The sequence below is a fragment of the Bidens hawaiensis genome, unplaced genomic scaffold (assembly GCF_021521415.1).
Source record: "Bidens hawaiensis isolate Kalapana, Puna unplaced genomic scaffold, B.hawaiensis_p1.1 tig00004817_1, whole genome shotgun sequence".
NCBI lineage: Eukaryota > Viridiplantae > Streptophyta > Magnoliopsida > Asterales > Asteraceae > Bidens > Bidens hawaiensis.
This window is the reverse complement of record NW_027491300.1, coordinates 963,141-1,035,229: the sequence shown is the minus strand read 5'-3', so window position 1 is coordinate 1,035,229 and position 72,089 is coordinate 963,141. Positions and strand designations below refer to the sequence as shown.

Below are 72,089 nucleotides of genomic sequence, written 5' to 3'. Positions count from 1 at the left end.
ACAACTTCGCTTCATCTTTAAGTTCGTCTAATAATTAAAAAATTAAAAGGTCCAGGCGAAGTTACGGATAACTTCGCCTCACCACAACATCGCCTCAGGCGAAGTTACGGATAACTTCGCCGAAACCCTAAGTTCGCCTGAATCTGAAACGGCGACAGTAAGGTCGATTCAACATCGAAAATCTGGTGTTTCGGTCAATTTTGACGATTAAGAACTCCCAAACACAAGATATTAAGGATATATAGACGATTAGGTTGTTCATGAACACGTAAAAACAAGGTTTAAAAACCCGGTTCAAAAATCCGTCGGTCCGAGGTATCGAAACAGGTCAAAACGACCTTTGATAAGCATTGACAACACGATGTACCGACACCACGAACCTTGAAATCGAAACGGAATCTGGAAAAAAAGAACACAGAATCGGAATAAACAACAAGTTCGCCGGAAAAACTGGATAAGTTCGCCTATAAATACGGAGGATAAGTTCGCTGAGTTTGAAAATAATGAAACTGTTGACCTTAAGTATTCTTTATATAGGGGCGGAGTTACACAGGCAAAGTTACGGTTAACTTCGCCTAGGCGAAGTTATTCACAAGTTCGCCTGTTTAACAACATCGCCTATATTTACAAGATCAACCCTTATAATTCAAAAATTTTGCAATTAAGTTCTAAAACTTCCCTTTAAGAATTAAATGACACGATCAAGTCCAAGTAACCAGTTATAAAATCATAAACTACCTAAGTACGAGAAAACTTTTAAAAAAAAATTAAAGTACAAGGGATCAAATTTCAGTCTCGATAGGGACTACTACGTTTTAGAAAAGATCCGAACAGGAATCATACTAATTACGTGACTGTCACATAGATCCGTGTTTAGCTGTATTATGACATATAGAGACAGGTTGTAAGCAGGTAAATAACTTAAGATGGTTTTCATCGTTTCTGTGATACGAGTTAGGTTCAATTATGCTCAAAAATTAAGTGGGCAACAACTCAGAGATTATGATGCCTCCTATCTATTCTCAAAGCATATTTGGCTTTCCCCAAGTCACCACGAATTGACTTCGACCCTTAGTGTCTGATTAAGTTTACTCTTCACAGAACATGTTGTGACCTGGGAAGAATTGCCTCTGATTATCTCCATCGTCACCTCCAGCACCTCCAGCACCTGCTACTGCAGCCATATCTGCAACAAACGAACCAAGTTAGATAAACGTTAAGGCGTACCACAAGTTCGTTTGTTACCATGTGCGAAGTTGTGATAAAATCTGTATAGGCGAAGTTAAAGTTGGGGCGAAGTTGGGAACAACTTCGCTTCATCTTTAAGTTCGTCTAATAATTAAAAAATTAAAAGGTCCAGGCGAAGTTACGGATAACTTCGCCTCACCACAACATCGCCTCAGGCGAAGTTGAGCCTCAGGCGAAGTTACGGATAACTTCGCCGAAACCCTAAGTTCGCCTGAATCTGAAACGGCGACAGTAAGGTCGATTCAACATCGAAAATCTGGTGTTTCGGTCAATTTTGACGATTAAGAACTCCCAAACACAAGATATTAAGGATATATAGACGATTAGGTTGTTCATGAACACGTAAAAACAAGGTTTAAAAACCCGGTTCAAAAATCCGTCGGTCCGAGGTATCGAAACAGGTCAAAACGACCTTTGATAAGCATTGACAACACGATGTACCGACACCACGAACCTTGAAATCGAAACGGAATCTGGAAAAAAAGAACACAGAATCGGAATAAACAACAAGTTCGCCGGAAAAACTGAATAAGTTCGCCTATAAATACGGAGGATAAGTTCGCTGAGTTTGAAAATAATGAAACTGTTGACCTTAAGTATTCTTTATATAGGGGCGGAGTTACACAGGCGAAGTTACGGTTAACTTCGCCTAGGCGAAGTTATTCACAAGTTCGCCTGTTTAACAACATCGCCTATATTTACAAGATCAACCCTTATAATTCAAAAATTTTGCAATTAAGTTCTAAAACTTCCCTTTAAGAATTAAATGACACGATCAAGTCCAAGTAACCAGTTATAAAATCATAAACTACCTAAGTACGAGAAAACTTTTAAAAAAAAATTAAAGTACAAGGGATCAAATTTCAGTCTCGATAGGGACTATTACGTTTTAGAAAAGATCCGAACAGGAATCATACTAATTACGTGACTGTCACATAGATCCGTGTTTAGCTGTATTATGACATATAGAGACAGGTTGTAAGCAGGTAAATAACTTAAGATGGTTTTCATCGTTTCTGTGATACGAGTTAGGTTCAATTATGCTCAAAAATTAAGTGGGCAACAACTCAGAGATTATGATGCCTCCTATCTATTCTCAAAGCATATTTGGCTTTCCCCAAGTCACCACGAATTGACTTCGACCCTTAGTGTCTGATTAAGTTTACTCTTCATCTGCTTCCCGTTCTCTTTCTTACTCCATGATTAAGAAGTCTTGATATTTTGAACTCTAGAATGTTTCAATAACTCATAAGTTTTTTTTTTTTTTTTTTTTTTCAAACATTCATATAGACTTCAGAGTAGTAAACAACTGCAAGTCCCGAATCTGGATCACTGCAGTTTCTTGAAACGCTATCTTCACGGGAATCAGAACACTTACGGGCTCGTGTATGACTGGGTAATCGCTTTTCTGCCTATCATTCGGAAAGATATATATGAAGACATGCAAAACTCGTAAGGAGTTTCCACGTAAAATCAAGTAGATTTAGTTTGTATCAAATCTACTTTTACGCACCATAAAAAGCTACCATGACATACAATAACTGTCCTAAAGTCTTTTAAGCCTAATAACTTCACTAGTTAAGCACACAGAATCAGTATATCTATCATTTTCCAAGGTTGGATCAATTTCCTGTTAAACATAGTAAACGAACTTCTTACGAAGTAGTAGACTTGAAAAATAATTTCATTTCCCCTAAAAAAAAATTTAACATTAATCGCCCCGACCAAAACAAAGTCTTCAGGTAAACGGCTATCCCGAAGATCCAATGGATCAGCTGGACCGACCACATACTAGTATGTGTCCTTCTAACTAATTAATATGATCGACTAATTTTAAGCGAAAGAATGAAAACTTATCATAAACCGCCCCGGTCACTTTCAGTCCTTTGGTTAATGGCTATCCTCAAATTCTACAAGTAGAAAATGAGGACCAAAACATATCCGAGACAAGTCCTTCAAACTGAGGCAACCGACATTTTTTTTTAAGCGATAGTGAGGTTTTTTTTTTTTTTTAAATATAACATGAAAAGCATGGTTACTCGGGATTGATCATCCCATTCAGCTCGATAAGGTTTTGAAATCTTGTTTTGTCAAACGCTTTAGTATAAAGATCAGCGAAATTATCAAGCGTATCTACCTTTTCAAGCACAATCAGTTTCTTCTCAGCACAATCCCGTATAAAATGATGACGTATGTCAATATGTTTAGTTTTACTGTGCTTCACGGGATTGTTAGTTACTGAGATAGCAGCTGTGTTATCAATGCAAATAGGTGTAAGTAAGAAATTCAGACCATAGTCGCGCAACTGTTGTTGAATCCAAAGAACCTGGGAGCAGCTGTTGGATGCTGCCATGTATTCTGCTTCACAGGTTGAGATTGCGACCGAAGTCTGTTTCTTGCATTGCCACGACACCAATCTGCCACCAAGAAACTGACATTCTCCAGTTGTTGACTTCCGACTCTGATTGCACCCTCCATAATCAGAATCTGTGTAAGCGACTAGCTCCAAGTCTCCTCCTCTCGGGTACCACAACCCCAGCTTCGGTTTGCCCTTGAGATTACCGCAAGATCCTCTTCACACCCTTCATGTGAGATTCCTTTGGGTTTGCCTGAAAGCGTGCACAAAGACAAACAGCAAACATTATATCAGGCCTAGAAGCAGTTAAGTACATTAAAGAACCTATAATAGCCCGATATTGAGTTGGGTCCACATCTGCATCACCGTCTGACTCAGCACCCAATTTGTGATTGACGCAGATTGGAGTGTCGAATGGAGTGCTGTCCTCCATCTTGAAGCGTTTGAGCACATCATGGACATACTTGGTCTGGTGAATGAACATCCCATCCTTCTTCTGATCAACCTGCAATCCTAAAAAGAAAGTTAGTTCACCCATAGCACTCATTTCAAACCTCTTTTTCATGACGGCCTCAAATTCTTGACACATGGAGACTCTTGATGCTGCAAAGATAATGTCATCCACGTAGACTTGCACCAGCAGGAAGTCGCTTCCATCTCTCTTGAAGAACAATGTGCTATCTATCTTCCCTCTTTCAAACCCATTTTCAAGCAAGTAATCTGATAAAGTTGAATACCAGGCACGAGGTGCCTGATGTAGTCCATACAATGCCTTGCTTAACTTGTACACGTGATCAGGAAAGTCTGGGTCAGGAAAACCCGGAGGTTGCTCAACATACACTACCTCATCAACTTTCCCATTCAGAAACGCACTCTTCACATCCAACTGAAATACCTTCATCTTCTTATAAGCAGCGAACGCCAAAAACAATCTAATGGCTTCCAACCTTGCGACAGGAGCGAACACTTCATTATAATCAATCCCCTCTTGTTGATTAAAACCTTTAACGACTAGCCTCGCCTTGTTTCTTATGATGATCCCTTTCTCATCTCTCTTGCACTTAAACACCCATTTTGTGCCTATCGCATGCACATGCTTTGGTTTTTCAACCAAAGTCCAAACTTCCATTTTCTTGAATTGAGCCAACTCTTCTTGCATAGCTTCGACCCACGAGCTGTCCTTGAGAGCCATTTGATAATTCTTCGGTTCAATCTGGCTGATAAAGCAGGTGTACAAGCATTCGTTGATTATCCCTGTCTCCTTGATGCTTGTGTAAACACAGGTGTGCTCATTCAAGCTACGTCTTGTTTGTACACCGGAGGACACATCACCAATCACATTCTCCAAAGGGTGATCTTTATGAATTCTCGTGGTCTGAACAGAACCGACATGCAAATTGTCTTCCAAGTTAGAAGAGAGCTCGTCAATGGTTGTTTCATGCTGAGAGTGAAACGGATTGAAAAATTCTTCTTCAGTCGAGGCAGAAGGGGTATCGATAGCATTTGATGAGGAAGGTTGACATTTATCGATCAGCTGTCTTTGCAATAGGTTTTCTTCCTCATCAAGGATCATCTTCGTAGCAACTCTCTCTTCTTCTTCAGCAATATCCAAATACGGTATGTTAAAAGACTTAAAAATTTAACATAGTCGAAAAACTCAGCAGGTCCGTTGCTTGGTTTTGGCGGTTGGTAACTTGTGATATCGGTGTTACACACCACCTCAACCTTGCTGGTCGATGTATTGAAGACACGTCTGTTGGGAGTCCCAACAACATAACCGACTAAGATTCCTTCATCGGCTACCTCACCAAATTTAGAATTTGTCTTCAAAATCGAACAAGGGGACCCGAATGGTTCAAGACCACTCAAGTTGGGCTTTCTCCCATGCATAAGCTCATAGCACGTTTTACCAAGTCTTTTAACAGTTAAGACTCTATTCAGAACATAACAGGCTGTAGCAACAGCTTCAGCCCAAAACACCACAGGAAGCTTTGAATCAGCCAGCATAGTTCTGGCTCCTTCAATTAATGTTCTATTCTTCCTTTCAGCCACTCCATTCTGTTGCGGTGTATACGGAGCGCTGTATTGGTGTTCAATCCCTCTCTGAAGGCAGAAGATCTCCATCTCAAAATTCTTGAACTCCGTTCCATTGTCACTCCTGATGAACTTAACCCTTTTATCCATAACGTTCTCAACTTTGGTAATCAAATTCTTCACCATCTGAGCCGTTTCGTCTTTTGATTTCAGGAAATACACCCACGAATATCGTGAGTAGTCATCAGTGATCACCAAGCAATAAGAAGTACCTCCTAGACTTTTTTCATTCACGGGACCGAAGAGATCCATGTGAAGCAATTCTAGAGTACTGGCAATTGAATTGACTTTCTTGGTGAGATGGGATTTCTTGTGCTGCTTTCCCTTCTTGCACGCTATACATTTATCTTCAAAATTGAAATTCTTCAAGGGAACGCCCAGCACAAGTCCATTCCTAGCAATGTGGTTCATCTTCCGAAGATGAATGTGTCCCATTCTCCTATGCCACAATTCGGACTCTGATTCACTCGCTTTTGTCATAAGGCATGGTTCTGCCGTGGCCATTTCAGTTGATCTCATATCCATAATATATGTATTTCTTTCATGTGGAGCCTTCATCACAATCCACTCCTCTGGTATCTGAAAACCAGGTTTCAACACAATCGCCTCATTCTTTGTAAAATGAACGGTGTACTCCTTATCACAGATCTGCGACACACTCAGCAGATTGTGCTTCAATTCTTCTACAAAGTTAACCTTCTCCAAAGTCATCTTTCCGTTTGACACCGTTCCCATTCCAGTAATCTTGCCACCACTTTCACCGGCAAAGCTCACTCTCCCTCCTTGAACAGGTTTTAAATCGTGTAACAAGTATTTGTTACCCGTCATGTGCCGGGAACAGCCGCTATCTATAACCCAAAGATTGTTGGCAGCCCTGTTCAACTGTTCCTGCACAATAAAGCAAAAGATTAGAATTTAGGGACCCAAGACCAATTGGTCTTGGATCTATACATCCCAAACTTTGGCTTTCCAAAGTTAGTATCTCGATAATTCCTGTAAGTCCCATTAGGATATCTCATTGAAGATTGATTGTGAGGCCTTCCAAACCTTTGTGAATTGAAAGAATTATAGCTTGTGGTTTGGTTATTAGCAGTGTAAAACTGAGATTTGTTTCTATGAAAACCTGAATTAGTCACATTTTTGAATTTTAAATGGTTTTCATTTTTAGCAGCATGATAATAACTATTAGGCTTATTCTCAGTTTTAGTAGGCCTCACACCTCTAAATCGCTGCTTCAGAGGGCAATTTGCAACAAGACGTCCTAATTGATTACATCTAAAACAACACCTATGCTCAACTTTTTTATCAACCGGTGTTTTAGATGTCGAGGCTTTATTACCGCCCGTTCGTCTCACATATGGTGGGACGTACGGGTTTAGTGGAGTACTCTTTTTATTCGTCTTATCTTTCTCTCCACCATTGGGTAATATCACCTCCTCTTTTGCCTTACCAGATTCGGATGACTTATCCGAATCTGATGAGACTGGACTTGGATCAGAAATTTTAACACTTGAAACAGGCGAACTTGTTTCGCCTCCACTAACATTTGGTTCTTTACAAGTTACTTTAACTGGTACTGTCTGAGCAACCTCAAAATCAACAGATTTCTGAACACTAGGGTTAAAAGTGTAATTGTGATTATAAGGTGGTGGAACCTCATGATAACCAATTCCTCCTCTCTTAGCAGAGGAACCTTGATCACTAACAAGGTGATCAAGAATAGCAGAAGAATTTCTGAACTGCTCTAGTTTTCTATTCAGTTCCACCACTTTTACCTGGTGATCAGCAATCTGTTTTTCTCTATCAGCAATTAGTTTGGTTTTTTTCTTCCAAAACTTCATAACTTAAATCAATCACTTCAATTTTTTCAGCAAGTTTTGTTTTTAAACTTTTAACATCTTTTTCACAAGCTTTTATTTTGACTTTATAGCTATTTTCTCTTGCTTTTGTAAAATGATGATCTTCTTTTAAGGTTTTAAATTCAGCATCCAACCTAACATACTGATCGGTTATAGTTGCTAATTGCTCAGACAAGTTTTCACATTTAGAGCATGTAAGTTTAGAACATACCTCGGAGAGCTGGTCATTAACGTCTGCCATAAGAGCTTTTTCCTCTCCGGTAACCTTCTCACTTTCTTCAGTTTCTACCTTTGCCAAATTTGCCTGCTCAAAAGTTTCTTTAGAAAGCAGGTTCCAGTTGTATTCACCATCTTCTCTGGACATCATGGCACTATAATCTTTTCTACCCTCACTTTGTTGTGGAGACCTACCCTGACTTCGTTCCACACGCTCATTCCTGCATTCTTTTGCAAAGTGACCGTTTTGCTGACAATTGTAGCATCTCACCTTCGTCTTGTCAAACCCTGGCTTTCCACCGACAAACTTTCTTCCGGTCTTCCTCATAAACCGCTTCACTCTTCTTACAATCATGGCCATCTGCCATTGCAGATCCATTTCCTCCAGATCATCAGCATCAATCTGGTCATAATCTTCATCCAACATAGCTGGATCAACAACCTTCCCTTGAATGTAGTCTCATAGGAAGCAATAAAAGAAGCATAGAGACCAAACTGCTCTTCAGCAGACTTGACACTCATAGGCATCTTGGAGTAGTTGTTGCTAGGAATACTTGGAGAGCAACTACTCTTGCTTACCTGGGGTTGAGAACCACTCGATCCACCTGCTACATAGCAAACATCACCATTTGTGTTGACTGACACATGACCCTCATGTGATGAGTTTGCACCCGACTCTCCCTTCGAGTAGTAGGCAACAGATTCAGTCTTCGATCCTGAGCTATTGTTGACTTTAGCTCCATACATACCTGGATCTTGAACCTGATCCATAGGTGTCTCTTTTCTGACCATGTTAAGCTCAAAGGTTCTGAGCTTGTTGACTGCCGTTTCTAGATCATATGTGGGAAAGTCTTTGTCTTCCCTCATCAGCACAGTGTACATCTCCCATTTTGGTGGGAGAGCATCTAGAAGCTTCTCAACTATTTCTTCTTCTCGGTAGGAAATTGAATAGTTACTCAATTCAGTCATCAGATGGTAATATCGAGTGATAATATCATCTAAAGATTCATTCTTCAAATACTTGAAGACTGAGAACTGGGTTTTGAGCAATTTTATCTTTGAAGCACGGATTCCTACATTCCCTTCAAAACTGTTCTCAAGAGCTTCCCAAAGCTCTCTTGCTGATGTGTACTTTCTAAACGTATGAAGGATCTCTTGTGAAAGAGCCATAGTAATAGCAGCATGAGCCTTGCTCTCGGCCTCATACATCTTTTTCTCTTCTTCTTCCATTTTGCTATACTTTTTGATTTGATCACGACCTTCATACTCCATAACTGGTGGAATATAACCATCCTGGATGCATACCCACATCTTCGCATCCTGGTACTTGACATATTGTATGAACCGATCCTTCCATGCAACGAAATCGGTTCCCTTCAGCAATCCTGGGGCCTTAGTAGCTGACCCTGCTTCAACTTCCATCTTCACTAACTCAGAGATGTTAATCGACGACATCTTTCCCGAAAAGTAAGAAACCCGAAAAAATCAAGAAATTTTCTAAAAAGTACTGTAGGCGAAGTTACGGATAACTTCGCCACTGATTAACTTCGCTGAAGAACTTCGCTGATGATTAACTTCGCTTAAGGTAAGCGAACTTAGGAGGTAGGCGGAGTTGTAGAGAACTTCGCTGAGTTAGGCGAACTTGAGAAGGTAGGCGAAGTTGTGGATAACTTCGCTTAACCTTATATCTTCGTCGAAACCCTACGTATCCTGACGGCAACTTCGCCTGATGAACACGGACGTTTTTGCAGATCTGAAATCTGGATTTTACGAGGTTTTTGACTGTGCAAAGGCTTGAATACGATGGTAGGAGGTAAGATTGACTGAAAAACACAGAAAACACGTCCCGCGAATAGTCGAAACGGGACGAATTCTACACCCGCGTGAATATCCCGAACCACACAATCGAGCAAATGCTCTGATACCAATTGTAGGTTCCCTGGACGGATCGCACGAGATATATCGGTCTACTCAGGTGTGGAATCCCTGCGTAGATCGTTACGAGTATAGAACACAAACCAAACAAACACACGAATAACCGAACACACGTTATATATTATAACTCAAACACGTGACGTAATATCACTGTTACAGACTCTCGTCCTCACGTTACAACTAACTCAAACCACTGAAACGAACTTAAACAATTGACTCTAAACCAAGCCTTAAGCTGGTATATAAATACACGACAACTTCGCCTGGCATGTTCAGGCGAAGTTGTCCATAACTTCGCTTGACTAACAAGTTCGCCTGTTAAGCGAACTTGTCAGTAACTTCGCTTAAACATACAAAACATAATTAAACATTACAGACTCGATTACAGACACTAGACTATGAACTACTGACATTATGCACCAACAGTATGCCCTAAGATTTGGTACTAAGGCAAATCGGGTTCCACAACTGAATACCGGGTCATTTGACAAAAGCGACCCATTTCTATCTTTCTCCTCTTCCACCACCACATCGTCCACAGCCAGGTCGTCGCAAACCATATTTGCGAGTTCAACAATAGAGTCGAAAGTAGCAGGTTTACTAGCCCCGACAAAGGTGCGAACATTCTATGGTAGCCCTCTGATGTAACACTTGATTCGCTTGGCCTCAGATTTTACCATGTCAGGCACCAACCTCGACATGCGGTTGAATTCGGTAGTGTACTCATGGTGTCATCTTTCCCGCCTTTAGATTTAGAAACTACATCTCAGCCCTCTCAACCTCAGCATCGGCACAAAATCGCTCCATAACCAATTCCTTCAAGTCATCCCACCTCATAGCCTTAATCTCTTCCTGGGTCTTTCTCTGTTCCACGGTTTCCCACCACAACATAGCCTCATCACCAAACGACTAGGTAACATAACCCACCGCTTGATCGGGGCGACACTCGCTAATTCGGATAACCTTATCCATTGTTGTTATACACTGAAGAGTAGCGATTGCATCTCCAAAACCAGCCAGTTTCGGCGGGTCACAACCTTTGAATGACTTGTAGTTACACCCACCTCGACCCCTCTTCCTTTCATCAACATTCACAGACCTAACCTCACTCGAGTCACATTTCTCATTCTCAGCACCCCTCTTACCACTCTCCCCTATTTTCTCAGCAGTCCTTGCATGCCTTTCAGCAAACTTACTAGGATGTATATTTTTCACTACACATCAAAAGCTTGAGCAATGGCAGCTTGAACAGCAAGATCCAGTTGATACCCCTCATTGGCCAACAACCTTTCTTGCTCCAGCCATTCATATTCTATAAGGAAACACAAATGTCATCACACAAGGAACTATTTAGTACAAGGATAGTAAGGCTAACAGGTAATAACAGTGGCCAGCTGTTATTAGCTTATCACGTTACTTTTGGGGTCTTATACACTTCCCTTTATGAGTCCACTTGTGCTAGTTCTACTTTTAATAGTTAGACAATCAAACAATTCATATAAGCATATACTCCTATCTCTATCAATTAAGCTAACTTCCTTACCCATTCTTACATTACACATGAAATTAATCATGTACTTTACCTTTACTTAGCTTGCTTGAGTGACACATGCCTTTCTTGAACTGACATCTTCTTTCTTTTCTTACTTAAGTCTCATTCTCTGTTTGAGTCTAAGCATGTAGGATGCTTAGTTCTCTCGAACTTATACTCTGATACCAACTTGTAAGCCCCCGGCCCCGGCTCCTTACTTTGATGCTGGATTAACTCATAAACACAGTTCTAAATATCATAGAGAATTAAAATTTTTTGCGGAATAAATAAATGTCAACCATTCATTACATAAGTCTTAAGATTTAAACACTATAAAACATGTCTTTAAGTTCAAATATCATTAATTAACTCTTCGGATGTCAGCTTCTTTATTCTTCTGCCATGTGTCCCTCTTCAAGTCAGCTGTCTCATCCTACTCACATGCGTGCAGACTAAAAGTAAGCTTCGCTAAGTGAGTTATAGTTAATCAAGAAACATACATTACATTCACATGCTTACTTATACGTATCCGAAGATACATATTAAGTACTTAACCTGTGTATTTTCCTTTCGTACATACATTAGTATATACCTTCATCCTTAGTTTCGTTCTTTCTATCTTTCTTTCATACTTTCATGTTTTATCTTACTTTACATACATACTTATATGTTTTAAAGAGTCTTTCGCCCTATAACCTCACTGATATTATTAGGGTCTGTCACCCTTAAAAAGCCTTTCTCCCTATAACCTCAAACATATTATTAGGGTATGCCACCCTCCTTCACAGATATTATTAGGGTCTGTCACCCTCCTTTACAGATATTATTAGGGTCTGCCACCCTCGTTACAACCATACATACTTTTCTTTATATATATATATATATATATATATATATATATATATATATATATATATATATATATACACATACTTTCGTACATACTATTAATCTTTTCTATAGCATTCATATATCACTCATACATCATTTGTAAAACAATCACGTATCATACACTTACCACATAAGTTAAGTGTATTAACTAATCACATCGAGTATGCACACAGCCCCAAAAACAAAACAAGGAAATGGGGCTAGAAACTCACTGAGCTTGGTTCCTTTTAGAGTTAATGGTAACTCCTTTCTTTAACTGGGCGCGGCTAAATGTATAACAATTACACGTATCAATTAACTATCCCTACCCATATCATATTTCTAGTTTAATATAACCCTCAAAGAATGGGGGTCAGGGGGCAGCGCCCCTAGCAGGATCCAAGGGGCAAAGCCCCTAGCTGGGGTCGAGCTAAAATTTCATAAAAAACCAAGTTCATCAAATACTTAAGCATCATTCGCTATCTCATTCGTTATGATGAATGGTTCCATTCGTTATAACGATTGGTTTGATCCATGTCTTATCGAGACGAATGAATGAATAGTGAATGAATAAGACCATTCGTGACTTCTTTAAGACGAATGAGAGGTTCATTCGTTATGACAGCACACGAGTGTATCTTATAACGAATGGTTTGATTCGTTGTCTTATCATGACGAATGAGTGGATAACAAATGACTAAGACCATTTGTGACTTATATAAGACGAATGAGAAGTTCATTCCTCACAAGAGTATACGAGTGTGGCTTATTCGTTATGACAGTTCAACTAATGACCAGAGATTCGCCTAACATAACGATATGAACATCAGTAATTATTCAATCTTTGACTCAAAATGTAAAAAGTCAATATCGTCAAGATCATAAATGGTCAACACGCACCAGATTTGCAATTAACTCCTGAATCACGATGAAACAACACAAATTTGGTATCAATAGGCTCGCAAACCCGGCGCCTAGCTACCCAAATCAACCAAACATCTAAACATCGTGTTCTAAGGGTGCGTTAATCGATATATACATAAGGTTAATATTCGATTAATTAACTTATCAGATGTTAAAAAATTTCAACAAGAATTATTGCGTTTGATTCGTCTTTACCATTATATAGATCTAGGAATACTAAATGATCCGAGCATAAACGAACATGTTTTCATTATAAAACGTACCTTAGGTGAATCGGTTTCGCAAACACGATCTAGTCTTGATGTATGTATTTCTCATCACGATGCTTTAACACACACGAGCTCGGGTCTTTTCCTTCGAATCTTGGTCTGAGATAAAGGAGGGTGTTTGTGTGTGTTTTTTAGAGTGTATGGAGGCTAGAAGATAAGAATGAGGGTTTTAGGGTTTTAGGGAGGTTTAAGGGGTTTATATACCCTTAAGCCCATGGACCTAAGGCCCATCACCATCACATTTCCGTATTTTAAATATCCAAGCCCGCACTCTAATATTTTGTTTATCTAAATTAAATAACAACACATTATTAAATAAATGAAATTTCTATTATTTATTATTATCAAAAGTAAGATGTTACACACCCCCAAGCTCAGGCGTATACTCTACTCAAGCCCTTGTTATGAAAGTCAACCCATTCAAGCTATTCCAAATCAATCTTCCTCAACTGCTCCAACTTCTCATGGTGCTTCAAGTCACATCAGTTAGGCTACTCAAGGACTCCGAAGACTTTTGTCAATTTTCTCATTCTATCTTAAGTTATTTTTGTCTTTTTTTTCCAATTATGTATTATAATGCCTCTTTATAGCCTTGGATTATTTCAGTTTGAATCTTATCATTTGCATGTTTTACCTCGTGCATAAAATTTCTTTTATTTAAGTAGATTTTATATTAAAGTCTACCTCTATCTTATTTATATATCCTCATACATCACAACCCATTTTATTAATCTCAACTATTAATGAGTTGTTCTGTTAAATTTTCAAGACTTATATTTTTATGTTAAAAGATGTCTTAGAAATTTCTTTGTTTTATTTAAATTCAATACAACTTTTGAAATGTTTTATACATTGGTGATTTTTGTAGTTTTATAATTAAAACTCCTTAAAACTTTTGTTTCTCAAAATCATGTCTTTCAAATGTTTTTTAACCAACAAAATGGAACGAGTTATGTGGACCATGCGACAATCTAAGTAATTACGGGTCGACACGTAATTACCCAAGTCCTCGCTTGGAATCATAATACAAACATTGTGTGTCATAATATAGAATCGAAAGTAGTTGGGATAATGGTTCAAATGTAAAGAAGATAAGGACATGGTGGATACTGTCACACCCCGACTTAGGGCCTAGGCGTGTGACGAATAGTTGGTACCTGTTTTGTAAATACATCAGAATTACGGTTTGTTTTAGCGGAAGACTTTGATTAAAATAAAATATAAATGTATTTGAAAGCTTCTCGGATAATAAATACCCGAGTATTTGATTTATAAATCATGTTTAAATCTTGTTTGTAATATTTTAATAATTTTAAAACTAAGCCATATCTACCTTGCGAGCGTCTATCTTCTTGAATGATTGTATCTCTTGCTACCTGTGCAAATTTGTCTCCCTAAAATGTGGGGAAAAAATACGTTAGCTATATGCTGGTGAACACGTATGACTCTATAAAACATTTTGAATAACGTTTACAATACAAATGTAGTTTTCTTGACAAGCTCAGCGGAAGCATTTCTACTTCCGGTATATGTACCACTGCCCTACACACAACGGTATTCTCCGAGCCACACGGCCCTGAACAGAGAACTGGTCATGACCGTTTAAGCTCGCGGCTACCTTGCCTTTGATTGATTGATTGAGCTTTAACAGTTGTGTTTGGATCCAGACACATGCGTATTAGGTCTGAGTTGATTTTATTCTCTACTTTGTATTATAGCATTTTAGAGATCACATGATCTCATGTAGATATTGATTGACTAGTTAAGACAAACACTCGTTCGTCTCATTGAGTATAAATATGTTTTGACTGATTAAAAAGGTTAACGTATTCACCTGTGATTGTCTGTTTTGAATGATATGGTGATCTCGTTTGAAACCTTGACTGTGAATGATTGACTGACTGACTGATTGATTGATTGATGATTGACTTATAAAATAGGTTAATATAAATACCCGGATCGTCTCTTGATCCGGCTATAGACCTTTAGTCTAGTTTTGATAGCTTTAAACCTTGATTGATCATTTGTTTGAATGAAATATTTAGACCTATAGTCTTTCTGTTGATTTACAAATCATATACTGAGTTTCTTCCTCATGAAGAAACTTCTAAAATCTGTTTCTTCTTCAAGAAGAAACATTCATTGACTGCTAGCTTTGAATGTAAAAATCTTATGTTTCTTAATCATAAAGAAACAATGTTTTAACTATATTCCATGTATATAGAATGTTGCGTTTCTTAATCGTGAAGAAATTATATATCCTTATGAATGTAAAATTGATGTTTCTTAATTATAAGGAAATACTATTATAATCCTTTGTATGTTTAAAGTTTATGTAAACATAATTATGATCAAGGTTTGGGCTAAACCCTTGACTATGGTCTAAGCCATGTATTATAATAATAAAATAATGACTTAGTCAGAACCCCTACCTTACATGGGTATTTCGAGTTTGATTCTTAAGATTGTTCGAGCAGCACTACTACTCTCTAGCGCGTACTAGAGCTTAAACTGTCGGAACCTTAGAGCTTGGCACGCACTACGATGCTTGGAACGCAAAACGAGGCAACATATGGTGACATTGTATCGTGCACGTACTTCGATATAGATTGTCGGGTTATTTCGGGTGGCACGCACTTCGAGATGTCGTCGGTAAATGGCACGGTTTACGAGGTGACGATTGTCGGGTTGGTGCACGGAAACCGAGGTAGTGAGAGAGTAATTCTAGAGAGAGAAAGAATTTGGTGTGAGAATGAATGTGCCGTGAGCCCCCCTTTTATAAGCTGATTTCGTAACCCGTCGCGATACGCGATGGGTCTTGGTGATCTCGTCGCGTATCGCGGCGCCGCATTTTCTATGCCGCCATACCACAGGCTGACATGTGTCCGCTGACTCATCAAGTTCCATCGAGATATGCGATGACCTGTGTTCTGGGCTCATCACCTAGCGCGATGGGTCCATGAACTCAAATTTTCACTTTTAGTCCCTTGTCTTTTGTTAGCTTGTCACTTCCGGGTCTAACTTTTATTGTCCAAAAATACTAAGGCGGCTCTCAAGCGGGCGAAGTGCAAAGTGCGCCATCAAAGCGCCACATTGCGCCCAACGCCCGAGCCCGTGCCCGTGCGCGTGCGCGTCGGGTGCTTCGCACCCTCCGCTAGGACCACTGGGTGCATGCTAGGCATTAAAAGAATATTAATATGGAATTTTATCTCTTTATAAAGAGCTTCCAAATCTTTACCACTTTACATGTGGGATGGGTTTTAACTTCCTTATTTATACCCATGTGGAATGCTTCTACTTTCTTACATCTTTTAATGTGGGATGAAATTTTCTTATTCTATATCCTTAACATAAGGCTATTTTATTCAAGGAATATTTTTATTTCCTTATCAAATGATTTTATTTTCTTTATTTAAATTTTCTCATTACTTATTTTAGAGAATAATTTTGATCCTTTAACTTTACTAAGTTGTCAAATTTGGACCAAAATTTTGGGGATGTTACAATACGCCGCTGGTACATCATATATATAAGTGTCCTTATCGGATTGCCATTTTGAGCGTTTTTTTTTACTATTCAAATTTCTGTATCATGATTAATTTTAAAATTTATATTTAATTTTTTTTCTTTTCCTAAAACTATAATGGTTTCATTATAGTATTCTTTAATTTCGGGACGAAATTCTCAAAAGTAGGGCATACTGTAACAGCTCGTATTTTCAATTTTAATATTTTTATACATTACCCGACCCGTTTTATGTTCGAAAAATTTTATCAATAAAAATATCGCGTTTATCGAGTATTATTATTTTATTTTAATTGTTTATTATATTACCTATTATATATAAATTAACTTTGAAACATATACATTATTAACCCTAAATTAAACTTTAATCCTATTTTGTATTCACCTCTTTAGCCTAAGGACCTTTATGCAAATTCTGATATATTATTATATCTTAACCCATCTACCCATTACCAAACCCGTTTATCTGACCTATATCGCATGCCCGTTTACCCAATTAGCTTTCTTGAACCTCAATTCTCGTAACAAACTTTGAAATTGAATCATGTATGACATGCTTCTTGCCATAATCAGCCTTACCGACAATGATAATTAGGAATCTATGATCTACTTGATGCGTATTGATTATTATACCTAGCCAACATAACCAGTTCATGAATATACAATGTAACGACCACCAAAATACAATTAAACGTACATAAACAATCTTTACTCCAGCGCCATCAAATCCCCTATAACAAATTTCGTCTTAGAAACCTGCTGATTGGTTTTCTTGATCATGTACTGGCCGGCCTGGTTCATCATTAATTAGGCAACACCTGTAATCATTAAAGGTAACTGATTAGTTCTTTCAGTACGTTTCAGACCCCCAATCAATAACCTTAACATTAATTGAACCAACATTTAACGGATTTACGGATTAACGATTCTAGGGTTCTTGTGTATTTGGGAATTTTGTCTCCAAGTTATGAACTTTCAGTTTTGTGTTATAACCATCTAGCACCCTAGCCCAAATGGCTAGGGTGGTTTGTGTTAAGGTTGTGAGTGGCTGGGGGCGCGGGTTCGAGCCACCCCCAGCCCGTTTTATTAGTGGTTTTTGTAATAACTAATTTTAATCAATTATATATATATATATATATATATATATATATATTTAAAAATTTCAACTATATTACCAATATTATAAATATATAACTAGTCAATATTTTTATAAAACCTACACATTAACCTATCACTTTTCCAACCATTGGTTAAATCCATTTGTGTGCGTGTGTGTGTGTGTGTGATTATTAAAATTGATTAAGGGTTTTAAATTAAAACATCGATTTAATACTTATTGTTGATAAATATAGCAAAATATAGTTCAAGTATTTTATAAATTAAAAAGATCTAAATAATAAGATTTTTAAATAAATAAAAGTATTTATAAATACACTAAATATATTTTATTTAAAATGAAATAAATAGTTAAAACAATCTCTTTATATATTCTATCAAAAATTTTAAGTATTTATTTATAATTATAATGTTACATAATTAAAATATATTTTATTAATTAACATTGTTAAAATAATTATTTGTATAAATATTTTATAAACAAATGAATTTTTATATATTATTATTTATCCATAATTTTTAATATAACCATTCTAAATATATAATAATACTTAATTAAGTTATTATTTCAAATACCCGTTCATATCTAGATTCTCTATTAGTCCATTTATTAATTTGTAGTATTTCCTGTTATTACACTTGTTAGGATTTGACTTTGCTACATCTCGAGCGTGTCATTTATTTTACCGTTCTTTATGCACTAATTCCTTCTAATATTTGTTAAGGTGAGTATTTCATCAATTAGTTTATCCAACCCAAGTACTTGGATTATACAACGCATCAAGTACTTGGATTATACAACGCAAGGTGATCACTCAAAAACCAATTAGTTTATCCAACCCTAAATCCCTCCCGATTAATCTCAATTACTTACAAAACCAAGAACTGACGGTTTAGAACACAAAATCGATAAACTAACAATCTATCAACCCATACACAAACACCATAATAACGAAATCAATAAGATCAAATATTATCTCAAAAATTGTCTAAACAATCAACCAAACAAACATAATAAACCTTACAATCTGAGGGAAAACACGAAGGAGTTTAGCCGAGCATGATTCGGTTCGTTATCCCTTCGATTATAGTTTGCATACCAATCAAAATAGAGTTTCTAATGATTACCACACTCAAAATTAAGCTATGGCACCTCCAAATCGCCCTTAGGTCGTCCTTAGATGAAAGATAATGATTGGGATATGAAAAACCGTCCCAAATATAAGAAAAACGGCAGTTACAAAGTTGCAGAGTCACCTCCACCGTAAGCTACGGTGGCCACCGTAGCTTACAGTGGCTTCCAAAACCTGACGGTGGCTGAAAACTGCCTTACGGCAGCTATAAATCTCCAACTCCACCGTAGCTTACGGTGGGTACCGTAAGCTACGGTGGTCTTCACCACCAGTTTCTTGTTTCTTTGATATTTTCTTCGTTCCAAGTCCGTTTTCGCCACCGTTTTCACCTACGTTCTCGTAATTCCATCATCTAGCTTTTTATTCCTACCATTACACGAGTAAACGTAGTTATCCAATTCAAACAAGATAAACCAATTAAACAGATGAATATTAACGGACTTAAACCATCAAGGGTTGTCCGATGGACCACCCGTCACTCCCCTTTTTACTTATTTTAATCCTTTTTGGTAACATATGCATTATTTACCTATTATATAGTATACACAATTGCAACTATTTAATCATTGTTTGTATATCAGTTTAATGTCTAACTTGCTATTTGCTGATTGAACACATTCAGAGAGGTCCAACATATTTTTAGTATGATGATACGATTATCCTAGTGGCCGGCATCCAATCGCATTACAACGGTTTCACCGACAATTCACTTTTGGTAACCAATGCCTGATTCGCATGGCAACGGTTTAGTCCATTCTTTATTATCTGTTTGAATTGTGTAAATGCTATAGCTTAATTGTTATCTCACAGGAACAGTTTGCATTTTCTTTATATATTATATTATATCTCACTTAACTGGTGTTTTAATCACTCAACCATGTGTTAACAAAATTATTTCTATTTTATACGCATATGCAGGTTATCATTAGAACTAGTTGGAAGATTTGGTGAAAAAATTAGGATTGTTAATGTTAGAAGAAACGTATTCAAGACTAAATTAAGACTTACTATAACTTAGATTTTGAATTATATTGTTTATATGAATTATGTACTTTGTATTTGATTTATTTGAAAAATTGATTAAATTTAATAGAGATTGTCACTTTTTAATTACTACATGATAATAACTTTAGAGCTGTGAGCAATCAGCTCACGCACCGGCATTTCCGCCATAGTTTGGGGTGTGACAAATACCAGAGGTTGTTCTAATGTTTTGACAAGTGTGGAATAATCATTAGTTGGTGATTTGAGAGGGGAACACATTGTCTTGATATATTATCTATATTACATATAAAACATTTTAGATGGACAATATGTTAATTTTACCATTTTAAGATGCCGATAACATTAAGCTAAATTAAATTTACTGAGCGTCAGCGACTAACAATCCATCCTCAACCGACGTTACATGTTATCTCCGGCAAGGTTTATTCTTAATCAATTCCTTCTAATTGATGTCAGTTTCAATTCCAATCAAACCTACTAAATTGCTTTTAATACTCAGATTCTATCTTGCTTAAACACACGGACACCCAGTCCCAATTGCTTCAACTTCATCATCACCCATATGATTGGAAGCCGATTCGAGTTCCTGATGAACGAAATCAAATCCCTGTTGTTATTAAGGTAATTGATTCCAAGTCTGAACCATTTGTTTTACTTCTACATCTTTGTAGAAATTTGGTTTATCTTCTTCATATGCACATGATGATAATGATGTTTGTCGTACTAGGATGCTATGCTATAATTCTGGTGAATTGCTCTCCTCAATTTTATGAGAATTGAAACCCTGCTACGGCTCCCAAGGTATGATATCAAAATCTGCTAAACTTATTAGTATTTTAACATTGAACAATATCTGAAATACCAGTTTTTAGCATGATAACATGATCTGTAGGTGTGAATAATTATTTATGTATTTAGGGGAATTGCCAGCTGATTTTGAATACAATCATGCTCTATGATCGGGTAAATATGTGCCACGTTATAATTTGTTATGAATTTTTTTTTCTGAAGTGGATATACTTTCAAACTCAACAGATGGTGAGTTTAATATGATCAGATTCGGCACACAATGAAAAAAAATTTTATTTGTAGATAGTTAGTGAAGTTTCGTGTATGTGTAGGAATGTATTATGGATATTAGTGGCTGATTTAATCCATCTTCCAAGTTCTAAGTCAATGGGAATTGATTTGAGGATGAATTTATCATTATTTTGAAAATATTCATCTCTTCCATTTTTGTTCTTGTTGTTTTCGTTTATCTATTCCTTGGCCTCTGGAATATTCGGCTTGTTTCTCATGCGGTTGGAAGTAGACACGGCTTCTTGAAAAATATTTAAAATTGTACTGTAAGTTTAACCGATTCGTGTTTAGGACATTTTATGAATCACTTATCATTAGAAGTTTGAAAATGAATCCACTTTCTCAGAATTGATAGCGACTTCAGTTATGTGAATTTTAAAAAGTTGAAATCGCTGACTCGACTATCGACTTCTTTAAACATGTACTGTAAGTTTAACCGATTTGTGTATTAGGACATTTTATGAGTTTCTTAGCATTATAAGTTCGAAAATTAAGCCACTTTCTAAAAATTGATAGTGACTTCAGTTATGTGAATTTTAAAAAACTGAAATCGCTGACTCGAATATCGACTATTGACTTCACTTTTCAAGCTTTATAGTCGCTATCTTGAAAACAATCTATGGGATAACGACTTCAGTTATGTGAATTTTGCAAAACTGAAGTCGCTATCCAACACATAATCAATTATCATCATGGGTTTTGAAAACAATCCATTTGTGTAAAATATTCCCTATTAACAAAGCATAGCAGTTGGTTATTGTTTTCATGAGCCTGGTGTATATGTAGGTGTTATATGTAGCATGTTGCATGCTCTGTTGTCACACCCTCAAAATCCACTAACGGAGTTTTACCGTCAGAGGGTGTGAACTAACAGGATCGGAATCATTAGTTAAAATCAAACCATAAATAAAGTTTTCAAAACACGAAATCATTTAAGTGTAAATAAGTGCGGAAGAGTAAAACCATAAACCAAGTGTTGCGTCACGCAGCACGACTTAAAACCCAATTAATAATAACAGTTTAAAAATGAGTTTGCATAAACATAAGCGTTCAAAGTAATGCATGATCCTATACCGCGCGCCCGCCTCGGCTACCTGAGAATGACATACTAAAAGTGTCAACACGGGGTTGGTGAGTTCACAAGTGTATATAAAATAAAGCGTTTGCGTTTATGTTTGCGTTTAGCGTTTTGCGTTTAGCGTTTTGCGTTACCAGATAGTGTTAGATCAATTATATATCTATAGATAGCTAGCCTATAAAGCAAGTATTACTAAGTGTTCGACACCGAAGCTGACTGTTTATCATGTGCCTTGCCACCAGGTCTATCCCGACCATGGTAATGTGTTAGCCAAAATTACACCCACTCGACCTCCAGTCGAGCTTAGCGTTGGGTGGGGGAAACCCAGTAGTACTACTCAACAGTGACTCGCTATTATCCAATACTAAACGGTTCGATGTGTGAAGGACTTCAGTTGTTTCGTTTGCCACTTAGCTCTTACAAGTGATATATAATCTAATAACAAAATCTAAAAGCGTTTCGGAGTATGTAGTCTCCCCCAAGCGAAAAGCGTTTAAAAGAGTTAAAAGGGGAAACGTGAAACTCACTGTTTGCGAAGAATTCCAAAAACGAGTAAACCAAAGGATGCGCGTCACAGAAAAATCCTCACTAGCGTTCTAAAACAACAAATGAGATTTTCTAAGTGTTGGAACTATTATCGAGTCATTAGACTCGGCACATAATACTTATGCATAAATTTCGTTTCGTGTTTCGTTTGTGAATTTGTGTGTCTCAACAAACACATTCGTGACACGTTACATGTGTGAACAACTACTTACATATCAAGTATTAATATTGTACATTACTAGCAATTATTCCCCGCAAGGGCAATTTGGTCAAAACATAACAATTATCTAGCAATTAGCACGTTTCATGTATTTTCACAAAGTTCATCAGCTAGTTTCATCAAGACAGAATTCTACTTGAAAGATTACTCTATTAAACAGATCATATCATCTCAATTAATTCACCAAAAATCGTCACAAAAGCATACATGAGTTAGGTTTCCAGAACATATTTTATTGTATTTTTATTCCTCATAGATTTCTCACAATGATCAAAACATTACAGCAAACTCACAGCAGTCAAAATCATGCGCAACAGAATTTTATTTGTTATTCCTGTTAAATGAAAAATCCAATTAATGCAAGACCAATTGGGTTAGGTTCTTAACTCAATATGTTAACTTCCAGAAGTGGAACCAACCCATTTGGTCTTGTAGTTCATGAGATATGATAATTATAAAACAACCTAACAGCAGGTCTCACAATTCAGATTTGCACTTCAGTTTTGTAAAATAATAAAAGTTAACCTTTACTCGTCCAAAAATTACAAACTTGGACTTTATAGAAACTAGACTCAACATAGTACCCTGTAGTGTTAACAACCTCGACCAATTTCCACATTAACATTTAGTTACAGTTGTCTAAACATAACTTACAATCTGTCCAGTACCAGTTTTGACCTTTAATCACATTTAAATCGTTTGAGCAACCAATGATTTAACAATCTTTCACCGTTCAAAATCACATATGATCATCTAAATCAATAACCAAAGCATAATCAAACATATAATCAACCCTAGTTCATCCTACTCATAATTTTCGTGACCTAGGGTTTTAGATTAACCCATTCAAGATCAAAATTAAACATGTAAAATACATAGGATAGTTGTGTATACCTTCCTAGCACCTTAATCTTCAACCAAACTTGAAAAATCTTGTGTGTATGTGTGTGTTTGTTTTCGGCAGCCAAGAGAGGGAGAAGGGAGGGGGGCCGATCGGGGTTAGAGAGGGGAAGAGAGAGTTAGGGTTTTGTTATTATTAAATAATAACATGTTACATCAAGGCCCCTCAACTTCTAATTATCACTTTTCTTGCCTAAAGTAACTTGTTTGCATCTTGAGTTAACGTTTTATACAATATTATCAAATAACACATAAGCCTAACACATAATTATCACATAATTATTGTTTGGATTTTTTTCGTTTATTCACTAATGATTTGCGTCAACTCGTTTGCGTTTCGGTGCAATCCCGAAAGACTACACATGTAGTAATTGTCAAGCGTCATTTAAAACCCTAGTTTAAATGTAATGAGGTGTGCGTTATAGATCAAGTGATCTTAAGTTTGAATTGACGGAGTTTGGATTAACGGAGTTAACCTGAAATTGACGAGTGTCACATCTATAGCCATTGTGGAAGTCATGCCTTAAATGATACCCATGTGGATAAGAAGATACGGGCCTATTTTCACTTTGGAAATAAGGAGAACGAAGTGAATTCGTCCAAAGGGACTGCTTGGGTTTCATCGGAAAGGCATTTCTTCAACTTTGATACATGGAATACATTGTGTACGCCACTGAGTTCTGTTGGTAAATCCAGTCGGTACGCCACTTGACCAATGCGCTCAGTTATCCGGTAGGGACCAACGTATCGTGGGTTGAGTTTGTTTCACCTTCCGAAGCGATCCACACCTTTCCAAAGTGAGACTTTGAGTAATACTTGGTCGTTTACTTGAAATTCAAGAGGCTTTCGACGCTTGTCGGCGTAACTCTTTTGGCGATCTCGTGCTGCTGCCATACGGTTGCGGATTTGAACAATCTTTTCAGAGGTTTCGAGTACTAGTTCTGGACCAGTGATTTGGCTATCACCCACCTCTGCCCAGCAGAGAGGTGATCGACACTTCCGTCCGTACAACGCTTCAAACGGTGCTGCTTTAATGCTTGCGTGGTAGCTGTTATTATACGAAAACTCTACCAAAGGTAAGTGAGGTTCCCAACCTTTTCCGAAATCCAACACGCATGCACGCAACATGTCCTCCAAGGTCTGAATGGTGCGCTCACTTTGCCTCTCCGTCTGAGGATGGTAGGTTGTGCTCATATCAAGGCGGGTACCTAGTGCGCTTTGCAGTGACTTCCAGAAATGTGAAGTGAAACGGGAATGTCGATCAGATATGATGGAGACGGGCACTCTGTGTCTAGACACTACTTCTTTCATGTAGATGCGAGTCAATCTTTCCATTTTGTCCGATTCTTTGATTGCTAAGAAGTGTGCAGACTTAGTCAACCGGTCAACGATCACCCAGATGGTATCGCATCCCATCGGTGTTTTGGGTAATCCCGTGATGAAATCCATTGAAATGTGTTCCCATTTCCACGTTGGAAGTTCCGGTTGTTGTAGCAGACCAGATGGTTTCTGATATTCTATTTTGACTCTTGCACAAGTCAAGCATTTGCTCACGTAGGTGGCAATGTCGGCTTTCATGTTTGGCCACCAGTAAAGTGCCATTAAGTCATGGTACATTTTATCTGAGCCAGGATGGATAGAATATCTGGACTTGTGTGCTTCGTCCATTACTAAAGTTCTCAACTCTCCGTACCGTGGAACCCAAATCCGGTTTTCGAAATATCAGACCCCGTCCGATTTGGTTTCAAGTTGCTTGCTCATGCCCCGCATGAGTTCTGATGGGAGATTATCATCCTTCAAGGCTTCGAGTTGCGCATCGCGAATCTGATCGGCTAAGTTGGCGTGAATCGTAAGTTGTAATGCTCGCACTCGCCTAGGTTTATCGGTTTCTTTTCTGCTGAGAGCGTCGGCCACTACATTGGCCTTGCCAGGGTGGTAATTGATGGCACAATCATAATCCTTAAGCAGCTCGACCCAACGACGCTGTCGCATGTTCAGCTCCTTCTGATCGTAGATATGTTGGAGACTCTTGTGGTCAGTGTAAATGGTAAACTTGGTACTGTACAAGTAATGCCTCCATATCTTAAGAGCAAACACTACAGCTCCGAGTTCCAAGTCATGGGTCGTGTAGTTCTTCTCGTGAATCCATAGTTCTCGAGAGGCATAGGCTATAACCTTCTCGAGTTGCATCAGCACGCAACCGAGACCTTGTATCGATGCGTCACAATGCACCTCAAAATTCTCCATTCCCTCGGGAAGGGCTAGAATAGGGGCGCTACAGAGTTTGGTTTTCAACAGTTGAAAAGCGGATTCTTGCGCGTCACTCCAATTGTACTTAGTTCCCTTGTGAGTCAACGTGGTGAGGGGTTGAGCAATCTTTGAAAATCCCTCAAGAAACGCAGGTAGTAGCCAGCCAGTCCTAGGAATTGTCGCACCTCAGTCGGAGTCTTGGGTGCTTCCCAGTTTTTGATGGCCTCTACCTTACCGGGATCGACATGGATACCATTCTCGTTGATCACATGTCCTAAGAAGTGAACCTCGCGAAGCCAAAATTCGGATTTCGAGAGTTTAGCGTACAGTTGTTCCTTCTTTAGTAATTCCAGAATTAACCTCAAGTGTTCTTCGTGGTCAGTCTTGTCCTTGGAGTAGACGATGATATCATCAATAAAAACAATCACAAATTTTTCGAGGTACGCCTTGCATACTCGATTCATGAGATCCATAAATACGGCTGGTGCGTTGGTTAAGCCAAAAGGCATAACCGAAAACTCGTAGTGACCATACCGAGTTCTGAAAGCCGTCCTTGAAATATCTTCTTCGCGCACTCTTAATTGGTGGTAACCAGATCTCAGATCGATCTTCAAGTAGTAGCTCGATCCTTGCAACTGGTCAAACAGATCATCAATTTGGGGTAAGGGATAACGGTTCTTGATCGTCACCTTGTTCAGCTCTCGGTAGTCGATGCACATGCGGAAAGTCCCGTCCTTCTTTCGGACAAATAAGACAAGGGCTCCCCATGGTGATGAGCTAGGTCGGATAAAACCTTTATCCAACAAATCTTGCAGTTGAGTGGACAACTCTTGAAGCTCTGCCGATGCGAGCCGATACGAGGCTCGTGCTATGGGTGCCGCACCGGGGGTCAATTCGATTTGGAACTCGACTTGTCGAATAGGAGGGAGTCCAGGCAAATCCTCCGGGAAAACTTCCAGAAAATCTCGCACAATCGGTATATCTTCGATTCGCTTCTCCTCCGCGGGTTTCTCGAAAATATAGGCTAAAATTGCCGGATGACCCTTTCGTAAATATTTATGCGCCTTCATGAGGGTGATGACGCTGGTGGTCATGCCGCTTTTCTCGCCCTGGACCGAAATGATCTCGCCGGAAGGGGTAGTGATGTGGACTATCTTGTCGTGACATATAATCTCCGCTCGGTTCTCAGATAACCAGTCCATGCCGACAACGACATCGAAACTACCAAGTGTAAAAGGTATGAGGTCGATATCAAAAGTATGACCTAACAGTTTCAACTTACATCCCGCAAGTACATGAGTTGTTTCTATAGACTTACCGTCAGCTAATTCAACAGGAAACTTAGCATCTAACGGGGTTGGAATTAAGTCTAAGAGTTTACTAAAGGCTTTCGACACAAAACTCCTATCAGCTCCAATGTCAAACAAAACAGAAGCAAAACAGTCGTTCACAGGAAACTTACCGGTCACCGCATACGGGTCGCAGCGGGCTTGGCCCGACCCAATGACGAAAGCTCTACCTTTACCATTGCTTCCGCCACTGCTACTGCCTCCATTGTTCTCATTCTGCTTTAGCTTGGGGCAATCCTTCCTGAAATGACCCTCTTGACCACACCCGAAACACCCTTTAGTCGCCATGGGTGGTTTAGGAGCACCCTTTGCCGCTAGGTCTCCCCTACATTCCTTGGCCTGATGACCCATTTTTCCGCATCTCAGACACTTGACACGGTCACACGGGCCAGCATGGTGATAGTTGCACCTGTTGCATTTCGGGTGTTTCCCAGCATAGCTGATCGAACCCTGCCCACCACCGTTATTGTTATTGTTGGGACCCTGATTGTTGAAGCTCCGAGTGAGTTCGGGCTTACGGTAGTGTTGTTGCTGTGGGGGGTTCGATGATGAGGACCTGGTGTTGTCAAATTTCCTCTTTCCATTACTCGGGTTGTTGTTGCTGTTGTCAGTGCTCGGGTTATCACGGGTTTTAGAGGTCGAACCTCTAGGTGGTAATGACCTTGGGTCACTGCCTGATCCGTCAGTTTGTGAGCTAACCGGATCGCTTGTTGAATTGTAGCCGGTTTGGAAGACGTCACCATACCCTGAATTTGCGGTACCAGCCCATCGATGTACATCTCGATTCTCTTACTCGGCGGGTCTACCATCCGTGGACACATTACTGCTAGCTCGTGAGAACGAGTGGTGTAGGCTTCAATCTCGGAACCCACCATTTTCAACGACCAAAACTCATATTCCAGCTTCGCGATTTCCTCTCTAGGACAATACTCTTCCCGCATCATGTTCTTGAACTCTTCCCAGTTCATAGCGTTGGCCAATTCCAATCCAAGAATTTGCACATTGGAATTCCACCAAGTGAGAGCAGAATCTTCCAGTGTTCCAGCAGCAAATTTGACCCTACTGGTAGGTGGACAGTTACACATCTCAAAAGCTGATTCGGCCTTCTCAGCCCAACGCAGGAAACCTATGGCTCCCTCAGTGCCCTTAAACGAATTGGGCTTGCAATCCAGGTAGTTCTTGAAAGTACACGTTCCAGTTGGACCTCCAGCTTGATTCTGAACATGTGCGGCTAGAGCTGCCGCTGCATGGTCATTCAACAGGATTTGGAGTTCTGCTGCGGTTAAGTTGATGTTACCGCGACCGTGCTCAGCGTTTCTTCCAGCCATTTCCTTAAAATCACAATATAAAATGTTAGACATGAATTCTCGGTTTCATATGTAACACACCATACATGTAATAAAAAGATAGGTAAGAAAGAAAATGAAAGAAACAAACATCACATCACAACCATATAATAATCCAAATAATAATTCATGATTAAACCATTGTATTCGCTACAAAGTATTTAAAATCAATCCTTAAAATTATAGAAAATAATAGTTTGGATGGAGACAACCCCTCTATCTAAGTGTTATCATCCTTAGATGTCATCGTCTGAGGACACCTCTGAGTAGCCTCTGGCTCAGCCGGTTCTTCCTCCGGTTCCTCTTCGGGTTCCTCCTCGGGATCTTCCTCAGGTTCTTCCTCGGGTTCTTCCTCGGGTTCTGCTGCATCCTGAGCAATTTACATCTGTAGGAGATCGCAACGCTCTAGAGCTATCTCTGTCCGGGTCCTCGCCACTTGGAGTTGCTCTTGCAAGTCTATCATCTCTGCTTGCATTTTTCTCATAATCCTCATCTGCTGATCATTAGCATTCTGCATTTCCTTCATAGTCGTTTTCCGGCGGGAAATTTCCTCCCTAGCCTCGGTTCCATCTCTTATCAATCCGGGAATGTCCGCTCTCGCCGAGCGCATAAAACCCACGTCACGTTCTAAACAAGAGACAACAGCCGCGAGAACTCGCTCCATTGGTTCGGCTATGGGTGGTAGAGTGTTGGGGTAAGCAGGACGACTCGGGTGGGGTAGCGGGGGAACTTGTTCGCGATAGACCATACGTCTGATCAGACTCGGGTACCAATCCCAGCTAACGCCGTCGTCGTACATGCCTCCAGACAGGCGATACCTCTTAGGTGCAGGGGCTTCTAGTTCCGGGACTACTCGGGGTGGCGATGAGGTAGGTAGCTGCGGTTCCTTTCCATGAGCATGAGTCATCTGGTCAGATGATGATGATGGTGTCGACATCCCTACAGGTAAGTCGTGTATGCGCGCGTATGAGTGAACGAGGTAAAGAGATAAGATAACGAGAGACTAAGCAAAATATATGTGCAGTGAGTATAATTATAACTAATGGGTCGTTGCGGTTATAGTCTAGTATGCATGCAATTTCTAGTTCTCTATAACTAATGGCTCTGATACCAATCTGTCACACCCTCAAAATCCACTAACGGAGTTTTACCGTCAGAGGGTGTGAACTAACAGGATCGGAATCATTAGTTATAATCAAACCATAAATAAAGTTTTCAAAACACGAAATCATTTAAGTGTAAATAAGTACGGAAGCGTAAAACCATAAACCAAGTGTTGCGTTACGCAGGACGACTTAAAACCCAATTAATAATAACACTTTAAAAATGAGTTTGCATGAACATAAGCGTTCAAAGTAATGCATGATCCTATACCGCGCGCCCGCCTCGGCTACCCGAGAATGACATACTAAAAGTGTCAACATGGGGTTGGTGAGTTCACAAGTGTATATAAAATAAAGCGTTTGCGTTTGCGTTTAGCGTTTTGCGTTTAGCGTTTTGCGTTTAGCGTTTTGCGTTACCAGAAAGTGTTAGATCAATTATATATCTATAGGTAGCTAGCCTATAAAGCAAGTATTACTAAGTGTTCGACACCGAAGCTGACTGTTTATCATGTGCCTTGCCACCAGGTCTATCCCGACCATGGTAATGTGTTAGCCAAAATTGCACCCACTCGACCTCCAGTCGAGCTTAGCGTTGGGTGGGGTTTGTCAAACCCAGTAGTACTACTCAACAGTGACTCGCTATTATCCAATACTAAACGGTTCGATGTGTGAAGGACTTCAGTTGTTTCGTTTGCCACTTAGCCTTTACAAGTGATATATAATCTAATAACAAAATCTAAAAGCGTTTCGGAGTATGTATTCTCCCCCAAGTGAAAAGCGTTTAAAAGAGTTAAAAGGGGAAACGTGAAACTCACTGTTTGCGAAGAATTCCAAAAACGAGTAAACCAAAGGATGCGCGTCACAGAAAAATCCTCACTAGCGTTCTAAAACAACAAATGAGATTTTCTAAGTGTTGGAACTATTATCGAGTCTCTAGACTCGGCACATAATACTTATGCATAAAATTCGTTTCGTGTTTCGTTTGTGAATTGTGTGTGTCTCAACAAACACATTCGTGACACGTTACATGTGTGAACAACTACTTACATATCAAGTATTAATATTGTACATTACTAGCAATTATTCCCCGCAAGGGCAATTTGGTCAAAACATAACAATTATCTAGCAATTAGCACGTTTCATGTATTTTCACAAAGTTCGTCAGCTAGTTTCATCAAGACAAAATTCTACTTGAAAGATTACTCTATTCAACAGATCATAGCATCTCAATTAATTCACCAAAAATCGTCACAAAAGCATACATGAGTTAGGTTTCCAGAACATATTTTATTGTATTTTTATTCCTCATAGATTTCTCACAATGATCAAAACATTACAGCAAACTCACATCAGTCAAAATCATGCGCAACAGAATTTTATTTGTTATTCCCGTTAAATGAAAAATCCAATTAATGCAAGACCAATTGGGTTAGGTTCTTAACTCAATATGTTAACTTCCAGAAGTGGAACCAACCCATTTGGTCTTGTAGTTCATGAGATATGATAATTACAAAACAACCTAACAGCAGATCTCACAATTCAGATTTGCACTTCAGTTTTGTAAAATAATAAAAGTTAACCTTTACTCGTCCAAAAATTACAAACTTGGACTTTATAGAAACTAGACTCAACATAGTACCCTGTAGTGTTAACAACCTCGACCAATTTCCACATTAACATTTAGTTACAGTTGTCTAAACATAACTTACAATCTGTCCAGTACCAGTTTTGACCTTTAATCACATTTAAATCGTTTGAGCAACCAATGATTTAACAATCTTTCACCGTTCAAAATCACATATGATCATCTAAATCAATAACCAAAGCATAATCAAACATATAATCAACCCTAGTTCATCCTACTCATAATTTTCGTGACCTAGGGTTTTAGATTAACCCATTCAAGATCAAAATTAAACATGTAAAATACATAGGATAGTTGTGTATACCTTCCTAGCACCTTAATCTTCAACCAAACTTGAAAAATCTTGTGTGTATGTGTGTGTTTGTTTTCGGCAGCCAAGAGAGGGAGAAGGGAGGGGGGCCGATCGGGGTTAGAGAGGGGAAGAGAGAGTTAGGGTTTTGTTATTATTAAATAATAACATGTTACATCAAGGCCCCTCAACTTCTAATTATCACTTTTCTTGCCTAAAGTAACTTGTTTGCATCTTGAGTTAACGTTTTATACAATATTATCAAATAACACATAAGCCTAACACATAATTATCACATAATTATTGTTTGGATGTTTTTCGTTTATTCACTAATGATTTGCGTCAACTCGTTTGCGTTTCGGTGCAATCCCGAAAGACTACACATGTAGTAATTGTCAAGCGTCATTTAAAACCCTAGTTTAAATGTAATGAGGTGTGCGTTATAGATCAAGTGATCTTAAGTTTGAATTGACGGAGTTTGGATTAACGGAGTTAACCTGAAATTGACGAGTGTCACATCTATAGCCATTGTGGAAGTCATGCCTTAAATGATACCCATGTGGATAAGAAGATACGGGCCTATTTTCACTTTGGAAATAAGGAGAACGAAGTGAATTGCTGGCTAAATTTCTCAAAACGTATGTATTTAAAAGTGAAAAATGGATTTGGTTTGCTCAAGTTCCGGTCCATGATTTATTCTAAGTGGCTTATATATGCAGAGGTACAAGTTCTTTTATGATATACTTGATTTCTTTGATATGGTTATGATTTAACTTTATGTGACTGAAGTTTTCTTTTAGTCTTTAGAAGAAATTTCTCGTATATTTTCGTTATGGGCAACGTTTATTAAATGGATCTAACGTGTTGGCGGGTCAAAATGGGTTGGTCATATACATAGGTTGTAACTGGTTCGACCAGTCAATTTACAATCCAATCGAACAAGACCCATAATTAAAACATGTTATATCATGCAATATGTATGTGAGTGCAACTTATTCGTCGTGAGTTTATGAGGCTTTTCCATTTTCCAACGCTTCTAGATATATTTATTGTCGTATAACCAAGTTATGTTATCACATGAAGTTGTTTCTTAAATGTCATTTAAACATCCAACTGACACTTCAATGCATTTTATGTTACCCAAGTTCAAAACAGGTAAATATATTTCATGCTCTTAAAGAAATGGGGAAAAATGATTAGTGAAGGTAGAAACTATGCCATATGAAGTTTTAGGTTTGGTTGTTTTTGCTCGGTTTTGGGTAAAGGTGAACAAAAAGACCAGGGAACAGAAACCAGTTAATAGCAAGAACCAACACTGATTTTAAAACTGCTTGAGAGAACCTGGTTTGGAGCAGCCTGAACCATAGGGTTCTAATTGGTTTGAGAAGTTCCATGCTGAAACTAGACCCCGAACGGCCGAACCACCCCCTTTACAACCCGAAACTGGTTTCAATTCAAACCGGTCTTTTTCATTTATAACCTGGTTTCAACGCCAATACCAGTTGTTGACCAGGTTTGACCAAACCCCTAGCCGATTTCAACCCGAAACGATTTGTACAAGACAATTACGCCTCTTTTGGTTCTATTTCGAAGATTAGTTTAAGGTCTATTGTTCTTGTGGGTCAAATAATTATTGATTTTTATGTAACTAATAAGTAAGATGTTAATTTTTTCTCTTTTTATTGGGTACAATTGCTTTAACATAAAGTCATTTTGGCTACTATAATTTTTGCAGCACCAACTTTACCTAAGAAACTCAAGAACATGCAGCAGCCCCTAGAACAGTTAGGGACTGATGTCTGAAGCTGAAGTCGAAAGTAGAATGATGGAAATTGTAAGCCTCCTTCGAGCAAGATCTATTTTGAAGTCTGCCCATAGACCCTAGCCAACACCACATTTTACAATGACGAGTGTGCATCTACAACCGTCAGTATGCAATACATGTGACATATAGAGTTTTTTTTATAATTTAATTCGGTAAAAGGTATTATGAAGTTGATTAAAAAGAAATTGGTCTCGAAAGTTTTGATAGGTCATACCTACTGATTTTGACCCTCATTAAAGGATCGCAATTTTTTTTATAATTGTCGAGCTCGATGATTGTCGAACGATGTAGCCGTCGACACAACATTTCAAGACTGGATATAAGAAACCTTGTTGTTCTACAAAGGACTTCATCTAGCACAAGTCACAAATTTGTTTACATAGTAATAATAATTTAATATTTTAGACTAATTAAAGAGGTTTGTTTTAAATGTTTTGGTTGCTCACAACTACAACTCCTGGTGATTTTGTGTGCATATTTAGGAGTTTGGCTTTCCAAAGGTGAGAAGACATATGGTCAGACCACGCGAGCATGGACCCATCATGTTTGCACTGATGCACCTGTACATGCACTTGTACATGGCAGTGATAAGATGATGACTTAATGGTCAAAGTGGGTGAGATGATGCTAACATTTGTAGGTTGCTATAATTGAAGATTTGTGGTGATTGCATATAACCACAAAGCATGTTTTTTTTTATCGGGTTCGGGCTGTGCCAACCGGATGAAATGATGATTGCATATAATAAATGGAAAAATTGGATCCCTTAGGATGAAGAGTGGATCTTAATAACATAAGTCAAATGGTGAAGCGGTCTTTGACTTTTGACCGAAGTTAAAATGATGACGAGGATAAAATGTTTAAACTGTTTGTTTGCTTTGCTCGTATGGGTATAGGTTGTACATGTTTCAGGTGTTAGAAAGTTAGCATTGACTTTTGACGAGAGTTCAAATGATAAAGTAAATCTTTGACTATGAATATAACCTATTTTTGTTATGTGTTTTTGTTTTTATTTTTTATTGGGGTAAACTAACCCTTCTGGATGCTATCAACCGAATTCTCGCCGCAACACGCGGGCACTCTTACTAGTTATTTGTTATTGGGTTGGAACTCTATCTTATTATAGAGTTAACTAGTTATTAGGTGAAGACTCGCTATCTTGATATAGTGAGATTAAAAAAGTTGTAAAGCTAAGTATTTGGTGTGCTTGGTGAAGAAGGCGATCACTTCTTTGTAGAGTGAGACGGTCGTATTGGTGATCTCTATCATTTTAGGGAGACGGCTAGTAAAGAAAACTCTTGATCCAGGATTGGGAAGACATTCACTTGAACATCTATAAATCTAGTTGTGGCATCTTCTAACCCTTAAGTCTGTACTTATGTGTGTTCATTATTATAAGTTGTGAAAAGAAATTAACAAAGCCGTATGTTTCTAAAATCGGACTAAAAGACAAGACAAACTATTCAATCCCCCCCCCCCCCCCTTCTCTATATTTTTTTATAGAATGACATAACATGGTTTGGGTGGTCGAAGCAAATGATGAAGGAGGTGCTTATGGGATACTGAGGTGGAAGTGAATTAAAAATGGTGAATAATGGGGGCTAAAACACATTAGCATAAAGCTTAACAACGTGTTTAACTTGTTACACTGATGCATTTAACTAATCATAACAATGTGCATGTTGCATTACAATGACATTTAATTTGTTTTTGAGACAGTGTTGATTACACATGTGTTTAACGCATTTCATTAGTGTGTTTTTAATGTATTTCAATGGCTTGTCTAGTTTTGATTTGTTTCTTTACAATGATTATTGAGATTTCGAGACCCTTTACATCGACTTGCTCAACACAAATACGCAATACAACAGTTATCCAACTTTCCAAGTCTAATTGACTAATGTAATAAGTTTTTATTATGCAAGTACTTTGCCTATTATAAGTTTATAACAGTGCGTCTGATTTTGCAACATTTGTTTTGAAGTCAAAATTAAGAATTGAACATGCCCCGTGAATAATAAATATAAGAAATCATTAAAGGGTCGTGACTCGTGACCATTGAAATGGGAATTAAAAAGTGAGTCAAAGTCACGATACGAAGAATGGAGAAGTTGAAAGAAGACTTCTCGAAAGGTCAGTCAACTCATTTGTTATATATTTGAACCAGTCCTTCATTTGTTTCCCATGGCATTCAATCAATGTTATTGTGTTGCTTTTGAAAAATATGAGAGTATAATAACATTTTTTGTTTGGGCGAATTACTTGTATTTTGTTAGGCTAAAAGAAATTGCATTAACGATGATTAAGAAAAGATATATAGATTCACCCACTATATATCACTTAATGAAATTAGTAAGTCCAATTTCATTTTAATGTTTCAAGACGCTCTAATTTTATAAATTATACACTCAGTAACTTACTCGTTAATCTGGTGAAACTTTGTAGGTAATGTTTAACCTAAGGCTTTTTCGATTATACCAGATTATAATATATATATATATATATATATATGAATGAGTATTATTACAGAACTCTAAAAAAATTAAGAACTCTTAGGAACCCTTAACAACCAAATATTTTTTTATTTTTTTTATATATTAACATTATTTAAGAGTAGTTTTATCATATTTCATATAAAAAATTTTGATTGCGTATATTAATCACAAGTTTACATATATATATATAAAATTTATGTACTAACAAATTTACAAAGGTGTAAAACAAAACATAGATATGTATAAAAACTAATTTTCAAAATTGTAATCGTAGATATAGATATAAAAAAGGATATAACTACTCTCAAAAAACATTAACATATAAAATTTTTATAAAAAACGTTAGTTTTTAAGGGTTTCTTCAAATTCTTAAATAATTTAACAGTTCTGTAATGATATTCATCCTATATATATATATATATACATGTAAAATGATTATATCTATATCTAATTAGTGGCATACACTTTGAGTTATTAGAATAAAACCGGGATTCTCAAGAGGTTGCAACAAAATTTTGTCACATGGGTATTCGACACCTGATACATTCATGTTGTCTCACATTTAACCCTGTTAGCATTTATCAACTGAGTCAATGATTATTGGCTTACTAATTATTTAATATTTGTTTTATTCAATCAATATAATGAAAATGGATCTCACCTAGTTATTGTTATATAAACAATTTAATATAATAATTTAATCCATGATTCTACAACATAAAGTTCATGATGCTATACGTCTAGTCTTGTAAACTTAAATTATATTGTTAGTGATCAAGTTAATGATAATCACAATAAAGTAATAATCACGTAGTGCTGAACAAATATAGTAAGGGACGAGACCTTTATTTTTATTTGTATCCGTAAACACCTATATTAAAAAAACGTATAAATTAAATTAGTTCAATTAATTACGTGATTCTTGTTTCCTCGTAGTTATCTATTTAACACCAATTTCAATTCAATCTTTATCAAAACGTACAGACCAGGATTCCACACCAGCATTATGTCATTTTTATAATGTTTCTAAACTTAATTATAGATAAGTTTTACAAAATAGTCAAGGGTCAACTAAACAAAAGGTTTCTAAAAAAAGGTTCATGATTATGCTATAAAATCTATTTTTAGACGGTTACAAAGAAATCAAATTTGCCTCCGTGTAAATGTATCACCAGCCATCGTCGAGTTCTTCTCACACGATTTTCTTCTTTAAACATTATACTTCTATATAATCCTCTTAATAATATTATAAATATATGATACAAACGCCAAATGATGTTTCGTAAGTGTATTGATCCGTTTGGGAATGTTGATCAACTGTTGTGGCATTCGGGTTTGAAGCCTCATGCTTCCGGTGAGTTCTCAATTGCTGTTGTTCAAGCCAACTCTAACCTTGAAGATCAAAGTCAGGTCTTCACGTCGTCCTCAGCTACATATATTGGTGTCTATGATGGCCATGGTGGCCCTGAAGCTTCTCGGTTTGTTAATCGAAATCTTTTCGCTTTCATCGACAGTAAGTTACAGTAGATATACCTTCCCTTGATTCAAATATCAAAATAAGTGGCCTTTTTCATATTTTATTGTTAACATTCTTTTAAGCGATCCTGGTTGCAAAAGTAGGTAAGTGTTGTTAGGTCAGTCAACTGGGGATTTCTGAGTATACTCGGCTTAGTCGTGTAGTACTCGGCAATTACTCGCTAAGTACTCGGCCTAGGTGTGGTGTACTTGGGGATTACTAGTCACGTATTCAATGTCTAGGCACGACTTTTGCAACAGTGTTTAAGATATATGGTTGCGTGATTCATAAACTATAATTTTTAAAATTGTAGATGGCTTTAAAATGTGGCAAGTTATTTCGATCAATTTTTTATTTGAAGTTGTTGTACAAATAGACATGCAACTGTGACAAAGATTTTAATTTTTAAGTGTTTGCTAAGGTGAGCTTGGCTTGATTTTGCTGGTAAAACAATCTAACTCCATTTATATATGCAACTCAAAAAAACATTGCTTTGCCTATTTGTATCACAACTCAAAAAATATTGACTAGATTATTGCTTCCAAAAGATTCTTTGTGCAGATGATTGTGTTTTCATGTTCTGTTCATTTTTTGTAGAATACTCAAAACAGGAAGGAGGAATTTCTACGAATGTTATAAAGAAGGCGTTCAATGCCACCGAAGAGGGTTTTCTTCGGGTAGTGAAGCACTCCATGCAAGTCAGACCAGAGATCACCAAAGCTGGATCATGTTGTCTTGTTGGTCTTATTTCAAATGCTGAATTATATGTTGCAAACCTCGGTGACTCAAGAGTGGTTCTTGGCAAGAAAGTTGTAGAAAAAGGAAAAACAAGAGTAGTTGCAGAGCGATTATCGAATGATCATAACGTCTCTTTGGTTGCGGTGAGGAAAGAGGTTGAAGCACAACATCCTGGTGATTCACATATTGTGGTGTATTGTAATGGGATTTGGAGAATCAAGGGTATAATTCAGGTACAAGATTTATTTCTTTCATATGATCTATGCATGTTAGTTTGCTTTATTCAAGATTTTGGGAAATTTTTTTTATAAATTTATGGGCGTGCACTCAATGCAACCTATTACAAGAGGCCAAGAGGGTATTATTTTTAGTTGTTTCACAAGAACTTGTTGCCCTTACCATGGGTGACATCTTGGTCTTAATCATCGTGCACCGTCCTAGTCATGTGGCCCAGGAAGTGTGAGTTAACAATCAATCGGGCACTGACGAAACAAATATACTCTCTTGTGATGCATCTATTGGATAGATAGCCATTTATAAAATAGGTGTATTGTTGATCAAGGTATAACATAGGTGCGTAGATTTTGTTAATTTTTGTCCAACAAGAGAGATTAGAAGGATTTTGAAAGGAGTTTTACTTCCTCTGAAACACATGTTCAAATGTGGGCCGTTGTGTAACGGTATGCATGAGACAACACAAAGATCTTGACTTTAAACATGTCATGGCTCCAGAGATGATATGTTCTTCTATCTTTTCCTGCTGTTTATTAACATAAGGCTTACATTGATCCATACTTTCACTTTTTGCTTAGTTTTGTGTTGGGTATGACCTGGCCCGACCGATAAGATGCCTGATATCTTGTTGTTTCTAGGTTTCAAGATCCATAGGTGACTTCTACATGAAGAAACCAGAATTCAACAAGGATCCATACCTTATGCAATATGGAAACCCGGTTCCCCTAGACAGACCTTTATTGATAGCAGAACCTTCCATCATATCCCGAAAGCTTAGGCCTCAAGACTTGTTTCTGGTATTTGCTTCAGATGGGCTTTGGGATCACTTGAGTGATGAAGAAGCAGTAGATATTGTGCGAAATCATCCGAGACGCGTAAGTTAGTTGCGCCAGAAGTGGAGGTCGCAAAACGGGTTGGGTCAAAAGACTCAAAACGGGTTGCTCGGTTTGACCCAAAACCGTTTTGTCTATTAAATCAGACAATAGTAAAGAAGTTTATCAGCTTTTTTACTATAGTCAACATTTTAGTTTCTCTAAATTAATCAACTTTTATTATTAGGTGTTCCAATATTAATACGAGATTAGACATAAATGTTAACGATTTTTAAAAACTTGGTGATCTACATGGAACATGTCTTAGTGATTCCTTAATTAGATTAACTTGAAGAAGTTAACAATGAAGAAAAAAAACATTAAATAATAACCAAATTTCATAGTTGTTCAGTCAGTTTGAGAAAAGTAATTAATAAATAGTAACCAAAATTCGTATATTTTCTAGTTATGATACTTCATTTTAAAGTTTTTAACATTTATAAAAAAAATTCAAAAGATAATTTGAAACTTTCAAGTCAATGATTTTAGAAGACAAAAATGAAAATGTAAGAATGACTCTAGTGAAAGACTAGAGAAACTTGTATATTATTGGGTTGAAATTGTCCTTGTATTTATAAACAATTAACGTGTCATATATGATTTGAGAAAATTATTTTTAACAACAATTTATCATTTTCTTATAAGAAAAAGTTTTATACATATTTTTCTGCATTAGAAGTACATTTCTGTGTGGTTTACTTGAAAGCCTTGTTTGAATGCTGCAGGGAATAGCTAAAAGATTAGTAGGAGCAGCCCTTGACAAGGCTACAAAGAAGGGGCAACTGAAATACAATGACATCAAGAAACTTAAGAAGGGCGTCAGACGTAGTTTCCATGACGATATCACCGTCATAGTAATTTATCTTGATACTAAAAAAAGGTTTGCCGACGGTAGTAAACTCGGCTGCACAAGTGCCCCTGTTGATATTTTTTCAATGCATTAAAATGTCCAAAACTCGTTGGTTAATCCTATACATTAGCTCATTTCTTATCATTGATTTTTCTTTTTTGGTATATGATCTCGACAATCAATAAGCCAACCATGACACGTATATATATATTATTTCCCAGACAATGGTTATTATTTCAGACCATTAAAAGTTCCAAAATTGGTTGGTTAATTTTTCATATATACTCTGGAACGTCACGAGCATTTTTGACATGCACGGGAGTCACCTAAGTATGTATGTGCATGCACACAAAATAAGAATTGAAACCACTTGAACAACAATCAAAGGTAAAATTAGCTAGTGTATTGGAAACAGTTCGAGAGGATTTATTGTCTATTGTATATAAATGAAGGCGTTAACTTATCTGCAAAGGGTAATTCACAACTAATGTATAAGCCAAAACCAAGGATATGTGGATGAAAATTTCTTATAGGTAAAGAAATTGGTACCAAAGATATTTCATAATATTATTGAAAGATCGTTCAATACATATAAAGCAAAGGAATGCAAAAGGAAATTATAAGGACATATCCTTAAATCAAGGAGTTTAAATAAGGATGAAATATATGACTAAAATATGATTTCCAAGACTCCCCCTCAAGTTGGCGCATGTAAGTTTCGAATGCCCAACTTGTCAAGAAGCAACCGTAGAGAAGGTGATCCGAGGGGTTTGGTTAACAAGTCAGCAATTTGCTGTTTTGAATTAACATGCATAGGGGTAATTATCTTCTCTTCAACACGTTCCCGAACAAAGTAGCAATCCATTTCAACATGCTTTGTTCGTTCATGAAAAACGGGGTTGTTTGCTATGTGCCTTGCCGCTTGGTTGTCACAAAATATAGGCGTGGGGTTGTCGGGAGGTACATCCAACTCTTTGAGTAACCAACGGACCCATAATATCTCGCTTACACACGTGGCCATGGCACGATATTCAGCCTTGGCGGAGGAACGTGATACTAACGACTGTTTCTTGGATTCCAAGAAATTGGAGTCCCGCCCAATAAAAGTAAATATCCCGTCCTAGACCTTCTACTAAACGGACACCCGAGCCAATCTGAATCACTATAAGCAACAAGTTTCATACCCCCTTCTTTGGATAAAAGAATTCCTTGACCAACTGTAGTTTTCAAATAACGAAGGACACGAATGGCGGCCTCCATGTGTGTTCTTCTTGGATCTCCAACGAATTGACTTAAGATATTCACTGAGTAGGTTATATCTGGTCGAGTAGCTTGTAAGTAAAGCAAACGACCTACAAGTCGCCGATACTGATTTGCATCAACCTTTTCTTCTTCTTCTCCTTTGTCAAGTTTCACATTTGGTTCCATAGGAAATGAACTAGGCCGGCATCCCAGCAACCCACTCTCCTCGAGGATATCTAAAGTATACTTTCGCTGACTAAGAACCAAGCCTTCAGAAGTTCTTGCAACCTCAATTCCCAAGAAATATTTCAAAGTGTCAATATCTTTTATACTAAATTCTTTGTCAAGATGGGACTTTGTTTGTTCTATCAGTTTCACATGGTTTCCCACAATGATCACATCATCAACATATATGAGGGCTGCCACAAACACATTAGTATCCTTGTAGAGGAACAACGAATGATCAGCTTTTGACTGTTTGTAACCAAGGGAAACTAGCGACTTGGTGAATTTATGATACCAATTTCGAGACGCTTGCTTTAAACCATATATGGATTTCTTGAGCTTACAAACTCTTGTCTCATTCTTGTTCGCAAATCCTTGTGGGATTTTCATATAAACCTCTTCCTCCAAGTCTCCGTGTAAAAAGGCATTGTTAACGTCAAGTTATTGGATTTTCCAGCCTTGTTTAACGGCTATTGCAAGAAGAGTCCCTACGGTTACCAATTTAGCGACCGGGGCAAAAGTGTAATGGTTGTCCACACCCTCTATTTGTGTGAAACCCTTCGCTACGAGCCTTGCTTTGTATCTTTCGACGTCTCCATTTGGTTTAAATTTAACTTTGTATACCCATTTTGAATCGATCGCCTTCATCCCTTTTGGTAAGTTCTCAAGTGTCCACGTTTCATTTTGTTCGAGTGCTCGAATTTCTTTCTTCATTGCTTCCCGCCATTTTTCACTTTGTGCCGCTTGCGAAAACGTTTTCGGCTCATCATGAGTTGTTATGGCGGATAAGAAAGCTTTATGAGTATTAGAAAATTTTTCATACGAAACATAATGAGATAATGGATGTACCGTGGAGTCTTGATCGGAGTCAGGTGGTGTTTGGTCAATTGAAGGGGGGGGGGGGGGGTTGTACTTGATAATCTTTTAAGTACTTTGGAATTGCTCTTTGCCTTTTCTGTTATCCTTCTTCTAGTTCACGATTTTCAATAGTAGTATCATGTTGGTGTGTTTCATTTGTATCACCTTGCATGTCTTGATTATTTTCTTCAGAACGTTCAAGTATAGTTTCATGCACTATGGGTTCCACTTCAACAGGATGTTCAAGTGTAGTTTCATGTACTATGGGGTCCACTTCAACATGTGAATTGTCTTCATTTAAAGGCACATGCACTCCCCCTGTAGCCATATGCTCAATTGTATGGTTATGGAATTGGCAATTATGACATTGAGTAATTGGGTTGGTGTGCTCAAAAATTTCGGGTTCAAGACACTTGATTTTCGGTTCTACCTTAGAAAAAGGAAATGTATTTTCGGCAAATCTTACATCTCTAGTCACCACCATTTTTCTTTGTTCGAGATCGTAAATTTTATAGCCCTTTTGACCATAAGGATAACCCAAAAATACACCCGGCTTTCCTCTTGGTTCGAATTTGTCCCCATTCGTTTCTGTATTTCTATAGTAGGCCAAGCAACCAAATATCCTCATGTGGTCATATTCGGGAACTCGACCCAACAAAATCTCATAAGGAGTTTTGTTGTCAATGGTCTTGGAGGGTAAGCGGGTTACTATGTACGTGGCGGTTAAAACACACTCACCCCAAAAAGTTGTAGGGAGGCTAGCTTCAAACCGTAAAGCTCGTGCAATCTCTAAAAGGTGTCTATGCTTTCGTTCCACAACGCCATTTTGTTGAGGGGTGTGGGGGCAAGTTGTCTCTAAAATAATTCCTTGATCGAGATAAAATTGGTGCATGCGGTTTGAAATGAATCCACCACCATTATTGCACCTAATTCTTTTAACGCCTTTCCCAATTTGCGTTTTAACCATGTTATAAAAATTAACTAAACAAGTGCTTGCTTCATATTTGTGTTTGAGTAAATAAATCCACACCGCCCTACTATAATCATCAACTATGGTCAAAAAATAATTAGCACCCGTAAGTGATGGTCTTCTATATTTCCCCCAAATATCACAATGAATCAAATCAAAGCATTCACTTGCCTTGATAAAACTAACCGGAAAAGGTAATCGAGTAAGTTTTGCTTTGTTGCAAGAATCGCAAAATTCATCTTTAAAATTTAATGAAACGCCTTTGAGAAAGCCAACATGAGACAACTTCACGTTTGAAGCATGCACAAGTCGCTTGTGCCATGAATCAACCGTTACTAGCATGGACTTCCTTTCTTCTTTTATTCCCCTCATTCGATAAAGATCTCTGCGACAATTACCTGACCCAATCAAGCTCCCCGTATTCAAGCCATGTAACACAAAGAAATCAGGAAAAAACGTTACCGCGCAATGAAAATCTCTAATTAACTTTTGGACAGATAAGAGATTGCATGTAAAGTTTGGCACGTAAAGGACTCCTCCAATTTTTAGTCCTCCTTTATATACAAAATCTCCTTTCCCTTTAACAGGGATGGCTTCCCCGTTCGGGATTGTGACTGGTCCTCCGAGTGCATCGATGGTTATGTTTTCAAGCAAATGTTCTTGGCATGTAATGTGCTCGGTTGCACCAAGTCGACAACCCATTCATAATCGGTATTTATTGTACCTGCCATATTGGCAACAACATGCACATTCTTTTTTCTTCCAAATAACTTTAAGAAACTTTTGTATTGTTCTTCTGTCAAGCCCGGTATTGGACACGGTTCAACAACTTGTTCATTTTCAACCATGGCAGCATGCGGCTTGGGTTTCTCTTTCTTTTCCTTTCCCGGCCACCATTCCGGGTATCCAATTCTTTTAAAACACCTATCTTTGTTGTGCCCGTCCCTATCACAGAACGTGCAATGCTCAATTTTGTCATTTGGAAAATTCTTTTCCATCTTTGCTATTCCCTTTTGTCACCCTTGGTAGGATGTTTAGAAAGCATCGGTTTCTTGAACGGGTCTTCAGGAAGCGTGTAGGTAGAGTGGAGAGGTGTGGTAGATGGTCATTTAGAACAGCCGATTAGGGTTTTGTTTTGGTTTGGGATCGGTATTGCTCTGATGCCATAAAGAAATTGGTACCAAAGATATTTCATAATATTATTGAAAGATCGTTCAATACATATAAAGCAAAGGAATGCAAAAGGAAATTATAAGGACATATCCTTAAATCAAGGAGTTTAAATAAGGATGAAATATATGACTAAAATATGATTTCCAAGAATAGGTACGTCATGAGCTATAATATTGAAACATTTTTAAAAACGTATGCCCTTAACTTTTTATTGTCAATTTGGAATGAAGTATAATTCACGTGCAATGCTTCAAAGGCAGTTTCATTCTCGGCTTCACCGTATCAACTTTGGCAACAATAGCTAATGAACCCTCTGGCTATAGATACAATAAAGAGTTGCAATATTACCAACTTACTAGGATTAACATCATAGACATTATTTAAATCCGTAGTATTAGTACCCACTTGCTATTGTATCGATTCTAGCCACCATGCATCCGGCCTGTGTTTTTGCTCCCGTAGTACACGTATTGACTCCCCAATCTCTTAAAAAAGGATTCGTGACTTTCGGACCTCTATATAAAAATCCAAGCTCAATCACTGTTTATATCATATAAAAAACATGACTATATAGCATGTTCAAGGGAATATAGTACCTTAACCTTTGGTTCTTAGGCCACCCGTAGTGGGCAACAAAAAGCGGCGAAAAGGGGCGATAGGGGGTGACAACACCGCCCCCTGGGCGAGAAGAGGGGCGAAAAGGGGCGGGGCGGGTTATTTGTCGCCGGCGATGTGTGGAAAAATATTATTATTTTATTGTTGTGTGTGTGTGTGTTTATGGCTACAACACCATTACACCCCTAAACAAAAGATCACCCCTTGCTGACTGGGCGTCACATGGCACAAAACACCCCATTTTGTAGCCCCTCCAGTACACATAGCCGAATATACTTTAATTAGTTGAGAACGAAATTAAGCCGGAAAAAAGGTTTAGACTGTTATATTATATATAATCAAAATACACAAAATCACAAATGAGTAATGGGGAAATTATAGAAAGTCTTGAATCCAGAAGAAAAAAATAAACTGAATTAGGGTTTATGATAAAAATTTACTTTTTAGAAATCACAAAAAGGGTTTTTTGATAAGGGGTGTTTGGGATGCTTATTTTCACCAACTTATAATTCATTAACTTTTGGAAAAATTAGAAGTTTATTTGAGATTGTTTATGTTGTGATGTAAGGCCCCAGTCCCGATGTCCTACTTTGGTATTGGATTTATGATGTGGTCTAAAATATACATAAATTATATTAATATGCCCTACACTTTTGAGTTGTTTTGAGTTGGTTTTTATAAAATATTAGTCTCAGTTGGCTCATATTTGGATTTTATAAAGTTTCATGAGACTACGAGTTAAAATAAAGTATTTTCGCTAAACTTGAGACCAATGAGTAAATGGGCTAACGTATTTAATATATTACGATATCATATATTATTATCATAAATACGTTGAGTATAAAAAAAATATATATACATCTTACAATCAAATTAGTTTTAGAAACTGAGTTGTGATTATATATTAATCTTTAACTTTTAAATTATGAATATAAATTACAACAAATGTTCAATTGTTTTGTGCAGAATTTACGTGGAACTTTAGTCGGCCTCATCACATAACACAAATAAAGAATGTGTGGGCCTCGTTGAAAGCTTGGAGACAATTTGGAAAAGAAGTAAATTAAAATATATACAAAGAGGGTTTGGTGAAAGAGCTAGGTTACTTGGAGGGGAGATTCGCCCCAGTTGGATCAGGGGGCAAAACAACCACGTACAAATTTATTTGAGGGGGAAGCAGCCAAGGAGGTGAGACGAAGTAAAAGACTGCTATGTTGGTGATTGAAAAGAAGCACACAAGCTGGTCAAAGTCTCACGGCAAAGTTCAAGTTAAAAAAGGAATTAAAAAGAAAGCAAGCAGGTCAACTATTATTATTATCTTCAATGAACCGTAATAAATATTATATCTTTGTTTCGTTGATTATTATGGTTGGCTAAATTGTTATGCTGCCTAGGCTTGTGATGATGTTTTGTTGATTATTTTGGACTAGTCGGTTTTCGGGTTTTGTTTATGGGATTTTGATTAATTAAAGTTTTGATTAGTTTTATTGGATGTGTTTCATGCGTATTTACTTTTGATTTGTGTCTGAATGAATGTTTCACATGTTACTTGATTGATTGTCATTCGATTATAGGTTGCATGTTAGGGTTGTTTACTGTGTGTTTGCAACTTGTTTATGGTTTATTGAGCTCATTTACCATAGAAACTTATTTTTGGCATTTTATTAGAAGTTTATATTCTTACTAGCTTAAATATCCGACGGGTGATAAGTTGTCGGGTTTGTCTGCGTTGTTAGGGTTTTAGGTTAAATTAATCTGACAGGAGGTTTGCCTATTTTTGCATTAATTTCACTGTTTACCCGTGTCCTTTAGACTGTTCATAAACCACCCCGTGTACTTAGGTGCATTGAGATAGTGAAATTGACGGGTTAGCTATTTTCTAGGGTAATTAATCATAATTGGTGAACTGACAGGTGAACTAATAAGCCGGTGTTTTTACATGATCTCTAAGATTTCTTTTTAGGTGACACCTTGAGAGTGATTAAGGATCCATTAAGTTTCCTAGAGCTTCATATCTTTAGATTCCCGGTTCCTATAGCATTTTTCCCGTAACCGATAAAAGCCCGAGTCGTCACAATTCGGATTCCTTGCCTAAGTAACTCTTGCTATCATTTGAATTTGCTAAAGTATTATTCGGTAATTTAATTTTTTTAGTTTACTTTAATTTAATTAAGTAATTAGTTTAATTAATTATTAGTTTTTAAAATAAAATAAATAAAAATCCAAAAATTTATATTTTCTTAACTATTAATTTAGTTAGCTTTTAGATCTAGTTTCTTATTTTAATAAGTGTCTCTATGGTTCGATATTCCTGAGCTTCCCATAGCTATTCTACACTTGATATGTTCACTTGCCTGTTGTTAGTGGTTTGGTTTAGGGTATTCTAGATTTTTATTACTCGTTTGTGCTTGGTCATTATTTGTTAAGTATTTTATATACCAATTTATGCACATCAAGTTTTTGGCGCCGTTGTCGGGGAATACTTAGGCGATAGCGAAACCAGTTTTGATTGAACTTAATTGTTTATTTTGTTTTTTGTTTTTTTTTCTTGAGTTGTGGTGTGTCTTGTGAACCCGTGTCTTAGATTTAGTGTGTTTAGTCGTCTTTAGGATAATATAGTTTGTCTTTTTATTTTATTGAGTCTAGTTAATATGTTTAATAGATCGAGTCAGTTTAGGAGTATTTTATATAGAAGATGTTGGAAAGAGATGATGTTGGAAAGAGCTAAAGAAGAGGAACGTGAAATAGTTCGGAAACTAGAGGCATTGGAAGCTAGGCTTGATAAGTTGATAGAAATATATAGGCTCCGTAAATTAGAAGAACTAGAAGCTAGGTTAGAGGAGTTAAGTGCTAGATATCAAAGTGAGAGTCCTTCTTACAAGGAGCACGAAGCCGTCTATGAAACAGATGATGACTTCTGGAATGATGATTATGAGGGTGTGATAGGTGAAGATGTCGTTGAGGAGACACTTGACCAGATGGAAGATGACGAAAAGGAGGAGCATGTACCATATTGGGATGATGAGTTTGGTGATGAGTTAGTGGGTTTACCAGTTTATGAAGAAGATGGAGAATTTGACCCTGTTGGCGATCTTATATACTTAGAAACACTAATCATGGGGAAGCCAGCAATGGAGATCAAGCGTGCACCAAACGGAAAAGAAAAGTCAGTGGCAAATGAAGAGGATCAGAATACGATGATAGTTGAGTCGCCACATCATATGAAGTTTAGTAGGTCGGTGAATAAACTAGATAGTGGATCGCCACCGAAATCGAAAAAGCCACAGAAGAGGGTGAGAAAATGCTTGGATCAACACATTTTGAGGGTTCAAAAATGGTACATTAAGAGTTATAGGATGACACTAAAATGCAAGAATAACCATTTTTCTCATTATATGCCACGTATTATGTTTGGTCCGGGTAAGTTTAAGTATTGGTGGTCCGACCCGTTTGTGTGTTTTATATTACTTTTTAGTTTCACTATGTGCTATTTGTTTGAATATGTTGGACGGGTGGAATTAAATGGGTTAGACCGAGGTTGGATAAAAGAAAAGCCTCCTGATTGAGATTTCGGGAGCAAGTCTGGCTGAAGACTTTTCTGTAAACTTAGCGCTTCCCGGGAGGCAACCCTGTAGTATGTTTTTGCTTTATTTTTATTTTAATTTTTGGGGTTTCTTGCTTTCTTTTGCTAGCCGTGTGTTTTCTGGTTTTGCTTTCAGGTGTTTTAAGGATTTCTTGTGGAAGGTTGATGATACATTGTTTAATTCAAGTGTGGGGAGCCTATTTGCTTATTGATTGCCACTTTCGTTCGTAAGTGACAGCTTGGTAGAGAGCACTGGAGTGTGAGGCTTTCGTTCGAATTGGAGGGCATGGAACACGACTCATAAGGCAATATCGTCATATTTACCAGGGGAGTCTGTTCCATTTTACTTATATTTTAACGTGCTTTAATTTTTGTCTTTTTCCTGTCTCATTGAGGACAATGTGACATTTAAGTGTGGGGATGGGAAACTGACGTTTTTGTCTTAAAAAAAACTTTAAAAAATAATAATAAAAAAAAGTTTAAAAAAATATTCAAAAAAAAAGTCCCGAATATTTACTGAAAATTTTTGCAAATAATGGAAAATGATAGAAAAATTTGAGATTGGTTTTTAAAACTACTATTATATATGAGATTAAATAAAAGATAACACAATAAGCTTGGGATGTGTCGGTAGGCCCAACTAGCTTTGATAGTCCTTTTTAGCAAATTTTATATATCTAATAATTTGAAAAACGATTAAACCGAATTTCGATGCTTAGGGAGGATTACCATAATCTAAAAACTTTGAGATGGTAACACTTAGATGCACTCAAACCAGCACACCACCACATGACCATCTTTTTACGAGCTTAGAAATAGTTATATAATTTAGGGTGATATAAAAAAACAAAAAAAAGAGAGAAAAAAAAGAAAAAAAAAGTATGTTATGAAAGTTACCAGTAATCCAAAAATTGGTCCGAAAAGCAAATGACCATGAAAAAGTTATGTAATGAAAAATGCCAAAGAAGCATTCTCAAAAATAGAAAAAGAGGCCAAAGTTGCACATACTAGACGAGACTTAGAGTTTACGTGTTACCAAGGGGATAGTGACTCTGAGGATACACTATTGGGGCTCGAAGGTTTTTAGTCAATAAATATTTTTTTAGGGAATATATAGGACAAAGTCCAAAAATATTTAGGAATAGCTCGTACGGCCTCCACATGACCATTCATCCATCAAATTTCACCGAGTGCATCTACCTAGTACCATCAACGAGTCCTTGGCTTATAGTGATTTATCAAACCAGTTTGCTTTGACTCTAGCTTTTCTAGCTCTCTTTTTCTGAGATGGGGTAGGTGTAGCCGTGGTTTTTGAACTTAAACGCTTAGTGCAATTGGGGGCTTGATAGACTGGCGGCTGGGTTTAAGTGGACAACAATATCGGTAATCGCGGTTTTTGCGTTTATTTGTGCTTAAAAGATAACCTATATGTTTTAAGATCAGTTTCGAATTATAATTCCATTGCAAAATACTTTTTCAGGGACGAAAAAGGTTTAAGTGTGGGGATATTTGATGTGGTCTAAAATATACATAAATTATATTAATATGCCCTACACTTTTGAGTTGTTTTGAGTTGGTTTTTATAAAATATTAGTCTCAGTTGGCTCATATTTGGATTTTATAAAGTTTCATGAGACTACGAGTTAAAATAAAATATTTTTGCTAAACTTGATGAAAGGCCCCCATCACCGGTAGCCCTAATTTGGTGTTGGATTTACTCATAAACGCAGTTTTAAAATCTGAGTTAATTAAAAACTTTCGCGGAATAATAATATAAACTGTCAACCATCCATTACAAACATCCATAACTTGTCTTTTAAAAGCATAACATAAAACATAGTATCAAAACAACACGACAAGTCTTCAGATGCCAGCCTCTTCAATATTTCCATGTGTCTCCCTCAAGCCAGCTGTCTCAGTCGATTAGCCTACGTGCTTACTAAAAGTCAGCTACGCTGAGTGAGTTCTAATTAATCAGGCAACATACAATACATTCACATATTTACCTATTCACCCAAAGGTACATGCCTTCCTACCATCTTACATACTTACATACTTGCGTACTTTCATTCATTCTTTCATAATAACATACGTACTTTCATTTCATACACATACGCTTCAAAGAGCCTTACGTCCTAGAACCTTCGCCGATATTATTAGGGTCGGTCCCCTACATTCGCCGATATTATTAGGGTCGGTTCCCTACATTCGCCGACATTATTAGGGTCGGTTCCCTACATTCGCCGACATTATTAGGGTCGGTTCCCTCGTTCTATCTATACCTTTCATACCTTTCTATACATTCATAATTATAACTTCATACATCCATACATTATCTATACATCATATCTTTATACTATCCCTTAACGGCACATGCAATATCCGAAGATCGTTCATGCATCGTCAAGCATTCATTCATACATAAATCATATAGGGCATACACTTACCACTTAAGGTAAGTGTATTAACTAATCACATCGAGTATGCACACAGCCCCAAAAACATAACAAGGAAATGGGGCTAGAAACTCACATGAACACGGTTACGTTCACCGTTAATTGTTATTCCCTTCTTGAGCTGTGCACGGCTAACTGTATAACAATTACACGTATCAATCAACTATCGCTATCTATATTTCGTTTCTAGTTCAACTATACTCCACAACGAACGGGGGTCCGGGGGCAGCGCCGGGTTGATTTTTATCAACCTTCACAAGCATCTTGCGATTTCAATACCGTTGTTATGGCTCGATATAACCGTTTTCATTCATATCTAACCCGTATACACCATAAATCTTGTACCTTTAATCTTAAAACGTTCAATACACGTCGCCGTACATAGCCCTAGGTTCATTAAGTTCGTTTCCAACGCCAAGTTTGCTACTTTACATTTCGTTTAGACTCGATTTACTTTATGTTTAAGTTCTAAAGCTAACCGATCCTAAAAATATTAACTTTAAGGTAAAAGGCATACCTTTATGCATTCGGTGAGGTCCCGGTTGCTTGGTTATCTCGTATCTAGCTCGTATATTGAAGATCTAATAACGGTTGGTTTGATTTTAGACTCGAATCCCGCTTACTCTCTCGCGGCCGTATGAGGTGGTGTGTATGTGTGTGTTTTTTAGTGTGTAGAGAATAATATGGAAAGAAATGAGGATTTAGGGTTTTAGGGTGGTTTAAGAGGATATTTATATCCCCTTAAGCCCATGGACCTAAGGCCCATTCCCTTTGATCCATCTTAATTAGTCCAAGTCCATGATCTTTATTAATACTAATTAATTATTTAGGCCCAATAACTAAACGCGACTTTCTTTTATTAAATACGAAATTTTTAGGATGTTACACTTGAAACCAATGAGTAAATGGGCTAACATATTTAATATATTACGATATCATATATTATTATCATAAATACGTTGAGTATAAAAAAAATATATATACATCTTACAATCAAATTAGTTTTAGAAACTGAGTTGTGATTATATATTAATCTTTAACTTTTAAATTATGAATATAAATTACAAAAAATGTTCAATTGTTTTGTGCAGAATTTACGTGGAACTTTAGTGGGCCCATAAGGCTTCTGATGTTCGGCTTTGACTTGTAGGCACGTTAAGCACTTACTGACATAATCTACTACATCATTCTTCATTCCAGGCCACCAGTAATCTCTTTTCAAATCTTGGTACATCTTTGTAGCTCCTGGATGAATCGAATATCTTGACTTATGAGCTTCATCTAAGACTCGACCTCTGAGATCTCCATGGCGTGGAATCCACATACTGTCAGATATAGTCTTAACACCATGAGTGTTTTCCATCAACTCATCTTGCTGACCATAAATCCTTTCTTTCTTAACTAATTCTTAATCTACTAGCACCTCTGACTGTACCTTGACAATCTCTTCAAAAACACTTGAGTTCATGAGCAACTGGTATGATTTTACTGTTGCAAGGACTTCCTCATTCTTTCGACTTAGCGCGTCGGCGACCACATTAGCTTTACCAGGGTAGTACTTAATCTCACAGTCGTAATCCTTTATCATTTCTAACCATCTTCTTTGCCTCATGTTCAATTCCTTCTGCTCGAAGAAATACTTTAAACTCTTATGATCTGTGTAGATAGTACACTTAGTACCGTACAGATAATACCTCCATATCTTAAGAGCATGCACTACAGCTGCTAGTTCTAAATCATGCGTCGGATAAGTACTTTCGTGAACTTTCAACTGTCTAGACGCATAGGCTATTACCTTTCCTCATTGCATCAACACACAACCTAATCCTTGGTGCGAAGCGTCAGCACAAACGACCAAATCTTCATCACCGTCAGTCAGGTAAAGCTAGGATTGGAGCTTGCGTGAGTCTTTTCTTTAACTCTTCAAACGCTTCTTCTTGAAACTTTCCCCAACTGAATACTACCGACTTTCGGGTAATACCGGTCAACGGTGCGGCTATCCTGGAGAAACCTTCGATGAATCTCCTATAGTATCCAGCTAACCCTAAGAAGCTTCGTATATCAGTCGGATTCTGTGGAGTCTTCCAATTAGTTATTGCCTCAATCTTAGCTGGTTCCACAGTAATCCCTTCAGGATTGATCACGTGACCTAGAAATTGCACTTCTCGCAACCAGAACGCGCATTTCGAAAACTTAGCGTACAGGTTCTCTTTCTTCAGAGTCTCCAATACCTCTCTCAGATGCTCTGCATGATCAGACTCACTCCTAGAATAAATCAATATATCGTCGATGAAGACGATAACTGACTTATCCAACATGGGCCGACACACCCTATTCATCATGTCCATAAATGCTGCGGGAGCATTTGTTAGACCGAATGACATGACGAGGAACTCGTAGTGTCCATACCGCGTTCGAAAAGCTGTTTTAGGGATGTCTGCCTCCTTCACCTTTAGCTGATGGTAGCCTGATCTGAGATCTATCCGTGAGAACCAACTTGAGCCTTGCAGTTGGTCAAACAGATCGTCAATCCTTGGCAAAGGATATCTATTCTTTACCGTAAGCTTGTTCAGCTCGCGATAATCTATGCACATTCTCATGCTTCCGTCCTTCTTCTTCACGAATAACACTGGTGCGCCCCACGGGGAAACACTTGGTCTAATAAAACCTTTGTCGAGGAGTTCTTGCAGTTGGGACATTAATTCTTTCATCTCGGACGGTGCTAGACGGTAAGGCGCTTTCGCGATGGGCTGGGCTCCTGGTACTAAATCTATTTGGAATTCTATCTCTCGCTCCTGTGGCAACCCCGGAAGATCCTCAGGGAATACTTCTGGGTAGTCGCGCACTATGGGAACATCTTTCATTTCTTTCGTCTCGGCCGTAGCGTTGACAACATACGCCAGGTAGGCACAACACCCTCGCCTTAACAAACCCTCGGCTTTTATCATCGAAATGACATTAAGCCCAGAACTTTCCTTATCACCATAAACCGTCACCTCACTACCATCCAAGGACTTTAACCTTATTATCCTACTCTTAAACACTATCTGAGCTTCATACTCAGACAGCCAATCCATTCCCAAAACCACATCGAACCCTCCTAAGGTCATAACGTACAAAGTGACAGGGAACTCGTTTCCCTTTAACTCTATCTTACAGTCCTTAACCATTTTCATTATTTTAACCGTGGCGTCACTAGCGGTTTCTACTATAAAAGTTTCAGACATTCGGCTACATTTCATTTTAGCTAACTTAGTAAATGGCGTGGTAACGAAACTTTTGTTTGCGCCCGAATCGAACAATACAGAAGCGGAAATACCGTTTACTAGAAAAGTACCTGTGACGACATCGGGAATCTGCTTGGCTTGTTCTTGAGTCAGCATGTAGGCTCTGGTCCTTGGCCTTGTTGCTTCAACATCCTTCTTCTCACTTCCACCAGCTTCACCACTCGTACAAGTCCTCGCCAAATGACCTGTCTGTCCGCACTTATAACATGCGGGTTTTGCATGGCAATCCTGAGCAAAATGCCCCACCTTGCCACATTTGTAACAAGCATTTAACCCTGATCTGCACTCCCCACCATGGGACTTTCCACACTTATGGCACACATCAGACCCAGTGACCCACTTGCATTCTCCAGCGTGCATCTTCCCGCACTTCCTACATGACCTCTTCTCCCACACTTTCTGTCTCTTATCGTTCGAGTTCCATAACTGAGTACCGGGTCGCTTAACAGGAGCAACCCACTTTTTATCTTTCTTTTCTTCTTCCACCACAACGTCATCCGCAGCCAAGTCTGCATAAACCATCTCGGCGAGTTCGACAGCAGAGTCAAAGGTAGCAGGTTTACTTGTCCTGACTAGCGTGCGAACTTTCTATGGCAATCCCCTCACATAACACTTGATTCTCTTAGCTTCAGTGTTAACCATATCGGGCACCAACCTAGACATTCTGTTGAACTCGGTGGTGTACTCACGATGTGTCATCGTTCCGGCCTTCAGGTTCAGAAACTTCATCTCCGCCCTCTCAACCTCGGCGTCAGCACAAAACTTCTTCATAACTAACTCCTTCAGATCCTCCCACTTCATCGCTTTGATCTCTTCACGGGTCTTCCTCTGCTCCACACTCTCCCACCAGCACATAGCTTCCTATTCAAACGATTGGGTGGCATAACCGACAGCTTGATCGGGACGGCACTCGCTAATGCGGATAATTTTATCCATGGAGGTTATCCACTGAAGAGTAGCGATTGCGTCTCCCAACCCAGTCAGCTTTGGCGGGTCACATCCTTTGAAGGACTTATAGTTGCACCCACCTCTACCTGTCTTCCTGTCATCAATTTTCACAGACTTAACCACACTCGAGGCCTCTCTTTCCCCTTCATCATCCTTCCTACCATCACCTCCTGCCCCTCCAGCGGTTCTTTCACGGCTTCCAGCAGACCTCTCCGGGTTCATGTTCTTTACAGCAGTGGCTACTGCTTGGACAATAGCCACTTGGATTAAGGGATCTAGTTGAACCCCTTCATTATTGTTAAGGTTTCCTCCAGCGGAGCTTCCTTCCTCTTCGGTGTTGGAAGCTGTTTCTACCGAAGGTTGTTGGGCACGACGAGGCCTGCCACGACGTCTAGTGGGGCCCTCAGTTCTCGTGATCACTCCAGCTCCTGCATTGCCTCCCGTTCTAGCCATCGTATTCTAAAAGGGGAAAACACAAACGTCATCACTCAAGGAACTATTTAGTACAAGGATAGTAATGCTAAAAGGTAATAACAGTGGCCAGCTGTGATTAGCTGATCACGTTACTTTCCGTGTCCTATACACTTCCCTTTATGAGTCTGCTTGTGCTGGTTCTACTTAAACAGTTAGTCAAATCAAACAATCAATTATTCCTATCCCTGTCGTGCACATATCCTTTCTTTATCATATATCATTTAATCATGCATCTTACCTTTGCTGAGCTTGCTTGAGCGACACATGGCATTCTTGAACTGGCATCTTCTTTCTTTTCTTACTTAAATCTCATTCTCTGTTCGAGTCTAAGCATGTAGAATGCTTAAATCTCTCGAACTTTGCTCTGATACCAACTTGAAAGGCCCCGTCACCGGTAGCCCTACTTTGGTGTTGGATTTACTCATAAACGCAATTTTAAAATCAGATTTAATTTAAAACTTTCGCGGAATAATATAAACTATCAACCATCCATTACAAACATCCATAACTTGTCTTTTAAAAGCATAACATAAAACATAGTATCAAAACAACACGACAAGTCTTCAGATGCCAGCCTCTTCAATATTGTCATGTGTCTCCCTCAAGCCAGCTGTTTCAGTCGATTAGCCTGCGTGCATACTAAAAGTCAGCTACGCTGAGTGAGTTCTAGTTAATCAGGCAACATACAATACATTCACATATTTACTTATGCACCCGAAGGTACATGCCTTCCTACCATCTTACATACTTACATACTTGCGTACTTTCATTCATTCTTTCATAATAACATATGTACTTTCATTTAATACACATACGCTTCAAAGAGCCTTATGTCCTAGAACCTTCGCCGATATTATTAGGGTCGGTCCCATACATTCGCCAATATTATTAGGGTCAGTTCCCTACATTCGCCGACATTATTAGGGTCGGTTCTCTACATTCGCCGACATTATTAGGGTCGGTTCCCTACATTCGCCGACATTATTAGGATCGGTTCCCTCGTTCTATCTATACCTTTCGTACCTTTCTATACATTCATAATTATAACTTTCATACATCCATACATCTATACATCATATCTTTATACTATCCCTTAACGTCACATGCAATATCCGAAGATCGTTCATGCATCGTCAAGCATTCATTCATACGTAAATAATATAGGGCATACACTTACCACTTAAGGTAAGTGTATTAACTAATCACATCGAGTATGCACACAGCCCCGAAAAAATAACAAGGAAATGGGGCTAGAAACTCACCTGAACACGGTTACGTTCACCATTAATTTTTATTCCCTTCTTGAGCTGTGCACGGCTAACTGTATAACAATTACACGTATCAATCAACTATCGCTATCTATATTTCGTTTCTAGTTCAACTATACTCCACAACGAACAGGGGTCCGGGGGCAGCGCCGGGTTGATTTTTATCAACCTTCACAAGCATCTTGCGATTTCAATACCGTTGTTATGGCTCGATATAACCGTTTTCATTCATATCTAACCCGTATACACCATAAAGCTTGTACCTTTAATCTTAAAACGTTCAATACACGTCGCCGTACATAGCCCTAGGTTCATTAAGTTCGTTTCCAACGCCAAGTTTGCTACTTTACATTTCGTTTAGACTCGATTTACTTTATGTTTAAGTTCTAAAGCTAACCGATCCTAAAAATATGAACTTTAAGGTAAAAGGCATACCTTTATGCGTTCGGTGAGGTCGCAGTTTGCTTGGTTATCTCGTATCTAGCTCGTATATTGAAAATCTAATAACGGTTGGTTTGATTTTGGACTCGAATCCCGCTTACTCTCTCGCGGCCGTATGAGGTGGTGTGTATGTGTGTGTTTTTGAGTGTATAGAGAATAAGATGGAAAGAAATGAGGATTTAGGGTTTTAGGGTGGTTTAAGAGGATATTTATATCCCCTTAAGCCCATGGACCTAAGGCCCATTCTCTTTGATCCATCTTAATTAGTCCAAGTCCATGATCTTTATTAATACTAATTAATTATTTAGGCCCAATAACTAAACGCGACTTTCTTTTATTAAATACGAAATTTTTAGGATGTTACACTTGAGACCAATGAGTAAATGGGCTAACGTATTTAATATATTACGATATCATATATTATTATCATAAATACGTTGAGCAAAAAAAATATATATATACATCTTACAATCAAATTAGTTTTAGAAACTGAGTTGTGATTATATATTAATCTTTAACTTTTAAATTATGAATATAAATTACAACAAATGTTTAATTGTTTTGTGCAGAATTTACGTGGAACTTTAGTGGGCCACATCACATAACACAAATAAAGAATGTGTGGGCCTCGTTGAAAGCTTGGAGACAATTTGGAAAAGAAGTAAATTAAAATATATACAAAGAGGGTTTGGTGAAAGAGCTAGGTTACTTGGAGGGGAGATTCGCCCCAGTTGGATCAGGGGGCAAAACAACCACGTACAAATTTATTTGAGGGGGAAGCAGCCAAGGAGGTGAGACGAAGTAAAAGGCTGCTATGTTGGTGATTGAAAAGAAGCACACAAGCTGGTCAAAGTCTCACGGCAAAGTTAAAGTTCAAAAAGGAATTAAAAAGAAAGCAAGCAGGTCAACTATTATTATTATCTTCAATGAACCGTAATAAATATTATATCTTTGTTTCGTTGATTATTATGGTTGGCTAAATTGTTATGCTGCCTAGGCTTGTGATGATGTTTTGTTGATTATTTTGGACTAGTCGGTTTTCGGGTTTTGTTTATGGGATTTTGATTAATTAAAAGTTTTGATCAGTTTTATTGGATGTGTTTCATGCGTATTTACTTTTGATTTGTGTCTGAATGAATGTTTCACATGTTACTTGATTGATTGTCATTCGATTATAGGTTGCATGTTAGGGTTGTTTACTGTGTGTTTGCAACTTGTTTATGGTTTATTAAGCTCATTTACCATAGAAACTTATTTTTGTCATTTTTTTAGAAGTTTATATTCTTACTAGCTTAAATATCCGACGGGTGATAAGTTGTCGGGTTTGTCTGCGTTGTTAGGGTTTAGGTTAAATTATCTGACAGGAGGTTTACCTATTTTTGTCTTAATTTCACTGTTTACCCATGTCCTTTAGACTGTTCATAAACCACCCCATGTACTTAGGTGCATTGTGATAGTGAAACTGACGGGTTAGCTATTTTCTAGGGTAATTAATCATAATTGGTGAAATGACAGGTGAACTAATAAGCCGGTGTTTTTACATGATCTCTAAGATTTCTTTTTAGGTGACACCTTGAGAGTGATTAAGGATCCATTAAGTTTCCTAGAGCTTCATATCTTTAGATTCCCGGTTCCTGTAGCATTTTTCCCGTAACCGATAAAAGCTCGAGTCGTCACAATTTGGATTCCTTGCCTAGGTAACTCTTGCTCTCATTTGAATTTGCTAAAGTCTTATTCGGTAATTTAATTTTTTTTAGTTTAATTTAATTTAATTAAGTAATTAGTTTAATTGATTATTAGTTTTTAAAATAAAATAAATAAAAATCCAAAAATATATATTTTCTTAACTATTAATTTAATTAGCTTTTAGATCTAGTTTCGTTATTTTAATAAGTGTCTCTAGGGTTCGATATTCCCGGTCTTTCCATAGCTATTCTACACTCGATAGGTTCACTTGCCTGTTGCTAGTGGTTTGGTTTAGGGTATTCTAGGTTTTTATTACTCGTTTGTGCTTGGTCATTATTTGTTAAGTATTTTATATACCACTTTACGCACATCAATTTACTCATAAACACAGTTCTAAGTATCAGAGTTAATTAAAATTTTTCACCGAATATAAAACTTCAACCATATATTACATAACATTTCAAATCTTGTCTTAACATCATTCAAATTCGTCTTTCAAAATAGAAACATAAAAAAATATGACAACATAACATTTTCTCAAGATGCCAACCTCTTCATTCCAATGTCATGTGCTTTCATTCAAGCTAGTTGCCTTAACTTATTCACATGTGTGCATACTAAAAGTCAGCTACGCTGAGTGAGTTTTAGTTAATCAAGCAACATACAATACGTTCATATAGTACATGTTTAACCTGCGTTACTTTCTTTGTAGTAAATAAGTATATACCTTTATTCTTACTTTCATATTTTATATTGCTTTACATACATACACATACATTTTAAAGAGCCTTTCGCCCTATAACCTCACAGATGTTATGAGGATCTTGTCCCTATCCTCACATATATTATTAGGGTATGGTCCCTTCTTTCCATACAACCATACATTTATACATACATTTCTTCATACACCATCATTCATATAATTACATACATACCTTATATATCATACACTTATCATTCATTTAAACAATCACATATCATACACTTACCACTTAAGTAAGTGTATTAACTAATCACATCAAGTATGCACACAGTTCCGAAAACATAATAAGGAAATGGTAGAAACTCACGTGTATCTTGTTCCTTGCTGAGTTTACAGCAATACCCTTCCTTAGATGTGCATGACTAACTGTATAACAATTATAGTATTAATTAACTACTTCTAACTATAGCATACTTCTAAGTTATTGTAACCCCTAGCTACGGGGGGCGGAGGGCAGCGCCCATGACAGCGGGGTCTAGGGGCAGCAACCCCTATTAGGGTCCAAGGGTCAGAGCCCTTGGCTAGGGTCGAGCTGCCAGGTCAGCTTGGGAAAATTTTATTTTCATTAAATGTTCTTTACTAAAAAGTTCATCAGAAAACTGAAGTTTGAACCAATCTAATCGAATCATAATTCTAATCGAATGACAATTTCAAATCGAATGGAGATTCTAATCGAATGAAAATTCTAATCGAATGACAATTTTCATCGAATGGAAATTCTAATCGAATGGAGATTCTAATCGAATGGAAATTCTAATTGAATGGCAATTCTAATCGAATTAAAATTCTAATTGAATGGCAATTCTAATCGAATGGATGTTCTAATCGAATGGAAGTTCTAATCGAATGACAGATTCTAATCGATGACCGTTCAATTAGATTACTTTCCAATTCGATTCGATTAAAATTCTTTTCGATTACTTTTCAACTCGATTCGATTACTTTTCCTCTTTGATTCGATTACTTTACCATTTCGATTCAATTACTTTTTCTATTCGATTCAATTACTTATCAACTCAATTCGATTAATTTTTCTATTGAATCAGTTTTCATTCTTATCACCTTCCAACCTTTTCCTTTCGACTCATTTTGCCCGTTTAAACGATAATACTGGTTATGAGCCATAATGAGTTCCTTTTCGTCCTTTAACTTGGCCCAAACGTCATCAGTATTACCCGTTTCATTCCAACATCCCGTTTACGTTCAAGTTTATATTTTTCTTGTATAAAAATGCCGATTTGCCTTAGTATCAAATTTTAGGGCAAACCAAACTTAAAAACGTAACCTTTAATAAAAAAATGTACCTTTTTGGTTTACTTCTAGCTTTGGGTTTGGTTCAACATGTGAACCTACACGTGTTTCTTGCTTGTATGACGGAAATCTAACGCAAACCCTTTTTGGTTCGGATTCAAATCTGATCCGTATAGGATAGAGGTGTTTGTGTGTGTTTTTGAGTGTGTATGGAGGCTAGAAGATGGAAATGAGGGTCTAAGGGAGGTTTAAGGGGTTTGTATACCCTTAAGCTCATGGACCTAAGGCCCATCACCATCCCTTATTCCATCTTTTATTAACCAAGCCCACACTCTATTATTTTTATCTAACTTAACTAAATAATAATACATTATTAAATAAACGAAATTCCTTTATTTGATTTTACATGTGAGAGGATACGTTAATAAGCCACAATGGTGTGACTTATTAACTATTTGAAATAGTTATAAGGAGGTAAAATAAGGAACCCCAAACACCCTATAAATAGGATCCAAGAATATATCTAGTGGATTGGGTTTAACCCATGCAAAAATCAAAATGGATCTCTACTAAAACCGGGTGTCTTTTATGACGATTAATGTGAGATTGACAATTGGCAAAAAGCTTTAGAGGTTATAAATTAAAACTTATAGATTATTTCATGCGGGAACAAAGCAATCAAATGACTTAAGATCGAAACTCATAATTAGAATCAAAAGGTTTAACAAATTGAGGGTTCAAAGAAACCTCAAATATGTTCTTTACAATAATCTAAACTCGAAACTAACTAAACATTTGCAAACACTAGATCTAAAGTTATAGGTGAGAATCAAAGTTCAGCTAAGAAACCAAATACAATAAAATAGGAAATTATATTTGAATACAAAGAAAAGATAATGTATTGATCTTAGTTTATCATACTCCCATTTTATGAAAAAATTGTTCTCGAGTTTTGTTTTCAGACTAAATCTGTCTAGATCAAAAGGAACATCAACCCGCTCTTTATTTGTTATCTTCACGATCCAACTAAATAGTTCAACTTCATGGGTTGTATCAATCGACCCTTGACTTGTACCACACGGGTCGAAGGAAGCATTGATTCATGTTCTATCCACTACCGACGTGACTTGCTCAAATAGTTTAACTTTACAGGTCTCCTCGCCCTACTCTGGACCTTGTGTTTTCATACTAGGAGTAACCAACTTATCAACACAATATAGTGGTATAGGTCCAAATTGTATTCATTTAGCTTTGGGTTCGGTTCATGATTTTCCAACTCAATGAGGCTTGCAATTATAATTTCCACCAAACCCTTAGTAATGTCGACGGTAGTTCCATTAGAGTCAACCTTAACAGTGGTGTATTAATGGGTCTTGTGAATTTTCTTGCAAAGAGTTCTCGTGTTAAAAAAAAACTTAGTACCGACTATAATTACACACATCAAGTTATTCAAAATAGGACCGAATATCAAAATTTGTCCTTTATGTTTGTTTGAATTTTTCAGTGGTTATCCTCTACCTTTATAAATTTCAAAAACATCCTTTATGTTTAAAAACCATATCACGTTATGTCCTTTAGCCCTAACTTTATTAATTTTTCTTGTTAAATCTGGTAATGTGTAAGACACATGAGGGTATATTAGTCATTTCACAATTATATTTAAAAGTGTTTTAATAAATAATGTATCTCTTTCTATCTTTCTCTCTCCCTCACCACTTCTTCCACCCATCTCCACCACCATTATCCAACTTTGTGACCCACCGCCACCAACACGCCGGCCAAACCAACCACGACATCTCCAACATCTACCTATTTGTAACTTGAACCACATTTTACAACCATTGGAAGCACCGTTCACTACCTCAAACACTACCACCAATCCCCACTTAAATTTCACGATTCATAATAATCACATAATTCTAATAAAAACCATGGTTAGGGATTGTTTTTCCCTAAATATGGCTTCCGGATATACCTCTTAAGCCTTATCCCAACGAGTTTGATTCCAACTCGAACTCGGTTGGCGCAACTCACCAAACCAATTCGGTAATTCCCAACACGTATTATAATACATCACTAAACTACTAATATACAAGAAAACAAACTAATTTCGTGGACTAAAGTAAGGATCTGGTTCCGGTGCCCTACTTTAGCGTTGGATTTACTCATAAACACAGTTCTAAATATCATAGTGAATTAAAATTTTTGCGGGAACATTAAACTTGAGCCATATATTACAAAATCATTCAAATATTCGTAACAACCAAACTCTTGTCTTAAAACATAATTTAAAAAGTCATTTAAAACATCATAACATTTTTTTCAAGATGTCAGCCTCTTCAGTCCAATGCCATGTGTCTTCATTCAAGCTAGATGTCTTAGCCTATATACCTGCGTGCATACTAAAAATTAGCTACGTTGAGTGAGTTCTAGTTAAACATGCAACATACAATACGTTCATATACTACATACTTAACCTGCTTCACTTTCTTTTGTAGATACATAAGTATATACCTTTATGGTCTCGAACTTGGTGCCGTCATTTTCGTTCTCAAAATCTGGAGACATTACCTTTATGGTACAAAATTTGTGGTTTTTACCGATCATAAAAGCTTCCAACATATTTTTGACCAAAAAGATCTAAACATGAGACAACGACGATGGGCCGAATTACTTAGTGATTACAATTGCGAAATTCTCTACCAATCCGGTAAAGCGAATGTTGTCGCCGACGCCTTAAGTCGAAAGGTTAATGTAAATCCATTCTGCTTTTAAGCGTTGTTGTTCAAACCGATCTTCATATTCGTATCTTTCTAACTCAGCATACCTCCGTTGAAGAAGGTAACATGTACGACGAAATGTCGCGTGGAACCGAACTTCAACTCGAAACTAAACCCGATGGTCTTTTGTACTTTCTAAATCGTTTATGAGTTCCCAATCGAGATAACCTTCGTACTTGCATACTCGACGAAGCTCATAATTCGCGGTATTCCGTTCATCCCGGTGCGGATAAGATGTATTTCGATCTTCGTGATACCTTTTGGTGGCCGAGTATGAATAAGGGCGTAGCGTTGTTTGTATCTAAATGTCTTACTTGCTCAAAAGTCAAAACCGAACATCAAAGACCTTTTGGTCTACTCGAGCAACCACCGATTCCCGTTTGGAAATGGGAAGACATTGCTATGGACTTTATCACTAAACTACCCAACACCCAAAAAGGCAACGATAGTATTTGGGTGATTATCGATCGTTTAACCAAATCTGCTCATTTCATTCCGATCCGCGAAAAGTATTTTGTCGAGCAGCTTGCTCAAATCTATGTTCGGGAAATTGTGTGCCAAAATGGTTTACCATTGTCTATCATCTCTGATTACGATGCTCGTTTTACCTCTCATTTTTGGCGTTCACTTCAAGAAACTTTGGGAACACGTCTCTATCTTAGAACCGCTTATCATCCTCAAACGGACGGTCAACCCGAACGTACGATTCAAACACTCGAGGGTACGGTATGAGCGTGTGTTCTTGATTTCGGTGGGAATTGGGATTCTCACATTCCGTTCATCGAGTTTTCTTATAACAATAGCTATCATTCTAGCATTGATATGGCTCCTTTTCAAGCTCTTTACGGTCGTCAATGTCGTTCCCCAATTTGTTGGAACGAAATCGATGAAGCTCAAATTATAGGACCCGAAATGGTCCAAGAAGCCACGGACGTCATTGATCAAATCCATAAGAACCTCCTAGCCGCTAGAAGTCGTCAAAAGAGTTACGCCGACAAACGGCGAAAACCGATCGAAATTAATGTTGACGACCTTGTCCTTCTAAAAGTATCTCCTTAGAATGGGGTTGTCCGTTTCGGAAAGAAGGTTAAGCTAGCTCCTTGTTTCGTTGGTCCTTTCAAAATTCTTGAAAGTGTTGGGAAGGTAGCTTATCGACTCGAACTACCTGAAGAACTTGCCAATGTTCATTCGACATTTCATGTTTCGAATCTCAAAAAGTGCTCAGCCGAGGGTAATCTCCATATGCCTCTCGACGAAGTAAATGTCGAAGAGTCGATGATCATGGTTGAACGACCCATTGAGATCATGGATCCCAACGAGAAGAAAACTAAGCGTAGTCGTATTCGGTTAGTCAAAGTTCAATGGGAATCACGGCGTGGTGCGGAATTCGCTTGGGAACGAGAAGACGCAATGAAAGAGAATTATCCACATTTGTTTGCATCATCATATTCATCGTAATTTTAGGACGAAATTTCCTAAAGTAGGGGATACTGTGACATTCGTCAATTTCGGGTTATCTTGTAATTGTTTTTATTATGTAAACCGACCTGTTTTGTAAAACGAAAACTTATTATATATAAAATATTGGATTTTTATGTTACTAAATCATTCTGGTTGATTCAATTTGAAATAACCCCTTTTACGGATTCGAAAACGCCTTTAAAATGACCAAATTACATCAAAAACGAACTTCCGGGACGCGTAACGAACCACACAAGACGAGCTGGGCCTACCCACCCCACCCTGGACACGTTGCGCCGCGCGGACAGGGCAGGGGGTCAGGTCACGCGGTGCCTAGAGAGGCCTACAGCTTTATTTCGGATTTTCTTGTTGTTTTGTGCTTTGCTTGTTTGTTTAACCAATATATTTACATGCAAACATGAAAGAGAACCTTGCAAAGAAGCTTTGACCCTTACCCTATATATACACACCCATCTCCTTTATTTTTGCACTTGATCTTACTCCAAATTCTCTCTCAATTCTTAAGATTTAAAGGTTGTTCTTCATATTCTTGGTAGTTTGACTTCCCAAGTCAAACTAACCATAGTCTTTCATTTTAATCAACTTGTTTATACTTGAATATGGTTGTACAACATATATATAATATAAACCCCTTGTTACCTTTGGTAGTTACTTATCCGGGCCTGGTTGGTTAAGTTTCGAACCTTGTAAGGCAATGTTACATGGAGGACTTCGTGTCCTTGATATATATATATATATATATATATATATATATACACTAGTAGGTGTACCCACGCGTTGCAGCGGGAACACAATGTGGATGCGGCCGATATGAATTTGTTTTACAGTGCGCACGAGGGGGGGGGGGTGATGCAATGAATTCAGTCATTAGTAACTATTCAGGGCGTTGTGACGGGGGCGTGACTGGCATTTGATGGTGCTTGATTAGACTCATGAGCTGTGTAACTGAACAAATGATTCATATAGTTGAATAAGAAACAAAACTATTAGAATTGTATCTTACGAGTTAACTATAAACAAGACATAACTCAATGACATTATAAAACAGGTGAGTTGGATAAGGTGTTGCAACTGATGTTAGATTAAATTTGGTTATGCACTATCCGGCAAGCCATTGCTGGTTTTAAACATTTTATTCCCTCCATCCAAACATAGACATAATCCTTTAATTGTATGGGACAGAACTGGGATTTGATAATTCCAGGCTACTTCGTTACGTTAACATACGATACAGCGGCTTTGACAAAATCTTTAATCATAATTGCGAAAAATAAATAATGAAATCAAGTAACAACCCTTTGTATAATCCATAAAGATGTTACCTAAATAACGTGGACCACTCAAGTCATTCATTACAGTTAAGATAATATATATAACATAACATAATTTAATGTACTACCCATATGACACAAATGCATTCATCTTATTCTATACAAGAAAGTTACATTTTGAATTTTATCCAATAGAATATGATTTTTGTTCCCAAAAGGAGGAGTCTGGTGGTACTGCGGTACACACTTGCTTGTTGAGGAACAAGGTAGTACACCGACCCAAAGTATCATCCGGACTTGTAAATGAAAAGCAAAGAACCAGTTGACAAACTTTAGTGTTCCTCAGCTTATAATAAGACTTAATTAGAGGGTTGTTTTAATGGTTCAAATGTCACCTAACCCTATAAACAACATGCCATTACCTCAAGTTAAAGTATGCATTATGCTATCAACAGAGAGTATATATGAGTTTAATAATGGTCAAACAAACTAACTTGTGTTATCAATTGTTCGTTCAGATTGATAAATCTCATGATCGTTTCCCCTATAAAATTTTTTATTGTTATAAGGTCACCAAGGCACTGATTCTTGTACCCTCGCTTCCGTTTGAAACTCCCAACCTACAAACATCAAGTATGTGCAATTGTCAGTACTTAAAATAAATAATGAGTATGAGATTGTGTATGTAATTTTGTGCCACGTTTAAGCCATGAAGACCAAATCTGAAAGATAAGTAAAATGAATTGAGTTGCAGATTCATAACAACAATTAAATAATTACCAAGGCAATTTAGCACATTACAAAATGGTAAGCCATTTATGGAAGCGAAACGAGCATGTTTGTATTATAAATACAATGCTGCCCTTTTGACTTTGTTTTCACCAACTTTTTGAAAGGGAGACTTTGAACATAAAAATAATATTAGAAAAAGATTAAAAATAAGACAGATAAATGAATAATAGATTTAGAAAACTCAACTAATGAAAAATTAAATGGTGTGATTCTTAAGGAATGAGTGATGCTTTCGATCCATATCATCATGATAAGAAACTGTTGAAGCCTATTTTTTACAACCAAACATCATGTTAACAAATTATAATTGTATTTTATGTTTATTAGGCATAGATAATTTTAACAACCCATCATGATAAGAAACTGTTGAAGCCTTGTTTTTACAACCAAGCATCATGTTAACAAATTATAACTATTTTATGTTTATTAGGCATATATGACGAATAGCTGCGAAAAGGTCAAAACTCTTGTTAGATAAGCTAGTGCTCAATTTACATTTAATAATTAACATTCAGCATTAGCGATAATCTAAAGGAAATTGAATGTCAGAACATTAAGTGAACCTAATAGGCTAATACCCTTGAAAAACAAAACATTCAAAATAACATTGAATATTAGAATTATTGATTCGAATACGAAAACCCTAATATCTAATATTTTAGGATTATCGACTAACCATTGAATCATATAAGAAAAAACAAGCTTTAAGTGGAGTTGCAATGGCGAACCTCATATTGTTGTGGCAGCTATGAATACTAATTACAAAAGATGCGAGTTGTTTCTTGCTGCATAAACAGTTAGCTTTCCTGACAGTTATGGCCCATGAATTTTGCACAGAGAATGTTCCTGTGACTCTTAGATGTAACCTTTTAAATACTTGGGTAACATATTTATATATCATCCTTGTAATTATTAACCTGACTACTGACATGAAACAGTGATCACAAGTAGGGGTGTTCTTTGGGTTATTTATTCGGGTTTCGGTTTGTTTGGGTCGGGTTGTTCGGGTTTGAGCTCAAAACAAATTGACCCAAGAACCGACCCAAATAAGTTCGGTTTGTTCGGGTTTCGGGTTAAACGGGTCTGGTTTCGGGTTTAACAAATTAAAAAAACTTATCCACCTTTAACAATATAAAAAAAACCATATTCTAAGCCGTTATAAAACCGCAATATACAACCATATTCAATAATAACTTATAATATTTAGCAAAACATGAAATTTATCATACAAGCATGGATTAGACGGGACGGAGTTTTGTAGCATGTGGATCAATACTTGTGTAGATTGAAGAAACATGCCCAATACATATTGGTTTAAATACTATACTATTTAAGTTTTTGAATTGAAGATACATTCTCAACATGCTATATGGTAATTAATACATCAAGATCCAATGTGATAGATATGGTCACTATGTTACTTCATCGCTACACTACCCTATAAAAATAAGGATATATAAATCGATGTATCATACTTCGGGTTATTCGGGTCAACCCGAATAAGCGTATTTCAACCCAAATACCGACCCGAATATTTTATCTCGGGTTCGGGTTAAGAGTTTAATCGGTTCGGGTGAATTCGGATCGGGTTATTTGGGTCTCGGGCCGCTTCGGTTCGGGTTCCTTATTCGGGTACGGATAAAAAACACACCCCTAATCACAAATAGGCTTGTTTGCAAGTATAATCGTTTAACTATTATAAACTACATGTTAAAAACTATATAATTTACACAAAACTTTGTGGGCTTCAATTAAAAAGATTTACCTTAGGAACGGATGGTGGCTTGGTATTATATGCTTTAGTTAGCTTTTAGCATAGGAATTTAACCAAAAAACTCAACGTAGGCTTCTTTCGGTAATGATACTCTGCAACATTCGTGTCGTAGTATCCTATAACGTTAAACAATCACCAAAGAATTAAAAACTATACCATAAACAGGTAACAAGAACATTACAATAAAAAAAACTATTAAAAAGAACAAATAGTGATAAAAAAAAAAGTAAACAAATTGCTACCTCTTGATAAACTCTGATGGTTTTGCATTATGAACAACACTTTTAACAATTACACTAAAGAGCAAAAATCGAAAACACCAAAACAGCGATTAATAGAAGAATTAACACACCTAGGGGCATTCATACAAACAATTAGCTTCTCATAGTCCATTTGCATCATCTTGAATCACCGGTGGATGAATAGTCGTGGCAGGTGAAGCAACAAATCGTTGTTCACATTTTCAGGCCGGTGATAATTAATAACAGCGTCTCGCCAGAATAAACAATTACCATTTTGTCTTCCTAATATGCTTTACCCATTAAACCATACGGTTCAACTACACCTCCTCAGAAGCCATGTTTTCACATCAAACCACCAAGCCCTGTACCGCCACGCACTGCCAGCGGTCATGTTGAACTTGAACCGCCATTAAACATCATATTATTAAACCCTCGATCCATTTCTGTAAACAACGCCATGAACTTACTTTCCCCGCCTCTCCTCCCACTAAACCATGTAATTAAGCACCTGAAGTACATGAATTAGAATTCATTCCGATTCTGACAACATCGATGAAACAATTGCATACAATAACACAATTTAACCCAAAACATGTAATTAACCTCCTAAACTTCAATTTATCAAAATTATTAAACCTTAATTTCGTAATCTTTCAAAACCTAGAAAATAAACTGATTATTAGATGCATGTCAGACATGTTATACAAGTCCATTACGTTCAAATTGAAGAAGAATATTATGCTATGATTCCCCAAAATTGAAGCAGAATGAAGATATTATAAAAGACAGAATTTAACCAAGTTGGTATGTCGGGAAAAAACTCACCGGAATTCATAAACAAACCTAGGTATGATCGTCAAATTTAAACAAAATCTGACTTACCCTTCGTCCTGCGGAACCACAGAATCTGCAATTCATATAAACATGATGAAATTGATCAATAGTAGAAGAGGGGTGGGTGGTTTCGAGAAGTAAATAATTGAAAATTGAATGGTGGTGTGCTATGGATTGATGATTGAAACCGATAATTAATTGAAACAGTCATAATTGAAGGCGATCTGCTTGCTGGGATGCTCAGGCGAGGGTTGGGGTAAACTACCAAGGTTGCCGGAACGTGAACGGATCATTCAATTACAATTAATATATATATATATATATATATATATATATATATATATATATATAACTTGTTTTGCTTAACTTCTGTTCATTTTAGTTTGTTTGTCATCTTTACAAGTTCCATGGTTATGGGTTCTAAGAGTCTAGCCACGTTTAACCGTAAACAGCTCTAGACTGTAAACCGAACTTTGTTTACTAGTTCTAAAACAATAGAACTGCATACTTGGTTAAGTATTATTGGATTTTATTGAGTTATCTCATAACATTTATTATTTTGGAAAGTTGACTTTGGGTTTGACCAATTATCAAGACTCGAACCAACAACCCGAACACTCGTTAAAACCCGTTGTAGTATCTATATTTTAAAGGGATTTGTATTCTTACATTTTACCAACCTTATTACTTAACATATGTTAAGTAAATATTAAGGTTAGATACTTTAACCCGGTTTCGAGCAAACTTACATTTAAAAAGTTCATTTTTATAAATTCTTAAATAGTTACGTTTTAAACCTTAAACTTTAATTGTTTACATCTTTAATTGTTTACATTTCCTATCTTTTTATTTTAAAATTTCCTAAAACAACCTTTCTAATTCAAGGATTTTACTTTTAATTAGGCCTTGCTCGGTAAACTCCATTCATCCGATTTCTCGTCTTTTACCGATCAAGTTTAATACTTGAATGTGAGTACTTTCATACCCCGTTTTCCATCTTTCGTTTTGGGGGTGACATTTCATACTTATCCAAACTAAATGCTTTATACTTGGGTCTTAAACCATAAAAGTCATTGTATACTTTACTTAAATGAATGCTCGATTTGGTGTTCTATGCTTACATGCTCATGTGTTTATGTGTTTACTGCTTTTGGTTGGTTAATCTATAAATCCTAGACTATTTGGCATCTCCTTATAGCAAGGTGTCGTTAATGTATTCTTATTAACGATAACTATAAATCCTAGACTATTTGGCAT

At 37.3% G+C, this 72,089-nt stretch overlaps 1 pseudogene across 1 annotated transcript; it reads left to right on the top strand.

Moving 5' to 3' along the window:
* Positions 1-37,482: 37,482 nt before the first annotated feature.
* Positions 37,483-40,838, top strand: LOC143628116 (putative protein phosphatase 2C 63; annotated as a pseudogene). The gene is made up of 4 exons (XR_013152699.1): positions 37,483-37,720; positions 38,321-38,694; positions 39,334-39,570; positions 40,293-40,838. The product of XR_013152699.1 is annotated as a putative protein phosphatase 2C 63 (transcript).
* The last annotated feature ends 31,251 nt before the right edge of the window (positions 40,839-72,089 follow it).